The 72,089-nt window shown below is 43.8% G+C and overlaps 1 protein-coding gene across 1 annotated transcript; it reads left to right on the top strand.

Annotated features, from left to right (window-relative positions):
- Positions 1-37,060: 37,060 nt before the first annotated feature.
- Positions 37,061-63,645, top strand: LOC134538989 (chondroadherin). Its single transcript, XM_063380650.1, has 3 exons — positions 37,061-37,067; positions 37,750-37,880; positions 62,566-63,645. Exons 1-3 carry the CDS (start codon positions 37,061-37,063, stop codon positions 63,643-63,645), a joined length of 1,218 nt encoding a protein of 405 aa, XP_063236720.1.
- The last annotated feature ends 8,444 nt before the right edge of the window (positions 63,646-72,089 follow it).

Genomic DNA, 72,089 nt, shown 5'->3' with positions numbered 1-72,089 from the left:
TCTTTGTAAACCACATTTACTGTTTTTTCCGTCTCGAGCTAGAATGTAAAGATTGTCTGCATTATTGACCCGCGAGCAAGCTACATACATTTCAGAGAGAGAGAAAGAGAGTGAGAGAAAGACACCTATTGAATGTATATCTAACAAATTTTTTTATGAGAGCATATTTTCATTAAATAAATCATGAAATCATTCAACGATAAAAGCTGTTTATTTAATTAAGCGGACGGGTTCGCTCCAAGGAGAAAATTGACGCGGCGAGACATCGTGGACATAGAGAAATTACACACACTCACTATTTGTGTGGCTATGAAACATGATTTTTTTCTGCAATTTAAATTGTAATATACAAAAAAGGGTATTGAAAATTGAAACAAATATGGCGACACTATAAACTGTCAGGATCTTTATTTTTTTTCTTACTCTCTACTTAGTTCCTTACAATAGCAAAACTTAATGGCTTCTAATAATGCGTTGCAATTTTTGCTTTTAAAGTGTGTTTTTTTTTAGTTTTTATTAACTCAGAATCGAGATAAAATATCCAATTGTGAATCTAAACCATCCTCACTATTTGTGTGTCTATGAAACATTTTTTTTCTGCAATTTAAATTGTAATATACAAAACGGGTATTGAAAATTGAAACAAATATGGCGACGCTATAAACTGTCAGGATCTTTCTTTTTTTCTTACTCTCTACTTAGTTCCTTACAATAGCAAAACTTAATGGCTTCTAATAATGCGTTGCAATTTTTGCTTTTAAAGCGTGTTTTTTTTTTTTTTTTTAGTTTTTCTTAACTCAGAATCGAGATAAAATATCCAATTGTGAATCTAAACCATCCTCGAATCCCCGTGAACTCACACACAAAATTTCATCAAAATCGGTCCAGCCGTCTAGGAGGAGTTCAGTGACATACACACGCACGCAAGAAATATATATATAAAGATTATAAAGCTGAAGAGTTTGTTTGTTTGTTTGATCGCGCTAATCTCAGGAACCACTAGTCCGATTTGAAAAATTATTTCAGTGTTGGATAGTACATTTATCGAGGAAGGCTACAGGCTATATTATATTATCAATAACACTAGGGATCCTTACTAAAAGTCAAATTTATAATCAAATGCGTTGGAGGGGGTTAGATACAACATGCAGTACACGTACGAAGTGTGTGTTGACAATGCCGCAGGCGCTAGAAGTTTATTTCCTATTGCCTATTAACATTGTTGCCACGCACTAAATGCTTTATCATTCTTAATTTTCCCATACAAGTAAAACACACCCGTGTGATATTAACAACGAAGCAATCAGTACCCTCATAAGAGTTCAATTTGTATTTAAATACTTTTTATCACTTTAAATCGCAAACCTAAACTATTGTTTTTTCCCTTCTCTCTGTGTTTAATTTGTTTGTTTTTCTTTTACTAGAATTATTTTTATTATTTAAAATTAATTTTCATTTTACGGACCATCAATAATTTTCCTCTCCCGTTACAATTCCTGTAGCCATTGTACTATATATAATTTCAAAATTCCATCGCTTAGGGAGTTTAAAAGGGGTAAATTCTGTTTTATAATAACACATCATAGAAGGTAAGTCATAGGGTTTGTGTCATTTCTCTATGTCCGCCACGCGGTCATATACGTCCTATCCTTCTCCTTGGCTAAACCCATCCGAGTGAATCTCGCAGCTGCTAGCGAACTAAAGGTGCTAATAACAGTTTAGTTTAAAACTTCGTCATATATGGCGTTTCCTTGAATTCGTAATGCGTTTTGTGCGTCCGATACGTCTTGCCTAGGGGTTACCTGCCTTCACATAAAACGAAGCTGAAAATTGGTGTCCCGGTTTTGCTGATGCGTAGTTTTGATGCACCGAGATTGTGCAATCAATGGGACTATAAAATCAAAATTTCCAGTTTTTAAAGTGTATGTCATATAAATTTGAAACTCGGTAGTGACGTTCCTTATATTCTGATGTGTTTAGCCCGGGAAACAACGAGTACTTCAGCTACTATTGAAATAAACTTGTTGGAATAAATCGTAAAAAAATATACAATGAATTAATTATGTGAAACAAATATGATATCCACACATCAACAAGTAATTCAGATGAGAAAGAAAAATAGAGGGTCTTTCTTATTTTTACTTTTTAAACCTTTTGGTAGTGACAGGGTACTTCCCACGTGTACAGTCAGGTAAAGAAATTCTGAGCAACCACTTCGCAGGTGAAATAATTGGAGAGATACTTTATCGCCTTAGTAGGATGAGTAATCCTCACTCTTTACACGCATTTATTAAATTCCAGCTGCAGTATCCAGAAATTCCCAGGATAAACACACACACACATATATATAAACACACACACAGTCTCCGCATGTTTGTACTCGAAATACTCGAAAAGTAGTCTCTCGATTGACTTGAAATTTTGACGCAATGTTTCATTTAAATAAGCAAGTGTTATTATTGTAAAATTTTCCAAAAAAAATAAATAATCCGGACATTTTCCGAAAAGTCCGTCATTTATAAAGTAAGAGGCTGTATTTTGTTATGTTGGTGTTCTGTTAGAAATAAACATGTACGGGTCTCAGCGTTTTGGAAAATAAAAAAATTCATTTTTAAAAATAATTCTTATACGTTTTAATAACATTCTTCAAATATGTAGTTTAGGACCTATCTCTGGAAGGTCTATCGAGAGAGAGTAGACTAAAATTTTGAAGGAATTTATCACCGTCTTTGGTTTCGTTTGTCATAGTACGCGTTTTACGAGTTGGCTCGCAAGAAGCCATTGGAAGCAATTGGATGATACATTGAAAGACTTGAGAAATAATCAGTTTCAATTTGGGGGACTATTGGTGTTACTATCCAGTGACTTCAGGCAAACGCTTCCAGTTATACTTCGTTAAACACCAGTTTGAATTGAATGACTGTTTGAAATATTCAAATTTTTTTGGAGCACAGTCAAAAAATGCATTTAACAACAAATATGAGAGTTCAGCTTCAAAACGATCCAGCAGCTGACTCGAGATTGCTAACGGCACTGTACCTACAAATCCAGAAACAGGAAAAAAATCACCTTCCCATGCAATTTTTGCAACATCGTGAATTCAAAAGAAGAATTAGTGGACAAGATTTTTCCAAAGCATCGAAACAAATTATCGAAATCACGCATGGTTAAGCGGAAGAGCCATTCTACAGCATGCCTCCTGCCTGAGCCTTCAACATAGACTTGCACCGTTCTTTGGATGATCCGTGAAATTGGGAATTTTTGATTTAATACAATATTTGTCACGTAAAAAAAATTTCAAGAACGCAAATCAGAAATAAAAAAGAAAACATAAACCCACAGAGAACATGCCTAATTCGTTTGGTTTGTCTTTTTGAGATCAGCTGATTCAGGCTTGTTATCTGTGGGTCTATTTTTTTTTAATGTCTAAATTTGCTTTCGTGAAATTTTTTTTCCCCCATGCAAAACATTGCAATGGCGTATGTCCAAGATATTGACGTGACAACGTCTAATAAATCGACGAACGCCGGCTGCACGCACGAAGAAGTGTCCCGTTACGCACATTGTTCCGTTACGCTGTGTCCCGTTACGCTCATTGTACGCTTGCGCCGCATCTATCTCTCTTCCACTCGACTGTTTATAAAGTGAAGTGGAAAGTTAATGTGGTTTTCATTGCTTATTACAACAACAATTCTTGCGTTTTAAAAAACTGATTACTAGTATAATTTCAAGTGTTTATTATTTTATTATTAAAATAAAAACGATTAATCCATTTTTTCATAAAAGTATGAAATCATTTCATCAATGTTTTGTTATGACGTTGTCACGTTAAACTATCGTCCGTAAACCGACTATACAGACAACCAATTTCTTTTTAAATCGTACGGTTATTGTCGAGACGAGATGGCGACAAATGCTGGCGCGTGAGCGAGTATTGCTGGCTGTCGGGACGAGCAGCCCAGGGCTCGGCTGACGGGAGACGGCGGGAGACGGCGGGAGACGGCGGGAGACGGCGAAGGGAACCACTCCCCCCGGGCGGAGAGACTCGCCACTCGACAAGCCCCGGGGTTCGCGCGCGAGGTCTGGTCTTGAAGCCGTGCGCCGCGCGTACATCATTCACGAGAGAACAATTCAATTTCGGGTGTCTCCTTCCAGCCCCCGGGAGCCGTGCGGCGCGGGGCTGTATTTCACCCCCACCCGGCGCCAGGGAGAAGCAACAATAATAATAATAACGGAGGGAGGTATCCGCGCCAGGCAGCGCGGTATAAACTAAACACTCCGCGGGATGGATAAACACTCTTCACGGGCGCGCTGGTGCCTGGCGCCGCCGCTCAGCGCTCCCACAATTCACCGCGAGCCTCCTGCGATACGTCGGAAACAACACGTGGGATACTCGTAAAGCAAGGTCCGCTTGATCACTAAAGCCGAGTCCATCTTCGACAGAAGTGAAATCTTCTTGCTTATTGCACTGTTACGAACGCGAGAGACCAGAACGCGAAATGCGCGAGTGACGTCACGCGCCGTCCAATGACGTAAGGCATGCCACACATGCCTGGCCGGATTGCAAGGGTCCTCGTTACCCACCCCCCTCCGCTCCCCCTGCATCGTCCCGTCTAGGGACCTGGGAATTCCGGGCTTTTACAGAGGCCGCCGCGTGGAGTGGCGTGAATGAGCGTCGCCATTCTTGATGTCTCAGGCGTCGCGTCGGCCCGGGATGGCGCGGCTCGTCACGGCCGCTCTCGTCGGTTCGAGAAGGGCGCCACAGGTATTTAAGCAGCGGCGCCGGCCTCCGTGGGAGTCCTGAGCGAAGGGAAGTGCGACATCGACGAAGAGGGTGAGAGACCCCCTCGAGAGTGGCGCGACGCGGAGCGACGGGACCGTGAGAGTGTGACTGAGTGGCGCGAGACTGTGTGTGTGGACAGGCGCGGGGTGAGGGGCGAACCACTGTTGAGCCTGGCTCCAGTGAGGAGTGCGAACTGCGGGACTTGACAGACATTAAGTGACTTGCGAATAAACATTTTCAAGTGCCAGTGATTGGTGATCGGACATTTTTTTTAACTATAATCATATATTAGTAATGTAAATATTAGTAATTAATAAAACTGTAATAAAACTTAATTGGGCTGTCCCTCAGAAACTCAGTTCTCCCCACATAGGTCGTAACAGTGTTATTAGGTATTGGAATGATAATTATCTTTGTCTCATATCACAGATAAAAAAATATGCGAGTATGCGAGCGCTTTTTCATGCTATTGCTCAAGTATGCAAGTTTGCAAGTGTTAAATTCTGCAAATGGGCAAGAATGCTGCATTATTTCTACCTCTTCCCTGCTGTTTCCTCCTCTACCGGTTTCCCAACCTTGCACCTAACTATTCCCCTCATATGGTCGGAATTTTCGTAACGCTTGAAAATTGTAGACACTAAGCAAAGAAGTTTCATTTCAAAAATAAACTTGTAGGAAAACGTTTTTACTGTCAGTTTTTGTTTACTACATATATACTTCACATTTTCACATAATCTCCACTCAGTTCCAAGCACTTTTCGTCACGCTTGACCTGATTATTTACCCCCCCCCCCCCCCTTTTGCATAAAAGTTCGCCACCTGAAAATTAAACCACTTGACAATCATTATTTTGCAATGTTTGCTCTTTGCTGTAGTTGTTGATCCCGTTTCATGAAATCAACGAAAACTAAAGCCTTTTTGACAAAAAAAGTGGGGTTGTCTGTAAAGTCGGTTTACGGGCGATAATTTTACGTGATAACGTGAGTGGAAGAGAGATAGATGCGTCACAAGCCGAACGCTTAGGCCGATCGTGCCTCTCTATCGCTTGTTCCGCGCTCTCGCTTGCACGCTCGGCTCAGGTGGAACGTGTCATTGAGTCATGCTTTTTCGTGTGTGCAGCCGGCGTTCATCGATTTATAAGACGTTATAACGTCAAAAAAAGTAATTTTTTTTTGACCGGATTCGAATATTGCGTAAACATTTTCCAGAGATTTTCACTAAGTGCCTGTATGTAGGCTATACGTATTCCGTATATGAAGTCCGTGATGCCTATCGCCTGGGTGTTCGGGGGGGGGGGGGGGGGGGAGGTAGAAATGATGCAGCAGTGATGCTACGGTATTATCGTAACGCCGCTTGTGTTCATCTGCTCTTTCTCAGTTTTATTAACGGCTAACGAATGAAGCAACCATATTTAAAGTATCTACAATTTAATTATTTGTGTGGAAAAGAGTTACTGATCTGTGTAATTAACTTTATAATTATCATCCATTTTTTATGTTAATAGTGTATTTGAAAATGTAAAAATAAACTGTTAGACTTAAGAGGTTAGCTTTATAAGCGAAATTATTTTTTTTTGGTAAAAATACTGTGTTTTGAAATGTCAAAAGAACTTATATACTTCTGAGATTGACTTTATAAGTATAATTAATGTTCGTTGAAGTGTTTATTTTTTTCCTTCCATTTAATTAAGCGGGAGATCGTGATTTTACATCATGTCTAGAAATAATATGAAAGCATAAGCAGATGAAAGGTATCATCAAAGGCAACGTGGGAATAACTTGCCAAAAGGACCACCAAAAAGTGGCGGTGAACAGATGCAAGAGTACAGGGTTAATATCACACCCGCATGAAACATCAAACCATGTTTACTTTTTATAAATTTATAACAAATTTTTCTTAACATATAGCAGGCATTGAGCATTTTTTCTCAGCCAATTATTTGGAAATTGCGGAATTTTTCTCTCGCAACTTCAAAAAAAAATTTTTTTTGAACCATATTTGGACGTAGTTATGCAAAAAGGAACCAACCCACAATTTTTGTTATATTTTATTTGAAAATAAATTAAAATAGTACAAGGTTGATCGTACCGTAGTTGGTATTATTATATCAGTATTTATACTATACCATTAAAATTATACCCACGTTATGTTATCAATACGAGAATTACAATTTATAATTAACTTCAACTTAAAAATACTCAGAATAGGTTTCATGTGGGTTGGTTCCTTTTTGCATAACTACGTCCATTTGAGAGGATGTCATCTTATGCTGTTTCCGAATAGCGAGCATGTGCCCTTTACCATTACAGCCTTAATCAAAATATCCCTCATCATGCGAGAAACTATCTATGAAAGGATATCCTTATTTATTTCGACGCAAAATAAAAATGGCGTGTAATATACTTTTTTTCGGTAGTCATTCGTATGGTTTTATTAAATTTTTTACACTCGTTTTAAAACATTTTCAAATTAATGCCATCAAGATAAAAAAAAAACATTTGGCAGTAATAAATAAACATAAAAGCGCGTGTAAAATGTAATTGGCCGAGATCATCATGATGTTATGTTCTCATTTTTACTAAAAGATAGCGCACACGTTGATCAAAGTCCTCATTGCAGGAAAGGACGCGACCAACTCGTCCTTTCACGAAAAGCTGTATCGGTGGTTCTATAACGATCCCGGCAACTATTCGGAAGAGCAAAAAAAAAAGGAGCTCACATCCTTTAAGATTAAGTTATCAAGGAGCCTTTCGACTAAAGGGTCCTTTAAGGAGGTATTCAGAAACAGCGTTAAGATCTTTTTGTGTCTTGCCACAAGACGCGGTTCTTCCCCCCCCCCCCCCGCGCCATCCAAGAGCTGTCTCCGGGTCTCTCGTGTGGACGAGAAGCGACGCACACGGGCGTAACTGAAGGTTGTGTTGTTTCCCAGCGCGGCTCCGCAATTTAATTCCTCACTTCGGCGCGTCCTGAAGCTCGAGGGAGCAAAAAAACAACAAAAAACAACAAAAAACAGACATCAACAAACAACGCAAGCCTATACGGTCGTCTTCATCCTCTCCGTCACACATCACCATCTTTCCCTCGCACTCTTTGGGGTCCCACGAGTATTTTCCGTAATTTTTTTGAAAGCACCGCATTACTTCCGCATCAGAACGTCGCCGGCAAAAAAAAAAAAAGTGTGACGACAAGGATGGCGGAAGTCGGAAGGGAAGGAGAGGGGGGAGGAGGTAGCTAGCGTGATGAAGGTTGCGGTACATTTTGCACGCGGAAAGAAAAGGGTAAAAGGGGGGGGGGAAGGAAGATCGTGAAGTCCCGTGCATCCGATAAGCAAAATAAAACACATAAAGAGGATGATGAAAGAAAAAAAAATATTTTTTTTTTTGCAAAAAAAAAGAGACTAGTTTTTTTTTTACTATTGGCATCATTCTTCCTTCCTAGCCTACCACGGTTACACGAAGCTGGGAGAAAGGCTTGGGGGCTGCTAGTCGACGACAATCGAAAACATGATCGTTCGCGTGCCATTTTCTCTCAGGACGCGGCAGGCAATTCTCGCGAGTTCGCTGATGGCGATGGAACCATCTCGCGGAAGGGGGAGAAAGGGGGGAAGCGCAACTAGAGAGAGAGAGAGAGAGAGTGAGTGAGAGTGAGTGAGAGAGATGACCTGATCCGGGCTTGCATGTCGCCTGACGGGGAAGCCATGAATTTGGTAGCCGAGCGTGGTCGAGTCTGGCGGGAAAGAGATAGAGAAATAAAAAAAAACCTTCGACTGAGTGGTAAAAAAAATTTACATATTAATAACCGGGTTATGGAAATGCAATTAGCGGATGTGCATGCCGCCGCGAAACAAAAAAGGGGAGGGGGGACAGGTTTTGATTACTCTCCGATGGCCGGTTCGAGAGGAAAATCAAATGGAGGGGTGGAAAAGAGGAAGATATGAAGCGTGATGTCACTGGGGTGGAGTGGGGGGAGGAAGCGACTTCGTGTATGGAGTGTTCGTTCCGCTGCACGAGATGTGTTGGTGTGGTGGAGCGCAGTCCAGTGTTTCATTCCCGTCATGCGCACGTGAGTTATTTGGCGCCAGGCATCCTGCCGTCTGAGAAGCCAAACCACCTTTTTGTGTGAGAAAGCACAGAAATAATTCCCATATTCGTATGACTCGTGGACTTAAATTAATAGACATTTATTTAATCAAATGAGTAGTAACTGAACACGAGTAAAGTAATTTATTTCTTTCAGAGCGATGGTAATTAACATACATAAATAAATATATAGTTAATTTTGAAATATATGATATTCCTGATATATTTTTTCTTTTACATTATTGCTAATCTAACTTGTTTCTTTAATGCCAAGGGAATATTATATCATCCTTTTAAAATTATAAACTGTGTCATTCTCCCAAACAATGTTATAACCATCATTTTTTTGTAGAAAGATAGTTAAAGATGGAGTAACATTGTATATGTTGTACTGCATGCGATGGGAAAATTTATCTTTTTGAAGATAACAGTTGACATCAAGATGCATTTTTTTCAAATTTAGTAGAACAAGCAATATGGCTTACTCTGTTGTTGTGTCGCTCATAAACAGTGATCAAAAAAGACTTCAAGTTATATTTTAATGCAAAATAATTTCCAAAGAAAATCAGACTAAATTTTGGAAGAACTTTAATACAACTGTACTTAAGTATTTTTTTTTTTTAGCATTTATCCACTTCTTTAACTAACCAATGTCTTATATTTGTTGAAGAGTTTTAAAATAAAAATTTTCGTTTATTTCAGAAAAACGTAGTTATAACTAGCCACAAACAATTTTGTTACTGGTAAAAAATTCTAATTTTGTCATTTATCAGATGTAAATGAACGATAAAGAGTTTAAACCTTTACATTGAAATTTTAAATGATAGCGTTATTTTATTTATGTTTACAAATATTAGTAGTTGAGCACCAAGCAGTTTTTCTGATCTCCTGCAACATTTACTTTTTGTTGACTACAACAATTTCGTGTGAATGATTCAATTTTACATTAGTTTTCGTGTCTGATGTTTGGGTGAGTTCCAGTGATATATTAATGTGAATAATGCGTGGATAATAAGTAAATGATTTGATAGTTTACCTACTAAGGGGTCATGCTTTTTTTTAATTATACCCCTCATTTTTTCAACCCTTTGCAACAATATTTGCTCTAATATAAATTGCGTTAGACCAAAGTTGTAGATAAAAATAATAAGATTTACAAAATATCTGAACGAATTCGATGTTGTGCCTACGAAGGGAGTTATGAATTTTTTGTCCTCCAGCCCTTGGTTTTCAACCTCTTGTAGTTATGGTTGGTCGTATCAAAAAAATTATTCAGACAAAACAAATTTTGGTATTATTCTTACAAGCTATAATAATTTCAAACGGATGTGATATTTTCCGTATTATGGGAGTTACAACGATTTTTTCTGTTTTAAAAAAAACCTTCCCCATTTCTACCACTTTGGTCGGATATTATTCATTAACGAACTCGGCAGAGATTTTCTACCATCAGCTTTTATGTATGCGTTTGGAAGTGATTTGTGAAAACAAAAAATTATATAAAAAAATTGGTTGTCTGTAAAGTCAGTTTACGGACGATAGTTTAACGTGACGTCATGACAAAACATTGATGAAATGATTGAATACTTTATAAATAAAATTGAATCATTTTTATTTTAATAATAAAAGAATAAATACTTGAAATTATACTAGTAATCAGATTTTTAAAATGCAAGAATAATAAACCTTTATTGCCGAAATTGTTGTTGTAATAAGCAATGAAAACCACATTAACTTTTCACTTCACTTTATAAACAGTCGAGTGGAAAGAGAGATAGATGCGGCGCAAGCGTACAATGAGCGTAACGGGACACAGCGGAACGGAACAATGTGCGTAACGGGACACACCGTAATGGAACAATGTGCGTAACGGGACACTTTGTCCGTGCGTGCAGCCGGCGTTCATCGATTTATTAGACGTTGTCACGTCAAAAATTTTCCGAAAGTCGCACCATGGTAGCGTATACAGTAGGTGCTAGGCTGGTTTACCTTCAACGTGATGTCTGAATTGTTGTAAGTGCTCTGAGCTGAACTGTTGCAATGCGCCAATACGGTGGAGTGAAAGATGGCCGCCTGCGGCACACGTGACCAACCTCACAGGTCCCGGGTCCGGACACGGGTCACGGGTCACGGGTCACGGGTCACGGGTCGCGATCATCCCGGACAGGAAATGAGGCTCTACCTCGGGGCTGGTCTGACCGCCGAATCAAGGGGGGGGGGGTGAGAGGGGGGGGGGGGGTTATCACGGGTCACGTGTGCCTCGAGCCAGGACAAACAAGAGCCTCTCGCACCAGCGACCCCCAGGTTCCTGCCGAGGTCATCTTCTGGCCGCCACGCGGACATCCGCGGAGGACGATGAGGCGTTCCCCGGGAGACGTCTTTCCGCGAGGGTAGGTCAAGTGGGAGAAAATTATTATTATTTTTTTTGGAAACACCCCCCCCCCCCCCCGGTTGGAATTTTTTTAAAAAATAGGGGTTGTCTGTAAAGTCGGTTTACGGACGATAATTTTACGTGATAACGTCATAACAAAACATTGATGAAAAATTGCATACTTTTTTTAATTTCCCAATATTATTTACAGTTTTTTTTTTTGCAAATTTAATTTAAATAATTTGTTTAAATATAATCAAAGAACAATTAGTTTAAAAAGGCCCGCCTTAACCTGTTTTGAAATTATAGAAGATTTTTCTCGCACGGTGGTTGTGGCCGGTTCTTGCACGCTCGGCTCAGGTGGAACGTGACAATTTTTTTTTTTTCGTGCGTGCAGCCGGCGTTCATCGATTTGTAAGACGTTATCGACGTCAAATAAGAGGCGATGCACTTGTGGAGCTCCTGTCCTTCCGTGCCTCTGCTGGCTACACCCTGGACCTTCTGAACTCCGTTCCCGGTCAGGCCGAGGTAACTATTGGGTGTTTCCTTAAGGCCCTTGTCTACCCGGGCACACACGCGGTGCGCAGAGCTTCAGGAAAAACAACGCGATTTCAAAAATACTCGAGACATCCGAGTTGGGTCTGTTTACGAAAAGCATTTAAGAATTCGCCAAAAGCTGATAAGTAATTTGGTTTTCCGGATCAAATTTCTAAACTGTTTCTCCGGAAGCGTTAAAATGGCTAAAAGGCGTGTTTTAAGAGGAATTTTTAGGCATAAAACAACCGGTACAGATTCTTGAAATCACTTGAGCATTAAACGTTTATCTTCGTTTCTCCGCCGTGTAATGTTGCGGTCACCGCTCATATGCACGACGAGAAGACCGCGCGCCAGTCCAGAGGCGACACCGCGCTAGAAGCACCAGCGAGCGTCGCGCTTATCATCCCGCCTCGCCGACACACATACGCCCCTGACTAGGCGGGCTCCTTAATATAGGCCACGGTCGATACCTTCTATAATATCCGTGGTCTGTGTGGTTGAGTGTTGCCGTCTTGGAATGTCTTGCTTTCGACGGTATGTTCTGCCAAGTAAAATTATATTCCGGTGGACTTCACTTCCATCCATGGTTTGCCATGTTGGATCAAACAATTCAGAGTCATGCAAAACGTTGAAATTTACCGACATGTTGTATCAACCAAAATGTAAAAACCCTACAGTATTTTCAAGTCCAGCTGCCAAGTCCAAATAGCTCAAAATTTTTAGGTGAAGCCACAAATGCTTTTATCCTAAAAACAATATTGACGAATCATGCATAAGATGGCCAGGGGTCAAAATTTGGAAACAATCCGCTAACGACTGAGTATTACAACTTGATACCATGAAACGATGAGCATTTTGTAGATTCACAATCACATCACGCATGCTTCTTCCAACGATCGTAGCCCGTGAAGAGAAAATTTATGTAAATGGAAACAAAGCGAGTTGAATAAGTGATAGATCATAGAAATCGCGTTATTTTGCAATATAAGTCTGAACTAGATGTAATTTATTTTGCCCTTTGATTGATCCCATATTTAAAATCTGTCCATGTTGGATATAGTTAGATGAAATTAGTTTCGTAGTTTGGTTCTTCTAGGTGTTACAAATCCTGCGTCAAACGGTCCTTCAAACTCACAAAGGTATATAATCATTTACTGATTTAAATTATTTTCATAACTACACAATGTTTCGAAAGAAAATATATACGTAAATACAGAAACAAAATAAAGTTTCGAGAAAAATTTAACCACAGCATAAAAATTATAAATATCATTTTAGGTACCAAATAATTATAAATCTAAAAATCAATTGCAAAAAATTAAAAATTATTTTAAAATAAAAAAAAAACATATCTTCATTATCATCCTTGGGCAGCAATATAACCTTACCTGAATATAAGGGCTGTCTGGTAATTGTATGCGAAGTGTATGTTAAGTTATTTATCTGTCCCAGAATAGCTGCCGTTGTTCGGAAGCCCGTGTGAATGCCACATGTCGCTGGTCGTCACACCAGGGATGGGGAGGGGGGGGGGGGGGCAGGCTCGTGTTAGTAGCGACACCTCCCCCCTACCCCCTCTGCCCCCTGCCCGGCTCAGCGCTGCTAATTAGTTCCATTAATGGACAATCATTCCCCCGCGGGGTCGGGACTCATCTGCCAGGGGGGGGGGTGTAGGGGGGAGGAGGTCTTTGAACTGTCACCCCTCACCGCGGGGGTAGCGGGTGGGTCGCAACGAGAACAACTGTGGTCCACACTCGGAGGACGCCTTCCATCTCGTGAAGATGGCCTGGGACTGGTTCTGCTTCACATGCCTGAAACAATAATCATAGTAATATTTACAAACATTATTTTTAATTGATTTAATTTAATTATTAAAATATATATGGTGAAATAAATGAGTATGCTATCTTACCTGCTGAAAATCTTCCTGTGAATGCATTTCAGTTGTGTTCATTTCATCAATAGGAAACATGGTTAGCTTTTTGAAAGTGCTCTCGTTTTGGAAAACACATTCCCCTTGAATCTTGCATCCAGAAAAGTTTCTGAAGCATACTCTTTCCTCCTCCAGTCGAGACTGGAAGCACGTACCCGACTCTATTTTCCCCTTTTACGTGCGTCTCTCTGACGACCCTGAGTCACGAATATCGACGGCGGGTCTCAAATCGACCGACAAATGCTTCGACCGCAGGTCTAACACGTAAAAAAAAAAGTCGAAAACATATACGAGGTGCGTTCATAAAGCAACGTGAATTTTGTTAATTCGCGAGTTGTCGTGTTGGTAAACATGTAAACATGTCCTTATTTGTTAAGGAAAACGTGTAACCCGCCTTCCGTTCAACATGGAAGGGTAAGGGGGGGGGGGGGGTTTGCGTCTTCGACACACCCTGGGTAAATACTATTAAAAATATGGAATACCCAAAAAATTTTAAGAGCTCAAAAAAATCAACCCCTCTATTTACCCACGGTGTCGAGCCAAAAATGGAAATTTTATCAAACAAATTATAGGATAGTATCTGGCGAATAGTAATAAAAATGCAGAGTACAAATATGCAGAGTTTTACTGAATTATACTTCATCACGATACTTCAGATGGTAATAATGACAGCTAATGGATTTTAGTATGAGCTTAACCATAAATTACAAAGATAATAAAATTTATACCCTTTTAAACGCCCGTATAAACAACCACACTGAAATATTATCAGTCAGCGCTGATTAATATAAAAATACAATAATAACACATAATGATATAAAAAGATAAATTATATAAAATCCCTAAATATATATATAAAGTTTGTGTCCTACTGGGGGCGGATTTAATCGTCGCCACACACAAATACGCGATTTCTCGCCTTCCTGGTATATGACGAACAGCTGTGTCCCTGACCTACACTAACATTACACTGTCCAGTCAAAAGCGCCGTGTGCCGCCACAGTATATGCAGGGGGCCGAGACAAAAATATTGAGTTCCGTTGACAAACTTATTTCCAAAGACAAAGTTCAAAATTTAAAGATTACTGACGTAGATTAACTTCGTACGAAATTGCGGGACAGCTTAACTTTGCTCAACGTAATTAAAAAGAGAATAGACACAGTTATGTTTTGCATACGAAAAGAGTATCTTCTAATTAACACACGCACGTAAACTAATGGTGCTTCATAGATGGAAGTTCGTTCAAACGTTTTGCACCAAACTTTTACTTATCATGAAAATTAGTTTTGTGCCAAATCCCAACAATACTACGTGTCGCATCTTTACCTTATCGAAGTATTCTCTTGCGAGGCTCTTCCTTGTGTACCAGCTCAAGGCACGGCCCCATCCATGCCAACACAGACACGGACTGCCTGGCGCTGTGTCGAAGCATTGTACACCTCTGCCCGCGGCGGTCCGTCGGCGGCGACTTGCAGTCCATCGCTCCCCAAGACTAACAGCTGACTCCCACACCCGCGCTATGGCGCTGGTGACGTCAGACTTGAAAGCGACGATACCGCGCCCAGTAGCCGGCCATAGAACCAATATCAATATAGAGTATTAAACAAACAGAATCAAACCAAACAAATGAATAATTAATAAAAGAACTATTCACAAAAATTAAATAATTAAAAATACTGCGACTGACTTTTAAAGATTAAAACGGTAATTTAAAATAGAAATAATTCAGAAAAACCAGAATAGCTAATATAAAAAATATAAATGTGGCCTGGTGGCCACAAACGGATCAGAGAATTTGTGTTAAATTTTGTCGCAAAATTACAAAAGTTTCCGTTACTCTATGAACACACGCCTCGTATATAAGACACAAGGTCTGAAGCGGTTCGCAAGACTAGTCATAGAAAAGAGAGGGAGGGACTAGTGGACAACTTGGAAGTTGCAGCTGAGCGGTATTCTATTGAAAATAATAAGTAAACTATTTATGAAGAAACGACAAACACCTGTGTAATGTATAATTGAAAAAGGTTTAGAAAGAGCGAAATCTTGTCGAAGAAATAAATTATTACAAGATTTGCAGTGTTTGTAGAACTTTGTTCAATTAGACATTAGGTAAATGCTTGGTGTTTCGTCATAAATATTGTATTATTTGAAAAATAAATTCAGGTTCAGCTGCAACTGAAAAGTCGAAGAACATTCTTGGGGAAATGATTAAACCATATGTTGTATACATATTTTCAACTTATTTTTGTTATGCATGTACAGGTTAAGGTTTCTTCGGTCGAATCCAGACTCGTCATGTATACGGAGGAACGGTCACCCAATTGTGTGCAACTCAGGCATGTCTTTGATAGCTGCTAATAGTTCACATAACTGGCCTAGTTTTAGAACAGATAATTTGCTCATAAAGTAAAAAAAAAAAATAATTCTACTGAACGTTTGTACTTCTTTTAATATTGAATGCACTTGATTTAGAGTTTGACTTTTCACATACATTTAACTTCATGGGTCCAGAAAAATCTCGGTGTTCCGTTATTTCACTAAAATATTAATCCACTAAGTTTAGTTTCTGATAATATTTTCTTTTGAAAGAAATTAAAACTTAATTACATACATTTAAATAAGATTTTGTGTTTTTTTTATATATATGTTCACTTCACAGTGCATAATTTGATATTTGTCTGAAAAAGCAATCTTATGATGTAGTAGATGTATGATATAGCAAATAAATTCCTTTAACAAAATAAAAGGTAAACGGGTGACGCCGTTACCAACCCGGTGGTAACAACGAGAAGTGACTACATGCACTACAACCCCATACAAGCGCATAGGCAATAGAAAACAATTGTCACACACCCAGTGAAGACTTCTCTCGAAGCCAGTAGAAATATGGTAGCGAGTGGAGTACAGTATATAGCTGACTGAGTTGTTACAGCTATTAGTCCAGAAAATATATTTAAAATTTTTTTAAAAAATGTATCGAAGGCAAAACTTTATTTTCAGCTAAGTAATTTGACTTATAATATTTTTATAATATGTAAGTAATAGTTTCTCTTTTTTAATTGGTATTATTATTTTTCTTTAATTTTAAAATAAAAAATTTAATTTGATTTTTGCTAATTAATATCACTTTCTCGTACGTATATATTATAAGATAATTAATATAGGTGAGATTTCTGTACTGGATTTAATTTCTTGATGCATACATAAAACTGTTACGCACATAGACGATTAGTAGCACTCACACACACAGTGGTTTTACTAAGTGTCACATATCCTATTAATCTATTGTACTAGTGTGTGTCCCCGTGCGAATAATCCCATCAACCATGGAATAGTTGTTGATTGTGACAGAAGTATCCGTGACACTGTGGCACTGGTAGTAGTGGAAGTTGGTTCGAACGGGAGCTCACCTTATATACGTTGCACTTGGTTGTGAGGAAAAAAATGTGGTGCGAGATAAAATATATACCAGATTTTAATTCTAATCAAATTTTAAACACAAAAAAATTTTATATAAAAAAAGTACAAGTAGTTTTTGCGCGATACTTGGACAAACGAAAAGACAGACAGACAAATATTAAATAATAATAATATATAATATTATCTTTGAAAGATTTGTGCAATGGGAGTGCATGACTTGATGTAGGCTTTTGGACATACGCCATTGCTATGCTCATGTATGTCTGAAGAAGAAAACTACAAAAAACACAAATGACAAAAACACAAATTAAGCAAAAAATTGCTGTTGTCAGGATATAAACACCACACAATATTTCACAACAGGAATATGGTCAACAAACAAAGAAAAAACAAAGAAAATTGACTAACATGTTGGCCATATTCCTGTTGTGGAATATTGTGTGGTGTTTATACCCTGACAACAGCAATTTTTTGCTTAATTTGTGTTTTTGTCATTTGTGTTTTTTTGTAGTTTTCTTCTACAGACATACATGAGCATAGCAATGGCGTATGTCCAAAAGCCTACATCAAGTCAATAATATATAAATTCAATAAAAATTCTTCGTTAGTAAACTTTTTTAATAAAAAATTTTTTTAACTCCATTAGAATAAAACAAACTCTCTGTAATAATGCCAAATTAATATGTATGAACTGCATGGTTATTGATAAAAAATAAATTGATAAATATGAGAAAAGGACAGTCAGGAGCAGAGGGCGGTGAACACGTGAAACAGCGGAGCCCCCACTCTGCGGCCCAGAGGCGATGCCGACCCTGCCGCAGGCGGCCTGCTAGTGGCACCCTAATTAACCCGCCCCGCCGTACACCCGCTCGGGTCGCGGGCTAATTATCGAGTTATCGAGCACGGGCGGCGAGGGTTGCTCGCGGGGGTGTCTTGGTCGGCGGCGCCTCCTCCCGGCGCGAGGTGGTGGGGGGAGGGGGGGAGGGGTCGTCGCGACGCCACGGGGCGTCAATTAGCGGGCGCCTAACGTCCGCCGCGGAGAGGCGCTCACCCTCCAGCCAGCAGCGCGACAGAGCGAGCACCAGAGTCCTGACGTCAAGTCCGCGTGATGCCTTCTTTGACTTGGGATCTGTTTACAGAACCATCTTCCGCTCTATGCCACAGTGAGGGCTTCCGTCAAGACATTTACTGAAGTGAGCATCAGGGTTATACCATAGAGGCGAGGTGATGTCAAGACCGCTTGATGCAAGACTACTGGGACAAAGATATTTACCCATATTCAAAATTTCTGCTTTCTTTGATTTAGGATCTGTTTACAGACCCATCTTTCTCCCTGTGCCAGATTGAGGGTTTTCCGTCAAGACATTTACTGAAGTGAGCATCAGAAGTCTGCCATAGAGGCGAGGTGATGTCAAGACCGCTTGATGCAAGACTACTGGAACAAATATGTTGATCCGTATTCAAGATTTCTGCTTTCTTCGACTTGAAACCAGTTACACACCCATCTCTATCTCAATGCTGAGTGAAGGTGTGCATCGATACATTTAGTGATGTGAGCGTCATGTTTATACCATAGAGGTTGGATGATGTAAAGACCACTTAATGCAAAATGCAAGGTTGCCGAGATTTAAAAAAAATAATTTGTTCCATATTCAATATTTCAGCTTTCTTTTATTTGGGATCAGGTTACGGACCCATCTCCTAAATTCCAGAGCGAGGGCATCCATCAAGACATTTAATGACGTTACCATCAGTGTTCTACAATAGAAGTGGATGAAGTCAAGTCTGTATGATTCAAAATTACAGATATTTAAATAAACATTTGAGCCACATTGAATAATTCTACTCTTTTTTTTAAATTTGGAATCTGGTTAATTACATGGATCCATTTAGCATCGAGTACAAACCCAAGCACTTGAATGATTTACAGGAAGATGAAATAACTTCTTCGTTGGCAGTATTATTGATGAAATAAATGTGAGAATAATATTTTTGAAACAAGAAAGCTGGTGAAACAGTGTAACAATTTACATCTTTAAAGCCTTAAAAAAACATCTCAAATTGGTGCATTTATCATTAGTTGAATGATGTACATTTTACAACACAACATTTTCCCTTTTCTTTGTCAGAACGAGATTGAGTTTCTTTTTGTCGATCGGATCCACAAATGTAGACTCGAACATAGTAAATCGAAGACTAACAGTCAAATTATTGTCTTCATAAAAAACCATCTCTACTCGTAAGCGAGCAACAATGTTTGCTTCGTTTCACACAATCAACAAGGATACAATCCCGGATTGCCATGTGGGAGCACGTGTTGTCAGCCCACGTGGATCTCATGGACCCAGGTTTCCAAGACTAGACGCAACTGTATAGACACCAGGAGAGGTCGTAAATTCATTTTTTTTTGTCCGACTAAAATTAAAAGTCCTATTAATACTCTACCCTAAAACACTTTCCTATTGGCTGGTTTCTTATTGAAGAAACTTCCTTTCCTTTGAGCGGGTCTAAGTAATTCGGGCACTCCACTGCCGACAAGTAGTCAGTCGTAGAGGGCAGTGTCGAGAGAATTGTGATACAATCATCAAAGAAATTGAAATTCATAAAGGTTAGCAGTCTGCATTGCGACCGAAAGTCCGTGAAATTTCGGCGAGACTACAGACGGGACCCGGACTTTGTTCGCAAGCAGCCTCGCAGCGACGACACAGATGTCTTCCTCTCCCTTCACGCGAACTCGAGCGTCATGGCTACCCCTCCCAGCATCCCTCGCGAGCCAGCCCTCTTTTTCACTCCGGGCCACACGTCCCACCCCTTCTGCAGCAACGCTTCCCACCCCCGGCTCGTTTTATCCATCACTTCCGCTCCATTTACCTCCCGCCCACCCCCCTCGAGCCGCGCGCACGGCGTGACGATATCATCCCCTAGGACCTACCCCTGCCTCACCGCTCCGCCGGCGCGGTCCGGCGACATTAGGGTTGTGACTATCTGATACTACCTGGGCACACTTCGAGAGACACGATGTCACACAACTATCTGATACGTTAAAATTGTTCTACCTGGAACATTTCAGTAGGCACAAAACACATAACTATCTGATACGTTAAAATTGTTCTACCTGGAGCATTTCAAGAGGCACGATGTCACATAACTATCTGATACGTTAAAATTGTTCTACCTGGAACATTTCAAGAGGCACAAAACACATAACTATATGATACGTTAAAAGGGTTCTACCTGGAACATTTCAAGAGGCAAGATATCACATAACTATATGATACGTTATAATTGTTCTACCTGGAGAATTTCAAGATGCAAGATGTCAATTACATTAAAAATAAACTATCGTTCGCATATATTTTGCAAGATTAACCATCAAAATTGTATTTTTTGATTATTTTGGAGGCTGCCTCAGAAGATAAAATAAAATATTTCAGAGATCAAAATTCCCCAGTAAGACGTAAATACTGCTAGCTCTATAGCTGCACTCGAAGAGAAACACATTCAGTCTAAATTCGCGGCTCAGGTGCAGGTTAAGTTTTTGAGAATGGAAGTGGTGATTAGCCATACCTGCCATTAGCCAGGATTTTGCTACAATCCCTGCGGTTAAAAACGGCTCTTTAAATACACATCACGTTTAAACACTGCTTAGATTTTTTTACAGCATAGTGTACAAATTTAGTTTCATTATAAATACCGAATAACAATCATTAATAGAGATGGGTGTGTGATTAGGTTATTTTAATCCAATTAAGTGCGATGAATATGTGAAATTATTCCTTTGGCTGTGATATATTTGTATTTAAATGGTTTTAATATTGTTCCCTTATGCTGCAGAGTTCTACTTACGTGACACGGAACTGAATTTCCCATTTTACAACGTGGAAACTCCATGTAGACTGTGTTTAAGTGCGTTCACGGTGCTCGACTATCAGTAGAGAGGGCGTGCCACACACAGTCAGTGGTGTGATAGACCACACATGATTCTAAACCAATATAAATTTTTTTTCAGTTGCTGTGTAAACTTAAAACTGAAAATGCAGTTCATGAACATCTGACCAGCTGTGAAGATTAAATTAACCTGGGGAGTTTATTTAGATAATTAAATAAACCATTTGGTAGTAAATTCACTATTTATGAATATAAACTGTGATATTTAACAAGCTTAGTGACATGCGGACTAGAAGTTATGGTACTTTAAATTGTTTTTAGTAAATGTTATTTGTTTAAATATTACTGGTTGAGTGTGTATACTTGACTGGCTGTAGGTGAAACACAATCCTAAGTAACTCACTCAGATTTCTTCAGGGCGTTCAGTCCACCTCCCGGTTTGTGCTGCTCAACCCGAACCGACAGTTTGGATTGAACTGAGGCCCCAAAAAAACGATCAGTCTTTGTGATTGCTGTTGCTGTTGGATGTATCGTTTCATCGTGGAACACGTAAGAAACTTCGGATGTTGCAAACGAAGTTGCACCTTTTTTCAGTCAGAAAAAGGGTGGGAAAGGGGAAATAGCAAAGTAACCAAAGAGTGCAAACAAAAAAGTCCACCACGAAACTCAGCTGATGGACTGATGGCCTCATTTTTTCGGACCCCGGAGACGGTGTTCCCAAATCGGCAGTTCGGACTGAGTGATCTCGAGTACACAGACAGACATCTGATCGTCGGTTCACAGTCCTCGCACACACACGTCAGTTCCGACCGTTATGCTACGACTGATAGCTCCGAACAGACGACTGGTCTGAAGTCTGAAGTCATCTGTTTGTTTGGCTGGGCCGTCGAGGACACGTGATAGAAGTGACCAGAGATAAGCACGGAGGTTCTGCAGGAGAGGTCGCCACTCCACCCGGAGTGCCGTGCCAAGAAGACGAGGACTGCCATCAGGAGCTGGCACGGGGCCCGCGCAGATACCGCGTCTTCCTCCTGAGCGCTCCTCTTCAGCGACGACCCGGGTCTCTCCCCCCACGGCCCGACGACCGGCGCGAGATGAACACGGAGGTTCTGCAGGAGAGGTCGCCACTCCACCCGGAGTGCCGTGCCAAGAAGACGAGGACTGCCATCAGGAGCTGGCACGGGGCCCGCGCAGATACCGCGTCTTCCTCCTGAGCGCTCCTCTTCAGCGACGACCCGGGTCTCTCCCCCCACGGCCCGACGACCGGCGCGAGATGAACACGGAGGTTCTGCAGGAGAGGTCGCCACTCCACCCGGAGTGCCGTGCCAAGAAGACGAGGACTGCCATCAGGAGCTGGCACGGGGCCCGCGCAGATACCGCGTCTTCCTCCTGAGCGCTCCTCTTCAGCGACGACCCGGGTCGCACCCCCCACGGCCCGACGACCGGCGCGAGATGAACACGGAGGTTCTGCAGGAGAGGTCGCCACTCCACCCGGAGTGCCGTGCCAAGAAGACGAGGACTGCCATCAGGAGCTGGCACGGGGCCCGCGCAGATACCGCGTCTTCCTCCTGAGCGCTCCTCTTCAGCGACGACCCGGGTCTCTCCCCCCACGGCCCGACGACCGGCGCGAGATGAACACGGAGGTTCTGCAGGAGAGGTCGCCACTCCACCCGGAGTGCCGTGCCAAGAAGACGAGGACTGCCATCAGGAGCTGGCACGGGGCCCGCGCAGATACCGCGTCTTCCTCCTGAGCGCTCCTCTTCAGCGACGACCCGGGTCGCACCCCCCACGGCCCGACGACCGGCGCGAGATGAACACGGAGGTTCTGCAGGAGAGGTCGCCACTCCACCCGGAGTGCCGTGCCAAGAAGACGAGGACTGCCATCAGGAGCTGGCACGGGGCCCGCGCAGATACCGCGTCTTCCTCCTGAGCGCTCCTCTTCAGCGACGACCAGGGTCGCACCCCCCACGGCCCGACGACCGGCGCGAGATGAACACGGAGGTTCTGCAGGAGAGGTCGCCACTCCACCCGGAGTGCCGTGCCAAGAAGACGAGGACTGCCATCAGGAGCTGGCACGGGGCCCGCGCAGATACCGCGTCTTCCTCCTGAGCGCTCCTCTTCAGCGACGACCAGGGTCGCACCCCCCACGGCCCGACGACCGGCGCGAGATGAACACGGAGGTTCTGCAGGAGAGGTCGCCACTCCACCCGGAGTGCCGTGCCAAGAAGACGAGGACTGCCATCAGGAGCTGGCACGGGGCCCGCGCAGATACCGCGTCTTCCTCCTGAGCGCTCCTCTTCAGCGACGACCAGGGTCGCACCCCCCACGGCCCGACGACCGGCGCGAGATGAACACGGAGGTTCTGCAGGAGAGGTCGCCACTCCACCCGGAGTGCCGTGCCAAGAAGACGAGGACTGCCATCAGGAGCTGGCACGGGGCCCGCGCAGATACCGCGTCTTCCTCCTGAGCGCTCCTCTTCAGCGACGACCAGGGTCTCTCCCCCCACGGCCCGACGACCGGCGCGAGATGAACACGGAGGTTCTGCAGGAGAGGTCGCCACTCCACCCGGAGTGCCGTGCCAAGAAGACGAGGACTGCCATCAGGAGCTGGCACGGGGCCCGCGCAGATACCGCGTCTTCCTCCTGAGCGCTCCTCTTCAGCGACGACCAGGGTCTCTCCCCCCACGGCCCGACGACCGGCGCGAGATGAACACGGAGGTTCAGCAGGAGAGGTCGCCACTCCACCCGGAGTGCCGTGCCAAGAAGACGAGGACTGCCATCAGGAGCTGGCACGGGGCCCGCGCAGATACCGCGTCTTCCTCCTGAGCGCTCCTCTTCAGCGACGACCCGGGTCGCACCCCCCACGGCCCGACGACCGGCGCGAGATGAACACGGAGGTTCTGCAGGAGAGGTCGCAACTCCACCCGGAGTGCCGTGCCAAGAAGACGAGGACTGCCATCAGGAGCTGGCACGGGGCCCGCGCAGATACCGCGTCTTCCTCCTGAGCGCTCCTCTTCAGCGACGACCCGGGTCTCTCCCCCCACGGCCCGACGACCGGAGATGAACACAGCCTCTCCGCGGCAGGACCCGCAGATAACCGGGGCCCGCGCTAGCGCCAAAGACTGGACAGTATATCTCCCCATTATATCCACTCTTGATCCTCCTCACGCAGCTTTTTCAAAAGGATTCCTTTGGACACAAGCCGCCAAGAAATTATTTGTAACATTGCAAGGAAACTACTGTAAATTTTTTTTACAATCTAGTCGCTACCATGGAAAACGGAATCGAATATTTATTAAATGGACTTAAGTTTGTTTCATTGTGCTCATGAATGCGTGGAGTTAATTTTGGGAATTTATTCAGGGGACATGATAATGTCAGTTCTATTCAGTGTGGCGTAATGCCTTCCCTGTTGACTTCACCCTTCCAGTTTTAAGCTCCCCTTATGGCGCACAGTGACTGGATGTGCTTCAGAGTCCTCCGCGCGCTCTGAGCCGGTGACACCTGCTGTTTGTTTGCTCTTTGGTGCGACGTCTCAGCCGAGTGTCCGTGGTTCAGGATCTCTCGTGAACCGAGGTCCTCCATGTAAGCCGTCAGCCAATGGCATGAGCAGTACAAAGGCCCAGCTAAGTGTTTCAATTCAATCCTGCAGATAAACGGCCTACAATAATTATACCTCTATGTAGTAGTGCTGGTTAGTTAAGGACACTGGGATTTCACGGATTCGTTCAGAAGAAAACAGGACTTACAAACGTACGCACCTGATTCACTTTGATGACAGGACGATAGTTATCTCGAATAACCTCAGCCAGTTTGGAACACGAGAAGAAATGTTGACCAATCGTGCAAGATTCATTTCAAAGGATGAGAACCTCTGGATCTCGTTCGGCCAATGAGCACGTGGAACCGGTTTGATAATATTAAAAAGAGCTGTTCAGTCTATTCTGGGGTGGAAAATAATCGTTACTATTATCATAAAAATCTGTCATGAATTTCTTGAGCATTATATAATCTATAAAACTCCAATTATTAATATTTTAAATAATTTAAAACTATGTATCTATTTAATTTTAGGTCAAAAGCCCACGGTTAGCAGTCTGTGCTGAAATAAATTTTTGACTAATTCCTACCATGGAATTTTTTTGTTGTGTCTGTGTTCTTTAAAATGAGAACTATACAGTCGGGTCTATAAAAGAATGACCCAATTATAAATTTTAACAGCATTAACTGTAAGCGTTTTTTAAATTTATTTCAAGATCAATATTAAAGAGTACCTCAGACAGTTTTATAAAAGTGCGAGCTTTGTTGTTTTCCGCTTGCGCGCCACCTACGCAACATGGCAACTCCTGGGCGTAAAGCATTTTGTGTTCGGCAATTTGCTAAGAGTGAATATTTAATTTCAGTTCGACGTTCGTTCCTCATTGTATTCTCATGGTACGAGAGTGGTTGAACGTCCAAGTCTCTGACCGTTGGGTTGGTCGCAATGGTCGAGACGACAAAGCTCTTTTTCGCTGGCCTCCACGTTCACCTGACATAAAGCCATGATATTTTTTCTCCTTTGGGGCTTTATAGAAGATCATATCAACGTTCCACCACTTCCTAATGATTTGCCAGAGTTGAGACACAGAATTGAAGAGGCTATTGCTTCCATTACTCCGGACATGTTAGTCAAAGTGTGGGAAGAATTGTACTTTAGGTTGGATGAGTGCCGTATACAACTAAATATGCACTTATTGAACATTTGTAAGAAAAGTCTAGTTCAGTTTACCTCCAATTTTTCGTATGAGTTGTTGTAAACAGTCTAAATTATACCGTTATGATATACCATTGAAACTGAGACATTCTTATTTGGACAGCCTGTATTCTAGACACGCAGTGAGAGGGGGGACAGGAATCCACGCGGGGGAATTGTTTTGCCCTCTGCGGTACATACACGTGTTCTCTGCTACCGCTTGTCGTAACTGTCAATTATTTTACTCGCATTCCCGTGGGTTTATTTTTTTTTTTAACTTTTAGCGGGTGGCAAACATGTCACATTGGCTCGAACCTAGCGAATTATTGCCACTTTGACGTCTCCCTTCCTTCGTACCACTGCGCCCGCGGTCAGAGCTGTCCTGCTCCCTCGTCCACCGCTCTTTATCGCCATCTCCTCCCGCGCAGCTTTGTCCTCTTCGCCTCCTTTCACCGCCGTTCGTCCGCGGACCGCCACACAAGTCCGGCTTCGACTACAGGCAGACCAGCCAACATGTCATCTCAAATAGTCTTTGCAAAAAGTACAAACACATTGTTTACAGTGTGAGTACCGGATCAAATTACGCGTGAGACGATGGACTATAACTCATGTCACGAGTCCACGACCAGCCGGTGGCATCCAGGCGTCCATGCATCCATGCATTCAGGCGTCCATGCATCCAGGCATCCAGGCGTCCATACATCCATGCATCCAGGCATCCAGGCGTCCATACATCCATGCATCCAGGCGTCCAGGCATCCAGGCGTCCAGCCTGATGGCTAGAAGGTTCCGTCCCGGATCCCGGGGCCTCGAAATTTCCTAAACAATTGATATTCAGGATCGACAAAAAGCATCTGGATTTCAAATAATGAGTTGTTGACTATGAGAAATGTGAATTTGACTGATTATTATCTCAACATATAAAATGTTTTTTTTTGTTACTGCGCACCTTGTTGTTACGTAGAAATCAATTAATTGATTACTGAAATTGATAGAGATGTTAAATTTGTTAAGTTCATTAATTGCATATAAAATTGTTAGTTTATTTGAATTCTAGGAGAGCTAATTGAATTTTTTTTGTAGAAAAACTATTGTGAATGTGTGAATTCAAGTCTGATCACTCACGAACGACTGCTGTGTAAGGACTAGAGACCAGAATAATTCGCGATTTCAAAGACCTGTAGGATAGACGGCACGATCATCTATGCACGCGGGAAAATTACATCTGCTCATTGGCTACTGACTCGTGACACCTGCTAACTGGGACGCTAGTGATTCGATTTTTCTTTTTTTAAAGGTTTTTCACTGGCCGAGTATCATTCAGATAAACTGTGGCCCAATCAATGATGCAGTTAAAAGGCAAACGTTTTTGGATTCTAGACTATCACGAAATGAATCCGCGAATTTGTCCGGTCTCTAGTAAGGACGTATAATTACTTTGTTGGTAATTTTGTATGTTTTTACGTGCTACTCCCAGCGCCACGGTTATAAATGAGGGCTGGGGGGGGGAAGGGTGGCGACAGGCAATGTCGCGAGTGTCACGTGGGCGGGGCAAAGGCGCGCAGGGACTGCTTGCCGAGTCCCCGGCGAGGCGGGGATTGGACGAATATTAGCATGGCAGAGCCCCGCCGAAAGGGATGAAATATTCATGGCGCTGCTCGCGTGAGCCCGTCCAGGGGGCGGCTGTGTCGCGAGCCCCCTGCATAATGCCGGCCTTGGGGGTGTGGCGCAGGGCCTTAACGCCGCCGCCGGCCCCTTGCGCGCGGCAACCCGCGCGCCTCGCACGCCCATGTTGCTGCCTCGAGACACAAGCACAGGGGTTCAGGCACGCTACCCCCTGCTGGTGTCTTATCTGCTGCCCAGATCACTTCGTCCAGAGAGCCGACCTGCGCCTGGCACCATTTACTCGTACGTAGTCACTTTCGTGAACATTGCGGAAACTACCGAGCGTTTCGGTGAGCCAAATGAAACTTCACGTCAGCGAAAATATCCTGTACACTTTAAATGGTCACAACAAGAAATAATCGCAAATTAAAAAGTACCTACTTGAGAAAATTAGAAAGGCGGATCTATGTTTTCAAGATGGTACTGCTATCTCTAGGATTTTCGCCGTCGTGATATTTGTAACAATGGTTTTGCAAAAAAAAAACGTCTGCTGGAATGCGCTGAGATCAGCTTCCATGCCACGTGTCGCGGATGGTCACGTTACTCGCCTGGTGAGTAGTGAGTAGCGACTCGTGGGGGGAGGACTCAGCCCGCTCCCTTTAAAGATGGCGAGGGGGAGGGGAGATGGTTGTCTAATTGATGACGTCAAACTTGCCGGTGTGACACTCATCTAAAAAAAAAAGGCGTTCAATGGCATTATGGTTAAATTCTGAAGGTTGTGTGTTCGAAACCACTCAATTCCATGAAATTTTTAATTTATTCAGATATTTTAATGAACCTTTAAAATGACTGAATAAGGTGACTTTTTCAATAGTGCGAAAACATTATGTATAATAAGACCGTTGGTCATGCTAGAGCACCTGGCAGGCGACTCTACTACACTCTAGTTCACGAACCAACGAAGTGGGGCAGTAATGTGGATGTAAACGACGAAGTGGCCGATCATAGGCATTGAGATGTGGACGTCCCGAAATGGCCAAATCCTCACGAATCGCAAGCCTCAAACGACGAAGCCTCGAGCCTTATTGTCTCATGAAAAAAATACGTCGTGCCCGAATCGGCTATTTTATACTACTAATGAAATTCCGAAATTAAATAGTGTAAACTCAACATATGTTGACTCACTTGAAAATCAGCGCATGTAGAATGGAAAAGAAATTATATGTGTATTATTTCATGACACTAAATACATATACATAATAAATATTTAAATAGCTTGCCAAAAACTATGTGCCAAATAGACATGCCCAATCAATACATGTGTCGGTTTAGAAAATTTTATTAGATACCCGCCAAAAAATCCGCCTTGTTTTGACGTACACGGTTAGACAATACGGAAGTATAGTAGTATTAATTTCATTGGCTGCTTTCACAATTAGCCTTTCGTCCGGATTACTCACGACCTGGTAGAATAAATTTTAGAACTTCGATTGTTTTCAAAAGTTTTTGACGTGACAACGTCTAATAAATCGATGAACGCCGGCTGCACGCACGTAAAAGTGTCCCATAACGTACATTGTTCCGTTACGATGTGTCCCGTTACGCACATTGTTCCGTTACGCTGTGTCCCTTTACGCACATTGTTCCGTTACGCTGTGTCCCGTTACGCTCATTGTACGCTTTCGCCGCATCTATCTCTCTTCCACTCGACTGTTTATAAAGTTAAATGAAAAGCTAATGTGGTTTTCATTGCTTATTGCAACAACAATTTCGGCAATAAAGGTTAATTATTCTTGCATTTTAAAAATATGATTACTAGTATAATTTCAAGTATTTATTATTTTATTATTAAAATACAAATGATTTAATTTTATTCATAAAGTATGCAATCATTTCATCAATGTTTTGTTATGACGTTGTCCCTTTAAACTATCGTCCGTAAACCGACATTACAGAAAACCAATTTTTTTCTTCAGGGATTGTCAGATAAAGAGTTTTAAATTGTATTTAGCTCGTTCATAAATAGTAACGCGAATTGTGCAGGTAACTGATTATCGTATGTTTTAGTATGATTTTGGATGTCTACGTTTCTTTATTTTATGTTTGTTCTGTGTGGAGCCGATGGAGACGTCGGCTGTGTGCTCTCGCAGATGAGCGACTCCTGTGGGTCTAGCGGTCTGCGGAGAGGGGGGGCGACCACGCCTTGTTACCCGTCGACCCCGGGGGGCGGATTAGAGTCGTTAGGCGAGGATGGCGTAGTTCTCCGGGGGACCCCGCCCCCGCTCCTGGGCTCATTACTGCCCACACTGCAGCTCACCCTGGCGTCGGACACACGACGCGGCAGTTCTGTGCGGCAGGCTGGGTTGCGCACAGTTATACACATTGGGCAAGGACCGCTGTGTACCTGCCAGCCGCAGACGCCATTGCGGGAAACACTCGACCGTGTTTCACGTTTGTTTGCGAGTTTTTTTAAAAAAAAAACTGTTTCAGAATCCCGTACTCTGCGAAACACACGCTGTGTTTCGTATTCCCAGTGCCAAAAGACGCGAAAGCGGCTGAAATTCATCGCCAGATCAGTAGAGACGGGAAAAATTCGCGATTTCAATGACCTGTAGGATAGACTCCATGATGCTCTATGCACGCGGGGAAATTACATTTGCTCATTGGCTACTGACTCGTGACACCTGTTAGCTGGGACGCTCGTGGTTCGATACTTCTTTTGTTAAAGGTTTTCCATTGGCCGAGTTGTCATTCAGATAAACTGTGGCCCAATCACTGATGCGGTAAAAAGGCAAACGTTTTTGGTTTCTAGACTATCACGAAATGAATCCGCGAATTTTTCTGGTCTCTACAGATCAGTGAAGTGCATGCAGGTTACATTAAGATAATGACGTATTTGTTGTTGTTCTCTTTTTTCTTTTTTGTTTTGTAAACTTTCTGCACAAAATCTTCAAGGAATTGTAGAAGGTGGCCCACTTCTTTCCTCACCATGAACATTCGTACGGCCATCTTTAAAAGCTCTATACCCATTTACGTACCATCCCATCGGTCATCATGTTATCTGCACACACTTCACTGATCTGGCGATGAATTTCAGCCGCTGTCTCTTCTTCGGCACTAAGAAAACGAATCACAGCGCGTATTTCACACTCGACGGGATGCTGAATGGGCGTAGGCTTTTTAAATACTCGCAAACAAACGTAAAAAACGGTCGAGTGATTCCGTAATGGCGTCTGTGCTGGCAGGTACACATGCCGACGGCAGCGCTGCAGCGGCCTGATTTTAAAACGGCACTTACTTAAAAAAAACACGCCTCGTGCACAGGACAGGAAAATTTCGTAAAAAAAATAAAATATGTGAACTCTTGTTAGACTGCAATATGGTATACCTGCACCAGCGGTTTCTTCCTTGTGATTGGCGGCCGTCTGCGGGAGAAGTCGTTTCCTTATTTGGCCGGGCCAGTCAGGACGTGTTTGCTTTCGCCCTGAATGATTGTGATTGGTGCGCTGACAGTAGACGTGCAACTGAAAGAAACTGAACCAATCACGAAGCACAGACGATGCGACAGTGTTAAATCCCTCAAGTAGTCTCGAGATATTTGTTAGTTTTATTAGTTTACCCGAATGGTTTAAAAACCACGTAATAAATAATCTCACAGGCTTTAAAGGGCAGGGAGAACCCTTTGATGTGGGCGTGCTTCGTCGTTTATTGATTGTAAATGATTCTTAAAATTCTTTTGCATATGATTGGCCGCTCCTCGTTGTATGAGGTCTCACAGTTGTCAGATCTTCAATTGGCAAGTTTGCTCCTATCTATCATTGGCCCAACTGCTAAAAGTGTTCATCTTAAATTTCTGAAGAAGACTGGTAAATCCATTACGCAGGAATTGTCATAAATTTACCACTATCTTCTAATGTAAACGGGTAAATTAATTTTATTTGCTGGGAAATGAACTCGGAATGATTATCTTCGGGCATCAATAAAACTTTCCAAAACTTGTTGGCACACGCTCATTCCTTGCACTGCATGCAGTAGGCCTACTCAAGTGTGAGAAGGCTTGTGGAGTCTATGCTGTTGGTGAAATGCACCGTGACGTGAAGTGGACTCCATTTGTCAGCCGCGCCGTCGACACGTCTGTCCTTGATGTTCCCCCCACCCCCCCTGCTGCCCCACCAGTGGGGAGGGAGCCATGGGGGGGGAGTCACCCCTCCAGGTCACCGCGACGCCAGCAGATGCCGTTATTTACGACGGGAATGTTAATTCGGCGGAAATGGCCGCACACGGTAAACCCTCCCCCCCCCCCCTTCTCAACCATGTATCGCCACGCGACCGCTCGTGTTACGTAAGCCATAAACAATAATAAAAAAAAGGGCGACTACAGAACGATGTGAGCCCCCCCGGCCCAGGGGTAGAATGTGAGGTGGGGGGAAGGGAGGGAGGTATAATATACCGCGTAATTAAAACTTGTTTTAATTCTCCACGCGCGTGTTGCGTTTTCCAGGGAATTTGTTGTGTATTCCCCGTCTCTCTCTCTTCTCTGGCTCTCTCTCTCTCTTCCTCGCTACTTCTCGCGCCCTGCAGGAGCAATGTAAATAAAATTAATTCCGCGAGGTGTGTGGGGTTGGGGGTGGGGGTTGGAGGGATAGTGGGAGTGGAAGGGGTTGGTTGGAAACGTGTGGGAGTTTACGCTCGAGGGCCTCGGAATTGAAGAAGGTTGTAGCAAGGGGAGGGAGTTTGTTGGAAGGGAAAAGGAAAAAAAAAGAAAATTAAACGAAACAACAACAACAAAAAAACCACTCGCAGAAGGGAAGGTGGAGGAATAAGATGCGCGCGCGGGGAAGGGGCAGGGGGGTGAGGGCGATAAAGGCATAGTTTGTTTCCGCAATTGCAGCAGGGAAGTGTTGGGAGGGGGGTGGGAGGCTGCAGGCCGGTGAAGTAGCCGGGTCTGACTCGTTGTAACAAAGTAATAAAGTCTTGTTAGGAGAGCAGGCGAGGACGTAGCGTAGCGCGAAATGAAGTCCGCACCTGTGGAGGGAGGCCGATGATGAAGTCCCCGCTGCAGGGGTTCATCGACCCCGGGAGGGGGGAGGGGGGTGTGTCGGGGCGGGGTCACGCCTCCTGGCAGCACGTAAGGGTCCTTTGTCCTTTGTGGCTCACGTCTCGCCTACACCCTCCTGCTTCTCAAAGATAGACGCGGGCTTTGAGCAGGGACGCAGATTTCGATAGTGAGCCGCCCTCGGGATCCAGGATCGTGCCGGCTGTCACAGGACCTCGGGACCGTACAGGCTGTCACAGGACCTCAGGACTGTACAGGCTGTCACAGGACCTCGGGACCGTACAGGCTGTCACAGGACCTCAGGACCGTACAGGCTGTCACAGGACCTCAGGACTGTACAGGCTGTCACAGGACCTCGGGACCGTACAGGCTGTCACAGGACCTCAGGACTGTACAGGCTGTCACAGGACCTCGGGACCGTACAGGCTGTCACAGGACCTCAGGACCGTACAGGCTGTCACAGGACCTCGGGACCGTACAGGCTGTCACAGGACCTCGGGACTGTACAGGCTGTCACAGGACCTCAGGACCGTACAGGCTGTCACAGGACCTCGGGACCGTACAGGCTGTCACAGGACCTCGGGACTGTACAGGCTGTCACAGGACCTCGGGACCGTACAGGCTGTCACAGGACCTCAGGATCGTGCCGGCTGTCACAGGACCTCGGGACCGTACAGGCTGTCACAGGACCTCAGGACCGTACAGGCTGTCACAGGACCTCAGGACTGTACAGGCTGTCACAGGACCTCGGGACCGTACAGGCTGTCACAGGACCTCAGGACTGTACAGGCTGTCACAGGACCTCGGGACCGTACAGGCTGTCACAGGACCTCAGGACCGTACAGGCTGTCACAGGACCTCAGGACCGTACAGGCTGTCACAGGACCTCGGGACCGTACAGGCTGTCACAGGACCTCGGGACCGTACAGGCTGTCACAGGACCTCAGGACCGTACAGGCTGTCACAGGACCTCAGGACTGTACAGGCTGTCACAGGACCTCGGGACCGTACAGGCTGTCACAGGACCTCAGGACTGTACAGGCTGTCACAGGACCTCGGGACCGTACAGGCTGTCACAGGACCTCGGGACCGTACAGGCTGTCACAGGACCTCGGGACCGTACAGGCTGTCACAGGACCTCGGGACCGTACAGGCTGTCACAGGACCTCAGGACCGTACAGGCTGTCACAGGACCTCGGGACCGTACAGGCTGTCACAGGACCTCAGGACTGTACAGGCTGTCACAGGACCTCGGGACCGTACAGGCTGTCACAGGACCTCGGGACCGTACAGGCTGTCACAGGACCTCAGGACTGTACAGGCTGTCACAGGACCTCGGGACCGTACAGGCTGTCACAGGACCTCAGGACCGTACAGGCTGTCACAGGACCTCAGGACTGTACAGGCTGTCACAGGACCTCAGGACCGTACAGGCTGTCACAGGACCTCGGGACCGTACAGGCTGTCACAGGACCTCAGGACTGTACAGGCTGTCACAGGACCTCGGGACCGTACAGGCTGTCACAGGACCTCGGGACCGTACAGGCTGTCACAGGACCTCAGGACTGTACAGGCTGTCACAGGACCTCGGGACCGTACAGGCTGTCACAGGACCTCAGGACCGTACAGGCTGTCACAGGACCTCAGGACTGTACAGGCTGTCACAGGACCTCAGGACCGTACAGGCTGTCACAGGACCTCGGGACCGTACAGGCTGTCACAGGACCTCAGGACTGTACAGGCTGTCACAGGACCTCGGGACCGTACAGGCTGTCACAGGACCTCGGGACCGTACAGGCTGTCACAGGACCTCGGGACCGTACAGGCTGTCACAGGACCTCAGGACTGTACAGGCTGTCACAGGACCTCGGGACCGTACAGGCTGTCACAGGACCTCAGGACTGTACAGGCTGTCACAGGACCTCGGGACCGTACAGGCTGTCACAGGACCTCAGGACCGTACAGGCTGTCACAGGACCTCAGGACCGTACAGGCTGTCACAGGACCTCAGGACCGTACAGGCTATTACAGGACCTCGGGACCGTACAGGCTGTCACAGGACCTCAGGACTGTACAGGCTGTCACAGGACCTCAGGACTGTACAGGCTGTCACAGGACTTCGGGACCGTACAGGCTGTCACAGGACCTCAGGACTGTACAGGCTGTCACAGGACCTCGGGACCGTACAGGCTGTCACAGGACCTCAGGACTGTACAGGCTATTACAGGACCTCAGGACTGTACAGGCTGTCACAGGACCTCAGGACCGTACAGGCTGTCACAGGACCTCGGGACCGTACAGGCTGTCACAGGACCTCGGGACCGTACAGGCTGTCACAGGACCTCGGGACTGTACAGGCTGTTACAGGACCTCAGGACTGTACAGGCTATCACAGGTTTACTTTATAGACATTACAGACGTGTCTGTTTGATGCACCCATCTGCGGAATCTATGAAGTACCTGATTGACAACTCTGTGACGTACAAACTCGCATTGGTTGGGTTTGACACATGATGGAATCGTTCCTTGTGTTCTACCAGTGATTCTGGCCAGTTCGGCCATCCTGCTGGCCAGTCCGGCCATCTTGTTGGCCAGTTCCGCCATCTTGCTGACCAGTTTGGCCATCTTGCTGGCCAGTCGACCATCTTACTGGCCAGTTCTGCCATCTTGCTGGCTAATCGACAATCTTTCTGGCCAGTTCGGCCATATTGCTGCCATTTTGTTGGCCAGTTCGGCCATATTGCTGGCCTGAAGGCCATCTTTTTGGCTAGTTCGGTCATCTTGCTGGCCAGACGACCATCTTGCTGGCTAGTTCCGCCATCTTGCTGGCTATTCGGCCATCTTGCTGGCTAGTCGACCATATTTCTGGCTAGTCGAACATCCTGATGGCCAGTTCGGCCATCTTGCTGGCCAGAAGGCCATCTTGCTGCCGTGTGCGGCTAGTGTGTCGGGTCGCCGGGGCAGCTGTGCCCTCCCCCCTACCCGCCCTCGTCACCAGCTGCACCCTCAACCGGCCGGTGGCTCGCTGCAGCTAACACAGCCACGAGCAGGCACCAGGCACCAGGCACCAGGCACCAGGCACCAGGCACCAGCTGCTGATCAAGTTGCGGAGCTCCCTCCACGGAGTAGCGAGCTGCTGTCTCCGCTGGGAGCGCTCCGGAACAGTTAGCAGTTCGCTCGCACGGGGAAGAGGGTAGGGGGGCAGGGAAGTATTCCACCCCGCACCCCTCACCAAAGCTGGCATCGGCATACCAATTATTAATGCATGAATCACACCGGGAATCCAGGAATTATTGTGATGGAAAATTGCCCGGCGGTGCGGGGAATGGCATGATAGTAATCAGAGCCCGGGGGAGGAGGGAGGGGGTGTTTGGATCGCTGTCGAGGGAGAGTGGTGAGAGGGGTGGGGGGGGGCGCTGGGCGATTAGCGCCGGCACCTGGTACTCCAGGGGCTGGAAGTGATTGCTGGAATTAGAGAAGCGCTGCACGTCGACAGCCTGGAAGAAGGAAGGACGGTATCGGGGTTATGAAAATAAGTATGGGTGGGTTGGATGGTAGGGAGAGTGAGTGGTGGGTGAAATGCCTCCGCTCCCTATAGAAGCTGTCACTCAGGGATTCTTCCCTCTCTCTTCCCCCCTAGCCTTCCCTCCAACACTCCCGGCATCACTTCAGGACCTGCCACTCTTCTTACATTAATGGCACCTCGCGCTCCGAGACGGATAAAATATTATTCCTCCGAGTCGCGTGCCTTTTCTCCGGCCCAGATGTGTTGTCGGCGAAGATGCTGTGCCGCAGGATCATCTTCGGTTTTGTAAGAGTACAATTACACAGGTTATCAATACGCGCATCTATATGGAATATACAAGTTTGGTCGTAGTTCTACCGACAAACTTAGTCCGAAGGTTCAACACGACAGAATATGTTGAAAACATCTTGATGGCTTATTCTTAGGGGCATGCATATTTCGCGAAAAGATTCCGAGACTAGCTGAAAGTTAAAACATTTTATCATCGTCTGTGTCTCGTGATTGGGTGAGTTTCTTTCAGGTTCATATCGATTGTTACAACACCAATCACAGAGATTCAGTGCGGAAGCATACACGTCCTGGGTGGCTCGGTCAAATAAGGAAACGACTTCTCTCGAAGACGTCCGCCTATCACAATGAAGAAACCGCTGGTGTGAGTATAACTTGTTGCAGTCTAATAGGCGTTCAGATTTATTCGTGAAAAATGCCTGCCCCTACGTTATTCTCTAAAGTGCTTCCCAAGTCTGCTGTAGTTGAAGCTGAACAACATGTTTATTGAAATTAACAGAGAAAGTATTTAAGATATCAGGCTGAGCATTGAATTATGTTTAACTGAACGAAGTGGAACCTAACTAATTTGTTTATTGGTCGCCAAACGTGTACGAGAGAAGAGAAACTGTACTCTAGAATTACCTGGGTGTGATTCAACAAATAAGTTGCTAAATCGAATGTTATTGGGGGGGGGGGAACTTGGATTATTTCGCTGATTCATTGGGAAGTAATGTAGAACTGAAGCACATGTACACCTGCTTCACGGTGATTGGACGATAGTTCCCTCGACCACCTCGAGCCAGTTGTGAACCAAAGGATTCTCGTCGACCAACGAGCACACCAAACAGGCTCATGTGGGGTTCATGGAGTGTAACCATCCTAATTACTGTTTTATCTCAGAGTGAGTGAGGAGGTTTGTGTTTGTGCTTGCGAGTACACGTCGGACGCGGCTAGTGCCTGACGTGTGAGTACTGTTTCACTCATGTACCTGAATGCGTGCAAGAATCGTTGCTCTAGTTGTTGGTGCAGATCAGCAGCGGACATCTGACGGGGTGGGGGCGAGACGGCCCGAGAGTTGTGCAAATGGGTTTTTGACCGACCTGAATAGGGTGCTCGTGCACACTGCCCATGTTTTGGTCTGCACGCATGTTATGAGAAGACAATTGATAAGTATATGTACATAAAGTTTTTCATTAGATGTAGTTTTGACATCAAACCCCGTTTCAGAGTCGCGCTTTGGCAAGCTCAGGCAGGCTTCCCGCAGTGAGGGACTTCTTGGGTCCCCCCTGGGTCCCCCTGGGTTCACCTTATGTTCCCCCTATGTTTCCCTGGGTTTCCCTATGTTTTTCTGGGTTCCCCTGTGTTCACCCTATGTTCCCCATATGTTCCCGTGGGTTTCCCTGGGTTTCCCTTAGTTTCCTTGGGTTCCCCTATGTTCCCCCTATGTCCCACTATGTTCCCCCTGGGTTTCCCTATGTTCCTCCTGGGTCCTCTCTGGGCTCGGCGCGTGGAGACCCGGGCCTTGAGCGGGGGACGGGCGCTGGTGTTGCAGATGCGGGTCCCCGCACCATGTGGCGCGGCTGGCTGGTGCAGTGGGTGCTGCTAGCTGCAGCTGCGGGCCGCACAGAAGCCGTGGCCGCCGCTTCCTGCCCGCCCGAGTGCATCTGCCTGTCGCAGACCCAGGTGGGCTCGCCTCGGGTCCTCATCTTCCTCTCTTGCGATTCTCAACGTGTAAACCTTCTTAAGGCTTCAGTACTAAGGTCCCGCCAGAATTAGCGATGAAACGCTTTTTTTTGTTGCCATGAAATTCAATATATCTGGTGACACGAGGGTTGCATCGCCTTGTGGTCCACGAGACACACTTTCACGCAAAAAAACATTGGTTGTCTGTAAAGTCGGTTTACGGACGATAGTTTAACGTGACATCGTCATAACAAAACATTGATGAAATGATTGCATACTTTTATGAATAAAATTGAATCATTTTTATTTTAATAATAAAAGAATAAATACTTGAAATTATACTAGTAATCAGATTTTTAAAATGCAAGAATAATTAACCTTTATTGCCGAAATTGTTGTTGTAATAAGCAATGAAAACCACATTAACTTTTCACTTCACTTTATAAACAGTCGATGAAACAGTTCACGTGTAGATGACTTGTAAGTAATTTTAAAAACTGGCGTTTAACTATAAAGTTTAAATAAAATAATGAACAAGTTTTCATATAAATAAATTGTAATCAAATATCTACCATCAATTATATGAATCACCATAATATTTTAGTCAATTTTAACCTAACCTATTATTACTGCACTCGCCTACAGCATAACGGAACACAGCGTAACGGAACAATGAGCGTAACGGGACACAGCGTAACGGAAAAATGTGCGTAACGTAACACAGTGTAACGGAACAATGTGCGTAACGGGACACTTTTTCGTGCGTGCAGCCGGCGTTCATCGATTTATTAGACGTTGTCACGTCAAAAAGGTACTGTAGCGTTACTACCAACCTGTTTTTTGGTGGCAAGTTTTGTGAGCAATTAACTGACAATAAAGTGAACTCTTGAGTGATGATGATGACATGAGTAAATATCCGGTGACAAAATAACAGACGGAACATAAAATGCAGGGAGCTTTCGCGATAATTTGTAGGAATAACCCTTGAATAACAGTAGGTAATGACAAAAAAAAATAGGAAAAAAGAATCCAAAATGGCGCGCGTGACCGAACCTTACCGTTTCGTTGACACGGGGAGTAGATAGATGTCTCGTCCATCTCCAGAAACAGGAAAAATTATCGATTTAGTTTCGTTACACAAACAAAAATTATTTTAACGTTTATAAAAGATACCTTTGTCAACCAGTTGCCCGAAAATAGTTTGTAATACAAGAAAGATATTGTAGTTTTGCACAATACATGGCTATGTTTATTTGTGCATATATGAAATACGTTCAATTCGAGATAATACTGAGAATTTCTTATGAAAACTGGGGCACAGTTTTTATATTTCAATTGATGTTTCATTAAAACATGATTTTTAAACCATGGCAAATATAATAAAATACTCAATAATCGTACTTTATTTTGTTTTAATGTTTAATAATGCGCTGTCATTATAGGAAAGCTATTCAGGGGACGGTTTACAAATAACTTTTAACTGATTAAGGTACTGGGACAACACAAAGCATAAATGTCTGGGTAAGAATCCGAACCATTATTACTGTGTAGTGATAGTTGTTTACATGTAAATGTACAACTTTACAAATATCTGTAATTTTACATGAATATTTCAGTTTCATTTACAACAAAAATAAGTTACACTGTAGGTTAAAACTTAAATACTCTAACTCTGATATCGGCTCTCAGACCACCTGGAGAACTGTGAGATAATGAGAAACCCTAAACAAAAAAAAATGATTAAAACACAGTCTATCCAGTTGATACGTCACGCGATGTCAGAAGTAAATGAACAGTCGTCATTGCTCAGATGTGTAGAGGAATATCGTGACCTTTTTTTGGAGCTCACTGAACCTTTCTTGCTAATGTCGCGGTATTCAAGGATGTTGACTTCCCCCAAAAACATTTTGCTCGATTACACCATCGCTAACATGACACTGCTAGCAGATCTCGGGCCAGAGACATGCAATCAGCCATCGCCCGAGCTAATACCAATTTCAAACTACTGGTTACACTTCATAAACATTATTGCAGCCTTGTAGCTCACCAGAAGTTAATTTTTAATATGTCCACGATCTGGCAATGAATAAAGTTTTACATTGGCAGATACAGGGATTTATTTTGAGAGGGAGCTTGATTTAAACGATTAAAATAATAATTTTTGTATTTAAAACAAATCATAGGTCGTTAACAAGGAGTTTTGTCAGTTAAGTCGTCAAGCTCAGCATGCATAACTGCTTTTATAGTTTAAGATTATAACATGCCACTTTTCATCACCAAAGATTACATACCGCCTTCACCGAGATCTTGCATATTTTTTGCATGAATTCAGGAAGGAATATAACCTCTCTACCCCTCCCTAACGTCCACTACTGAAGTTTACTTATACATTTTTTCTAAATATTAGTTTACATCCACAGGAATAAGTTTAGCATTATTTTATTATGTCACTTCGGACACTTGTTGAAGTCAACATCCTCGGACGGATGCGGTGATTATGGTAGTTGTGGTCTCCCGCGGAGAACAGATACTTCCTCCTCACTGGAGTCTGTAGCAAGGGATGAAAGCTTGGGAATATATTATTGATATCCTGTCATTATGACAAATAACTCAAAACAGGCATGATTGCAAAAATTCAAAATAGCCGAGACTAATCCCTTAAATAAGACCAAGCAATTGTTTATTGCAGATATATTTAAATTTCTCATTAATTACCAAAAAAAAAAAAATACTATCACACAAACCAGATTTGTTTTTTCTGAACACAAAAAATTGCCTGTTATATAGTTACGAGCAACAAAGTCTCTAAAACAAAACCGAATATATTATTGAATAAAATTTTGTGACATTTATGTCAATCATTTGATTGTACCTTTTTTTAGCAATGCGTAATCACATACACACCTGTTTGTTAGCGGGAGCAAGATATAGTGAATTCCAACTAAACGGAACACCTTTGAACTCTTTCTAATGGTTTTCTTTCAGCCAATAAGACTTTTGAATGCGAACTTCCTTTGTCCTAATATGTGGTTAGTGGGAATGTGCACAAGAAAGGATACTTTTGGACTGAATACTGTGCACTTGTCAACATGAATGGCTTCCAGAAGTCGGTTCTATAATATCCAGATTAGTTTGGATGCTCTATAAATGCGTTTTTTAAATCTCTTTGCAAATCATTATTGCTTCTGTCATGACAGGAACTGTCCAGAGTGAATATTTAGGGACAGCCTCAATACACGTTGCTCGAAACAAAGGGGAAAGTGCAAGTCTCTCTTTAAGGGGCGCGAGCAGAAATCAGTTTCTCGAGCGCCTGAAGCGTCACAAGAGCGAGTCAACAGCCGCGAGAGAGATTCGTCGCTTCCTCTTCGTTACTAGAGATCAAATTACCTCGTTTTTGTATTTACTCGGCGCGGGCGGGGCGACCTTATCTGCAGCGGCGGGGCCCAGCCTCGCGGCGCCTTTATTTCCCCTCCGTTATCTTTATCCGCGGCTCCTTCCTTCTGTCGTCTCCCTCCAGGGCCATATTTTCACACCCGCGCCGGGGCAAGCCGCTATGATGAGATGGAAGTGCTAATATATAAGGCGGGACTGCGCGCGTCCGCGGCAGAGCGGCACAAGTCGCAACCCGCTGCGATAGCTCCGCAACCATAGCGGGTCGCTTCGGCCGGGGAAGATCCTTAAGTCCCTCGGCAGTGAAGCGAAACATAACCTCACCCTGATGACAGTTTGAGGGTTACAAATTACTAGAGACCTGCAAAATTCGCCGATTCAGTGACCTCCAGGATAGACTGTACTACACTCTATACACTCGGCCAAATGCCACCTGTTCATTGGCTGCTGACTTGCGAGTCGTCTCGACTGAGTGTCTGTGATTCGACACTTCTACGAGTGAGGGTCTCTAATTGGCCCTCATTGCTCCAGATTAACAGTGAACCAAAATGGTATAAGCAGCGCTAAGGTATAATTATTTGAATTGTAGCATATCACGAAATGAATCCGCGAATTTTGCAGGTCTCTACAAATTACTAATATTGTAGCGACAGCAGACAATTAATTTTGAAGATATCTAAACGCTCATTGGTCTGGAATAAGAAATTTCAGCGCCGGCGCTTTCTTACTTTGTTATTGGCAACTGTCTGCAAGAAGCAATGGCCTCGTTTAGCCGGGCCACTGAGGACGCATTTTTTCCGGATCGGAGTGCTGACAGTGGTCTCAGGCACAGCTGAAAGAAACTCACACAATCACGACGACGATACTACGCCTTTTTTTATACACAGCTATTAAATTCTTTATAACCAGTTTTTTTTTTCTGTTTGATGTGTAAGCGTGTCAGCTCTCGTTACACGGCTTTAGGTGGGAGTAATTTTGTGAATGCAACGGAAGTCGCTTGGAACGGAAATGTGTAACCACGGTGCTGCCATCTGTGGTGGTTGGCGCTAACCAAAGTTCACAAAGCCAAAGGGAAACTTTATGGTATTAACTGTTTAATGAATTTTTAACAACAATGGCAATTAAATTTCCTTGTCGAAAGTCAGGTCTAAAGCCGGGGTTCAGTATTTTTCTATTTTCAAGTCTTTCTCGCTTTTATCGGAGCCGTTTCATTATATAGTTTAAACTTTCGCTCGGCAAAATCTCGAATGGTTCGATAGTCGACGTAGCTGCCTTGGCGACGGGAGATTTGCGGATGGAGGGTTGGCTCCCGACCAATGACAGACCTCCCTGGCGCCTGGCTGCGCCAGCTCCACCAATCCAACGCTTCCCCTCGAGCGACGACGCACCGCGACAATTGGCCCGCGCGTTCACGTCTCATCGGAAATGAAATTCAACGTAGAATTCTTTAGGATATTGCCGAGCGCGATAAATACACAAAGATTATGTTTACAACCACATTTATGGACACGAATCACACATAGTTTCTGCACTCGCCGCTAGACCCGGCTTTAGACCTGACTTTCGACAAAGAAATTAATTGCCCCTGTTGTTAAAATTCATTAAACAGTTAATACCATAAAGTTTCCATTTGGCTTTGTGAACTTTGGTTCGCGCCACCTGCCGCAGGTGGCAGCACCGTGGTTACACATTTCCGTTCCCGTGTGACTTCCGTTCCACTCACTAAATTACTCCTGCCAAACGCCTTACACCGAGAGCTGACATGTGTACACATCAAACAGAAAAGCTGGGTACAAAGTATTTAACAGTTGCGTATTAAAAAAAATTGGTTGTCTGTAAAGTCGGTTTACGGACGATAGTTTAACGTGACAACGTCATAACAAAACATTGATAAAATTATTGCATACTTTTATGAATAAAATTGAATCATTTTTATTGAATTATCACTATTTTGTATGGATACGAAGAAGGAGTGAAATGAAATCTACAATTTAATTGATAAATTTACTTTTATTTGCACTCATTAATTAAAATATTATTACTTTAACGAAGATATTATTTTAACTACAACTTTTATACATGTTTGGTATTTAATCTTCCAATCTGTGTTATTCTGTTAAGGATAGGACGATGATAGGAAAAGTAGAAAACGAATGGGAGTGTTTCATGTTTAATGTGCCTCGAAAAAGTCAAATCGATGGTTGTTTTCCAATCGAGTGGAAGAGAGATAGATGCGGCGCAAGCGTACAATAAGCGTAACGGGACACAGCGTAACGGGACAATGTGCGTTACGGGACACTTTTTCGTGCGTGCAGCCGGCGTTCATAGATTTATTAGACATTGTCACGTCAAAAGTGCATTGTCGTCTGTGTTTGATGACGTGTGAGTTTCTTCCAGGTGTCTGCTGGGATCCTTGCGTACATGAAACATGTCGGCCGTGTTGGTTGGCTGGTCAGGAAACGCTCTTGCAAGATGGAAAATTAATTTCACAACTTTATGCCGTAGTTAGTTGACTTTCATGTACAACTAGCCGAGTCCCAGAAAGGATTTTCCCAAATTCCCATCCCCTATTAACCCCTTTTGGTTATGAATTAAAATCAAAATAAATATACTTTTTTTGGTGCTCATCTACGTCATATAATTGACTCCTATGTTAAATCTATTGCGTCTACACCAACCGATTTAAACTGTGCATTGTCTGTCAGTCAGAGTTGATTTAATATTTAAATAACAAATTTACTAAACCAATTTGATCTAAAAAAAAATGTTAACCCAAGTTTACTGAATAATTGTGTTCATACCTAAGTAATATTTTAATTACAAAAAAAAATAGTATGTATAAAAATTGCCAATTATAATCGTCACTATATTTAAAGGAATTTCGTACTGTTTGTAAAATAATCTAATTAGCATATGATAAAATAATTAAATAATAAAAAATGTATCAACACACGTATTATGTAGAACATGTTGAATGCAAACATATCCAACCAGGAAAATTACATGTCACGGAAATAATAATAATATAATAACATAATTTATTTCCCCTTTCTTTACACTGTATTAACAATATTCACTTAATTAACCAGGAAATTTTCCACTCACGAAAGCAAGCTGGTTTGTGAGTGCATCTAGTCACTTCAAATTACATGCGGTATTTTGACGATTGTAAACATTTATAAATGACTGAGAAATAAATATATAAAAATATAACCTAAGAAACCTTACATTAGTTTTATAAAGATTAAAGATAAAAAACAGAGCAATTTATTAAAATTCAATATAATGTATAAACAAAAAAAACGTACGAAGATTACACTTGATTCTGTTATTACCAGTTAGTGACGGAAATTAGCTCTCATGACGGGGACAGAATTCTTCGCTGCTGGCGGGTGACATCGGGGTGCTTCTTGTACGCGACGCGGTGGGACGAGCGTTGTCGCTTAGCCCACTGTCGCCCCGAGCCGCCGGCCCGCAGGTGCCGGCCCGCGCGGCGCAACAAGCGCCCAAGCGCCCGCGGCGGGGGAGGACCTGGTTAAACGAATTCCAGCGCGCCGCATTGAAGCCATCAGATAAATTTGTTTCTTTCGTGATTCGGCACGGGCAGGGAGGGAGGCTGGAACAAGAGGAAAGGGAGGGGGGAGATTATCTCCCCTCCTCTCTCCTAGGTGAGCCTGGAAGTGGCAGACGAGCAACAGATGGCGAAGCGGAGGGGGGGACAGAAAGCAAGATGTAGCCCTGGGGGCTGGAGTGCAAGGGGCTGAGAAATTACTTCCGCCCCTCTTCGAGGCCATGCCTATGGTGGCTGCTACCTGCCACTCGGGCAATTCCCTCGTCGTTTACGTCCTGCTACTAATACACCCTTCCTCCACTCAGTCTTGAACGACACTGCATATGTCACATGTTTCCTAAAAAATAAATTTAAAATAAATCCCTGGGTAGGCTGTATTTTGGACTGCAGCCGCCAGGGGTTTGTTTTCGTGAGTTTCCATCGCGCTGAACGGGAAATTTTGTTTGTGAAATAAAAAATAATAATTTAACAAAATTGATATTGCTTTTATTTTTTTGATGTGAATTCGATGAACGGCTTACTTGACGGTCGGGAGGCTACGCCAGAAAAATTGCGACACCAAAAACATTTACTTTGCAGAGGCTATGATTCAGAAACTAAAACGCTAGGAAAATAAATCAAATTGCGTTATATGAATCATTATGGTATTTAACAATAACTATACACTTCATATCATTTATATAAATAAATAATAATTTACGTTCGCACAGACACTTGCAGACTTCTTTGCTGTCTTTTGAATGTTACTTTGGCTATCATAAGCATTATTCGTGAGTTATCAATATGCAATAAACCAAATAAGATAATATTTCAGATAATATTTTTAATTATTTCATAAACAGGTAAAATTAACTTTATTTTCTTACATCCCTTATGTAGTCTATTTCGCAATTTCGCGGCTCGTTCGGGGGCTCGTTTTTCCCACTGGTTCATTTCTCTCGGATACTTTTATCTCATTCGATACTAACGACACTTCTCTGCATTTTTATTTTGCTTCCGCTAGAATTATTTTGCTATTTTCTATTTTTATTTTCTCCATCAAAAATCTGTTTTCGCTTAGACATTTTGCGATTGATTGCTCCAAAACCAAAGTTAGTAACTTTATAGTTATTCCAAAATGACCAGCACCACTCAGTGCTCACTCACAAGCAACTCAAAGTTTAAATCACGCAAATCGGTCCATTATTCTCGGAGTGACAGCTCTCACTGACTTCAGATCAAAGCTCCCCAAACAACGCTCATTACGTCATCACGGCAAATGTAAACCGGGTGAGCCATACGTAACGACCACGGTCGAAGTCTGCTCTACTAAGATGTATTCACTTCAACTGTGTAGAGTTCATAGTTTACGAGTGTTAAGCGGTGTCGAATCCTCAACCGAAGTGACTACCAACCCGAGATTAAAGACATTCATATTCCAGTCGGAAATTCGTGTCAAAAAGACGCCAAACTTATTTTAAACGATTAAAACAGTTTTGAACATAAAAAAAAAGTAACTGACTGGAAGATCTAAGTTTTAGTTAATTTTTCCGTATTTGGCTAAGCAAATAATTTGTTAACACTGCTGTACATTTTAAGGTAGATCGCTTCCCCACTTGCTTGTTCTTCCCTGTGTTTCCCCGGAACATCCCGAAGTACTGGAGTAGTTACTTGCTGCATGTCAAGTGCGATTACTTTCCCGACATCTGCTTGATTGATTCATGTCTTGCAGACAGCGAGATATGTAGGAATGTAAAAAACCAGAATGACAATAATCAGGAAACTGGGGACAAATATTCAAATATTTACATACAACAAGAAGAGTGTAATTTGTACACGTCCGGCGCCGACCTTTAGGCCGCGGAGCCGATGTTTGCCCGCCATTTTGGATTCGGGGCATCGCGGCTGACATCTTGGATGCTGTCATGACCGCCAGCTACGTTTTCGGTACATCATGGCCACCTTGATCTTTGGCCTTGATCACGGCCTTCATGTTTGTTCAAGCAATTTTGAGTTACGCAATCTCGGATATTAAAAAAAAAAAAATTCTAGAGGCAGAAATTAAAAATACTACCATTTTGAATCTTAGATACACCATCTTAGATTCCGCCATTTTTCTTTCAATAATATTTTATAGTCCACCGTCTTGATACCCGTTTGAATTTAAAAGCTTAGTAAATTATACATTTAAAAGGATAAACAAAATTAAATTAATAAAGAGTTACGTACTCACCTTTAAAGTAGGTACTTTGTTGAAAGAAGAAATTATTGTAAACACTGATTATAAAAAAAAATATAATTTTTAATTTGGAAACTATTTTGTAAAACGTATTTCATTTAAAAAAGCTATTATATCGCGGACTTCGCAGTTATCGGTTGCAACCCCCATAAAGAAACTTTAAAATTGGCCACGCGTCCTGTATCCATAACATCCGCCTGCAGACTGACCGACCCCCTCCCCCTTCTCCAATCAACAACCAGGAATGCACGTGCCTACCCCCACCATCGTGACGTCACGGCAGCCACACGCGACGTCATATATCTTGATCCATCTGTTATCCTCTATAATGCACTACTTTCAAAAACTAGTCAAAGATAAAATTTCAAGGTCATGCAAGATGTAATACGTAGTATCATAAATATAATATGGTGGCCCTGGCTGAATCTTGGTGCTGAACATTCAGGTCTATTCTATTAATAAATTAAAAATTGCTGGTTTGGTTTTATGGTTCAAAAGTTTATTTCGATATGAATTTTTTTTTTTTTGGAAACAACGTGAATACAGTTTCTTACTCATCAAAATTTACTCATCAAAAAGTATGTCCATTACATACGTATGAAAATGTTTTTTTTTAAAGAATATGGTATTTTAATAACCCATGTGCCATTTAGTCTTAAGTGGTAATGAAATAATTCTTTGTAAAAGTGAAAAAAAAAAAAATTGCGGCAGACTAAAAGAGAGAGAAATTCGCCTCTACGTAAGTTTTCCCTTCATCTGTCCCCATTCAGCGGCGTTTCAGACCTAATCCTGGAAATGGGCTGCTCAGAATACGCCCCTCACAAAGTAACCCCACTGAAAAATATAAAAAAACACAGAGAGAGAGAGAGAAAGTGAGTTTCCTCAGGTCGTGAAAGACCAAGTGGCTGTCATTGTCGTCAAGATTTGCGTCACCTTTGCAAGTATTTCATCAAGGGCTTGGCGTTCCCTTGTGAACTGCAGGCATTCCAAGAAATCAGCACTCGACGTTATTACGCTGGTGGCATTTCGTTCATTTTGAATTACTCCTGACAATTACAGCAAATACTTTAGCTGTTACAACTGGACTGCTATCCTAGTATTGTTTGTACATTTACATACGAAATATTTATGTAATATATAATAATGCTATAACTACATATTAATTATTTAATTCAAATTCATCTATTTTAGATTCCAATCATTATATTCGAATATGGCCAAATAACGAAAAATTGTAAAGTTATAATGAAGTTATGCCTCGGAAAAGATATAAAATATCCTCAGTTGTTGTGCGTGTTAGCAAGCCTGTCTCGAAAATTAAGAAAACCAGCGCGCAAAGGATTCCGGGACGAAATTCCCAAGAAAAACAGTTATCTCTTAAACGGTAAATAAGGGATGAAGAAGCAAGACGCCAGCTAAATTTGTTTGTTTTGTCTGAAAGGACGACAAATAGCGAGACAAAATGGAATGAATATGCTCCGAGAGAGAAGGCTGTAGACTCTGGGAGGCAGTTTGCAGTTAGACTGAGAGAAACTGAGACGCGACGCGATAAGGTCGGGGAAGCGGCTGAACGGATTTCACAGCACATTTGTAAAGGGCGCAGAAGTAATGTGATGGGTTTCTCAACCAGATTTATGCTATTTTTAAACATAATTCACAAAAATTGTGCCCATACAACACTGAAGGAAAATGGGAGTAAACTACAATGTTGCTTTTAAATACACAGGGCCGGATTTAGGGAGGGCAATCGGGGCAAAAGCCCCGGGGCCTCCACAAACGGAGGGCCCCTACAAACAGAAGGTTCCGTTCATTAACACTAAAATTTAATTGCATATAATTCTTGTCTCCGTTTATATTTATGTATGTTTTTTTTTAAATACTAAGAGAATCTACTTGATTTCACAATAAATTATTTATTGGAAAACTCGACTGAAAAAAATGGTTCATTTTATTTGGAAAATAATTTGGGGCCAGGGGGCCTCCGATCCTCTGTTGCCCCGAGGCCTCCAGACCTCTAAATCCGGCCCTGTAAATACATCACGACAAAATAAGTTAAAACATCTATACCACTAAAGGTCTAAAGTACTTCGCAGGGCTGGTAATAGTCTTTGAAATTTGACTGAATAATATATTTTATTGTAAATAAATAGGAAAGTACTTCAGATGGCACACTGGCCACCAGGATGATGTTTAATTTGAATGAAGTTCCAAGATCACTACGAATTTTGTTGCAGTAGCAAAATTATTTCATTAAAAAAACGGGACGAGGCATGTAGTTACAAGTAGCAAAAATTTGTAGCAAAAAAAGGCGTTTCAATGAAAATACTTTTGCTAAAACGGCAAAATTCTCGGTGGTTGTAGAACATCATTCAACTAATACATAATACATAATACATAAAATGCGAAAAGCACTCGCAAACCAGTCCAGGATCTTCATCGTCGACAGCAAGTCTTTTTAAAAACACACAGCCAGTGTCCTTGTCGTACAGGCTGAGCCTTCGGGCTCCCAGGCCTCCGCCTCGTTCACAAACATTGTCGCGGACCGCTAGTCCGACTTCCGTCGCGGCCGATTAGCGAGTGTCTTAGCCGAGTGCTTGCCTGTCTGTTCGCGAGCCCACCCCCTCCACAAGCCATGCACTCGAGACGTTCTTGCACGCGCGCGAACACCGCTGCACCGCGTGCGTGAGCGTGGTCGCTCGGCTGCGTTTAGCGCGAGTCATCGCAGGGCTCGCCACCGCCACTTTATCAACCTTGTACGTCCGTCCGGACTTTCAACATCACTAAGCGCGAGTCATCGCACATCGCACACAAGTTCACCAAAGCATTTTTACATCATTCCACGGCAAACACCGCCGCCTACTAATGCAAACAAAGTTCCCTAGAAAAGTTCCGCTGGCATAGCAAAAACAATTACTGAGTGTGTTTAAACCTAAAAAAATACACTAAATGTAAAACAAACTATACAAAAGTATAAGTATTCTAAAAATTACTAAAAATAAAATTAAAATAATCATTTAAATAAGATAAATTTAACAACAAAATATTTTCCCTTTTCAGACCAGGGGACTGGCCACACCCTGAATTGCTTCCGAGTATCAACTGCGCCCATAATAAGCATGATACAACAAAATAAAGTCGAATTATCGAATATTAAATTATTATTTTCATGGTTTAAAATTTTTTTCGCTTTGTATTAAAGATCAATTAAAATATATAATTATGCTCATAGTGTTGTATTAAATACTGAGTATTATCTAGAAAAACGAATTTCGTATGTGCACAAATAACCATAGACATGTGTCGTACAAAGTTCTTGGCAGTCGGCGTCCGAAGGAATGTTTGCCTGCGATATTTTTGTTGTCTCTGCGTGCAGACACATATTTGGTTAGTTCCACAGGTGCATTGAGCTGTCGCGGAAGCAGAGCGTACCCGAGACGCGGTTGGCGGGAGGGGAAAGAAAGCGAGGCGACAAAGAAGCGACGCCGGGGCAAGTTGGCGGCGCCGCGGGGCAACTTGGCAGTCGCTGGCGCCGCGACGCACAAAAGGACGCCGCCAAACTCATCTGCAAATGGGTTCGCGCAGTCCTCCTAGCGCGAGCAAGGATCACGCGCGCGGGGACTCCGCAAGGACCTGGTATTGGGCGCCATATTTTGTGTATCGAATTATCGACCGCCGTGTACTGATGTTACCGCAGTGGTAGCACACAGAGTACGTGACCACGAGACCCTATTGTGCTTTATCAATTATCCATCTAAAGGCGAGAAGTTCATGATAAATAAGTGTAAAATCACCCAAGTAGCTTCTGCCACCAAGTGGTGCCGGAATATAGCAAATGCCGAACCATGGAAAGTTGGATTATGGACCTTTCAATACTTGATAATCATCTGTGTTAGTGCCAATACATTGCAAATTATGTTCATCTTAAATTTACGAAGAATCCCAGGACCCTTCGGGAGCTAAGGGCGACGCTGGGTAGCCCATCTCATGTATCTTCGCCCGTACGCACTAGGCAGCAGTCTTCGCGTGCCCTATCACTAAGCGCGGATCGAAGAATGACCACATGTTGTAGGCGTCTCAGCAGAGTGTCTACCCAGTCCTGAACACGGGTTGGAAGTTTGTCTCCCACTCGGCCGGGAGTCAAACCAGCGACCTTTGACTCATAGAAGCTGACAGGTCGTACAACACTTAAGTATATACTTAATAAAACTTTTAACTCTGGCTGACTGACAGACAAAGCACAGCTCAAACGGATGGGTCTAGAAGTATGAAATTATGCATAGGTGTTTCTTGAGAAACTTTTTTTTTTTTTTTTTGTAATTCCAGCCCTAGAGGGGTGAAAAGGGGTGGTAAAGTATATAAGAAGCAAACTCCCACTCACTCACTAACTCATCACGAATTCTACAGAACTACCAGACATACAGACTTGAAATTTGGCAAGTATATTCCTTCTGCTACATAGACATCCACTAAGAAAGGATTTTACGAAAATCGGCTCCCAAAGAGGGTTTCAGGGGGTGTTAAAGATCAAAATTTCCCTTCTTTTAATGCTATTGCATTGTTGGTGCTTTCTTCGTATCCGTGGCAAAGGCTTCTGCATTGTTAATGCATTCTGCATCTCCTGGCCACAGCTGTAATTACTTTCAGATCCTAATAAGCTACGAAGGGGGGTTTACTGAGGCATTAAAAATAAAAAATTCCCTTCTTTCAAGTATACGTCCTACAGGCTTGACTTGATATGTGAAGCACCGACAGCTGGTTTATGTGTAATTTGTTAGCTGGTCCTCGTACATATATTTATTTTATTGTCTTATCTTAAGTGGCGGAGTTAAGGCGTTAAGGCACTGTCTTACACTTAACCACATACATCTTTGCTAAGTAGGCACGTGCAAGATAAACTTCATAAAAACTACAGCCAAGAAAAACCAAAAAGTACTCACAAATAGAATAAAATAAAAACTAAATTAATAATGTCACTAGCAAATATTAAATAACAACAAAAAATAGCACATAAGATAAAAATTATTTACCTAACGTAAAATATATTAAACATTGATTTTTTTATAATCCATCAAATGCCATATATAGTATTAATGCTATCATTTCAACCAACTCCTTTTCTGGGTAAGGATTATCTTGAACCTTTACATACCTACAAATATCTGTGACGTAGGCTAGGCCTGACTCATCATGACGTTGAGGTCTACAAAAAATGATTATACAGTTTTTCCCGTATTTTAGTGTTGGTACAAAAAAAAAGTGTTCTCTTAATGTTTTCTCCAGCCCCACTCGCTCGCCCTCACGGAAGTTGCCTTACGCTCGCCTATCACGACTTACTTCATACTCGAGACTTGGTTTCAGTTTCCAACTGCTCTCAGAGTTTTATGCTTGACGAGCGACACGATCTTCATTAACTTGTCTCTAGCAACGTGTATGACATGAATAGTCTCACCAACATGAAGTCCGTCGGGGTCTCTAGGCGGCGGCGACTCCACGATGTTGACAGCGTAGTGCGGCGAGCGGTGTCCGAACAGCGCAGCGGATTGCCTCGGTGAAGTCCCAGTTGATCTGCTTTCTGTTGACTCGAAGCATTGCCCTTTTATACGCGCAGAACTCCTTACCAGGCTACAACAGAATGGTCTCGTACGTTTTGGGGGGAACGACGATCGACTTCCTTTTCCGGCGAATCGGCGCGCAACCGATGACGCCCGACCGCTTCCGAAGAAGCCCGACCACCAGCCGCAGCGTTCAAAGCCGCGACCCCTCCCCCCCCCCTCCCCCTCGCGGTCTTGTGTTGCGCGGGCGGCATCCACAGACACGTTAGGGGCAATGACGATTTTCTGAGTGTGTACGAAGGTACCATAGGCGTGCCCAGACATTTCCATTAGGGGGGGGCCCGCTAAATTTTTAAATCAGGAGCTGAATTTAGAATGTTAAATAGCCTAAATACATTCACTCATTGACTTGTTTATATTTTTGTGCAGTATCAACGAGATATGTTTACTAGTTAATATTTATATCCGTATAATTTTACAATCTTCAAAATATGTTTTTTTCCCCCATAGACAATGTTTAAAGGGTACTTACACATTTTTCCCCCTCGAATTTTCCAATAGCTTGGTCCAGATCTACCTTGAAATGAACTTATTTTTAGTGAATGAAGCACAGCAATTCAGACAACAGAACTTTAACAAACATATTAAAATATTTTTTGCTTTGAAATACATAATTTATCGAGAAAAAAAAATTAATCAAAATTATAGATGACACAGACGACACTCAAAAGGTACATGTTTTTTAAACCACGATAGCTTGAATTTTCAACTGACCTGGTTTTACAATGAATGAATGTTCAATCCATAAAATTTTAAAAATCATTAAAAAATATTTTGTATTATGTGGTGATATATTGTACTCAAGTATTTTCAAGTTAACTCAAAGCACTGATTACCAACACAAATTTTAACAAACCTGCAAAATATTCTTATTTACATGGTAATACATTCTACTTAATTATGTTCAAATTAACATAAAGTTCTTATAAAAAACACACATTTTAACAAACCTGCAAAATATTTTCATTTACATGGTAATAAATTCTACGAAATTACGCTAGCGCAAACTTTATCTCAAAGTTCTGATTACAATCACAAACACAAATATTAAAAACCTGCAAAGCATCCTATTTTTTTTCAATCAATTACAAAATTTAATAGACTCAACAAATTGAGAACAGTTTTGATTACAAAAATAATTTTTAGAAACATTCTAGTGTATTTAATTACGTTCAAGTTAACCTAAAGTTATGGTTACGAACACGCAAAGAAGTCAATGTAACTTTCTCTCAACAGCTTGGAAATATCTATCATAATTTTAAGTTGTTTTCCAATGAACAAAAATGTAATGATATCCAGGCAATTGTAAGTTAAACAAACCGGCAAGCATTTTTATTTATCTGGCAATACTTGCACAGTTTGAGTGTCACGGTGCCAGGAATATACGAATATTAACGAACGCATCAAAGAAAATGCCAATCTGAGTAATTACATTTGGGGGGGGGGGCATGGCCCACCTGCCCCCCCCCCCTCCCTTGTAGGCACGCCTATGGAAGGTACACACGTTACAATTTTATGAGAGAACTTACCAAACATTAATATTTTCTTGTAATGATCCATGCACGTTCCCATTCACAGCTGACCTGGTCATCGGAGCTGAACAGGTCCCTGAGTGATTGTTCGTGGAACATGGACGGGGGGTGTTGTGGTCTGGTGGACACCGGAGGTGCGTGCAGATGCGCGCTGCAGCTGAGACGGCCCCGGCAGCTGGCGACTGCGGCACATCTGGGAAGCTAATAACGCCCAATGAACAACTCGGAGTCCCTGGAGGGCCCCCGCCGGCAGCAGCTTACAAAAAAAAATACAAAAAAAAACATTGTTTTTTTTTCTCTCCTCGCTGCTCCGGGGCGCAGGTGGGAAAGTAATTAATTAGAAAAGTTGTATAAATGTAGACACGGCCGTACAACTGCTCCGCTGGGGGAAGTGAGGGGGTGGGAGGTGGCGGTCGTGTTTTTTTTGTTTTTTTTTTTGCTTCTTTTCTCGCTCCCCTCGCGTCTGCTCCCGCGGGACCTAAGTAATGGCGTGGCAAGTGCGGGAATTAATAAGGTTTATGGCTTCTCGTTCCGCGGGCGGACGTAACAAAGAGCAGGCCGGGCTCTGTGGGGGGGGGGGTAGGGGGAGGAGGGAGGGTGCTGTTGCGAACACAACTCCCCCCTCCCCTCCAGACTCCTGCTCGGGCCTTTGCAAGGCACGGGCGCCGCTTAGCAAAACAATACTCGCGCGGCTGCTCTTCGCAGGGGTGTTAGCCCCTTCCCACCCCTTCCCACCCCCTCTTGTGGGGTAGGGCTCTCAGTTGCCTGGTGATCCCAGGACTGGAGACCTCGGCTGCAAACAGTGCGACGACAAACGTTCTCGTCAACGGTATCAGTGACGACAACATTTATTTATTTTTTGATGAATCTAAGAACGTCCGTACTATATAAATAACTTCGTAAAATATAACCCTTTTTGAAACAATACTTGAAACGGGAATTTAATTCTTGTGAGGGGTCATCATTATTTTAAACCTATGCCTCTAACCTGTGAAATAAACGTCACTTTCATTTTGTCTAATTTTTAACAGATTGTTAAATATAAATTTTTTTAAAAAATACAGTTAATTATGAAAAAATTAATTAATTACGGATTTGTAACTCTCCCGAAGTAAAAAAAAATGGCTCTGGGTAGTTATGTACGCGCGTAAGAAGTTAACTTACTTTTATTTTTATTTTGCATGCAAATAAAAATTTAATGGATTGGAGTGATATAAATTCAATAAAATTTAAATTTTAAATTAATACTCAATATTCAATATCAATAATAATGCAACTATAAAATTAATTATATAACGTAGTTAAAAAATTAGATAAATTGTAATTAATAATGAAAATCAATAAAAATGCGGAATGCTTAATTTAATTAATTAATTGTAAACATTTATTAAATAAAAAATGATTATTTTTAAAGAAAAATATTATACATACGGGAACATCAACACATTAGTTTAAATACACTTGAAAAATGTTTATAAACACAATTTCTATTACTAATCTTCACAAAAAAAAATATTTTTTTTAATGACATGGACTAGTATTCAATATCAGTCACTAAAGTTTAAGATTTAAAAGCACATATATAATTTTTATTTGTATGTAGCATTTATTACATCCTGTGAAAATTTCTTTACATGGTTTTTCACATCGAAAAAATTTAGTCTCATTTTTTTTAATGGCGAGCCTGAAGAAGTATGACTTAAAAAATGGAAAAATCTGGAGATGTTGAGTTTCGTGGGACAAGTTATCTCCGGCTAGACTCCGCAGAGCTCTTGTGTCGTTTGTTGGAACGGATAACTTCCGTGAAGGTTGGCCAATGAGGAAGAAGTACGCGGAAGGACACACAAAAAAAGGTTTCGTAACAGGTTCACAAGGTTCGTGAGGTAGCAGCGACCAGACATCAGTACCAGCCTGTGCGCAGAACGTTCCACACCACGGTCTCAAAATAGTTCAAATGTTGACAAACAATCAGATAGCTTTCCTCGTATCAGCAGTCTGCGTTGGTTTCTAGGAGGTTCTGGCTACCAACATTTGGTGCCTGCAACCACGCGTTATCTCAGAGTGAATGTTCCGGCGTCTGCTTTAGTCATAGGTAGGAACACCTGTATTTGGCGAAAACATTTCGTGTCAAGGTATGTCACAAAACACTGTAGCTTTTTTCTTAGAGTAATGGCGAATAGTGTGCGTGCAGCAGTACGGTATCCACATTCCCATTGGCCCCGTCAAGTGCGGGAAAATACCTCTCGCCGACCACAGCCAATAACTGCAAGGAAAAAACGACGGTGTTTTGCGATGTACCAAGACACGAAATGTATTCGCGAAATACAGGTGTCCCTAGTCATAAGTCTGCCATCGGCTCAGGGACCACTGCAGCGTGTCACACGGGCGTTATCCCATCGCTAAACATAACTTACCTGGGAGACTGGATCGTGTAATGTGGTTGGCTGGGTTTATTTCTACTGTCGGCACACCAATCACAGCCGTCCAGCGCAGAAGCAAACGCGTCCTGAATAGCTCGGCCAGACAGGACGATTGCTACTCTTGCAGACGGCCGCCAATCACAAGGAAGAAACCACCAGCGCAAGCATAATTTGAGTATACATTTATCACACTCGGCTTTAAACGTTAAATTTCTAGTCCGAAGCTCGATTTTTCGTGTTAAAATTGTATTTCCAACCCGAACATGAATTTGCTCGTTACCGCGGTTAGATTTTACACATCTATGGCGAGCGCTGAAAAACCCACTCAGATTTATTATTTTTATTTTTATTTTGGGCAAACATGGGAAATTACTTTCCTTGATAAATGGACAGGTCATAAATTGAGAATAGCCACAGAATATAACACACCACAGATGGAAATAATATTTGAAGAACAAATCGACAATGCAAAATGAAAATTTTTATTGTAAACATAATCAATTGTACACACGTGGGCTCTCAGAATTCAATATCTGGTTCGCCGATAATACACATAACAAGTAAAAATGCTGGGAAAATAATACTAGAGCAAAATAAATAAATATATGAATGCAAAAATTTATATAATTAAAAATATTTTGCTTGTAACAGAACACAGGCATCATTAAATAAGAAACAACAGCAAAAAAAAAAAATTAAAATTTCTTGGACATACTGCATTGCTGGTTTGTCTTGAGAAAAATTCATAAAATTTTGAACTATACAATGAAGCGAATTCATTTTGTTAAAATCCACTAAACATTGATACAACAAAGTTTTCCCTTTGGCTTTGTGAACTTTGGTTCGCAGCAACCCGCCACAGATGGCAGCGCCCTGGTTACGCATTTCCGTTCCCGTGTGACTACCGTTTCATTCACGAACCCACCAAATGCCGTTCACCGAGCCCAAACGAGGCGATGGGAACGTCGCGGATAGAAGCTAGATGAGGGGGTAGGGGGTGCAGGGTGGGGGAGACAACACTCCCCCCCTTCCCACCACCCTCTGGTTGAATCTGGTCAAATAAGCATTCCATCACCGAGGTCGCGACTGGTTATTGGCATTATTGTTTTTATTAGCTCGCGCGTGTGGCTGACGGGTTGGCAGGGCAGGGGAGTGCTGGTGCGTGGGTTAGACGGCGCTGATAGCCGCTCGGTCGGAATAATAAATTAATCCAATATGTATGCAAATAGGCGCGGCCAATCACTGCGCAGAGAAGCGGTGCCTGGGCGCTTGTCGCCGGCAGCGCTCTCCGGCGGGCAGGCCGGGAACTGCCTTGGTTTCAGGGGAAGGAGTGGCTCGCGGTGAAAGAAATTATTTGCTGTTGCTACAGAAAAAATTAAATATTGTAGGATGAATTTGTTCAAAATAATTTTAACATAGCCAAATTAAATCTTGTGGGGATGTAAACGATTTACGTTGCTGTGTAAGTACATCTGAGCGATCACGTGACTGGTTCCTACAAGCGCTGAGCATCACTTGCAGGCTGACGGAGCGGTAGCCTACAACTCACGTAGTTTCGGTTCCCTACCATGTTCGTGCAACTTCGGATTTTTTTAAAAAATTTAAAATTAAAAAAAAAATCGAAGGGTTAGGTTAGGTTAGTTCAGTCACAACATGCTTGTTTTCATTGGAAACTTCTGATTTAGCGGCTGAAGTGGCGTTGATACCAAAACGCAAAACTTCGGAAATCTTCGGGAAATTCTTGCAGGGAACCGAAACTATGTGAGTTGTAGGCTTCACCTGACGGAGATCCATGCTGCAGAGACGGTGCGCGGAGGTGACTGTGACGCAGTGTGCGTGTGTGCTCGCAGGTGCTGTGCAACAAGGCGGGCTGACGGAGATCCACGCTGCAGAGACGGTGCGTGCAGGTGACTGTGACGCAGCGCGTGTGTGCTTGCAGGTGCTGTGCAACACGGGCGGGCTGACGCAGATCCACGCTGCAGAGACGGTGCGTGGAGGTGACTGTGACGCAGTGCGTGTGTGCTTGCAGGTGCTGTGCAACACGGGCGGGCTGACGCAGATCCACGCTGCAGAGACGGTGCGTGGAGGTGACTGTGACGTAGTGTGCGTGTGTGCTCGCAGGTGCTGTGCAACACGGGCGGGCTGACGGAGATCCACGCTGCAGAGACGGTGCGTGGAGGTGACTGTGACGTAGTGTGCGTGTGTGCTCGCAGGTGCTGTGCAACACGGGCGGGCTGACGGAGATCCATGCTGCAGAGACGGTGCGTGGAGGTGACTGTGACGTAGTGCGTGTGTGCTTGCAGGTGCTGTGCAACACGGGCGGGCTGACGGAGATCCACGCTGCAGAGACGGTGCGTGGAGGTGACTGTGACGTAGTGCGTGTGTGCTCGCAGGTGCTGTGCAACAAGGCGGGCTGACGGAGATCCACGCTGCAGAGACGGTGCGTGGAGGTGACTGTGACGCAGCGCGTGTGTGCTTGCAGGTGCTGTGCAACACGGGCGGGCTGACGCAGATCCACGCTGCAGAGACGGTGCGTGCAGGTGACTGTGACGCAGCGCGTGTGTGCTTGCAGGTGCTGTGCAACACGGGCGGGCTGACGCAGATCCACGCTGCAGAGACGGTGCGTGCAGGTGACTGTGACGTAGTGCGTGTGTGCTCGCAGGTGCTGTGCAACAAGGCGGGCTGACGGAGATCCACGCTGCAGAGACGGTGCGTGGAGGTGACTGTGACGCATCGCGTGTGTGCTTGCAGGTGCTGTGCAACACGGGCGGGCTGACGCAGATCCACGCTGCAGAGACGGCGCGTGGAGGTGACTGTGACGCAGTGCGTGTGCTCGCAGGTGCTGTGCAACACGGGCGGGCTGACGCAGATCCACGCTGCAGAGACGGTGCGTGGAGGTGACTGTGACGTAGTGTGCGTGTGTGCTCGCAGGTGCTGTGCAACACGGGCGGGCTGACGGAGATCCAAGCTGCAGAGACGGTGCGTGGAGGTGACTGTGACGCAGTGCGTGTGTGCTTGCAGGTGCTGTGCAACACGGGCGGGCTGACGAAGATCCACGCTGCAGAGACGGCGCGTGGAGGTGACTGTGACGCAGTGTGCGTGTGTGCTCGCAGGTGCTGTGCAACAAGGCGGGCTGACGGAGATCCACGCTGCAGAGACGGTGCGTGGAGGTGACTGTGACGCAGTGCGTGTGCTCGCAGGTGCTGTGCAACACGGGCGGGCTGACGGAGATCCACGCTGCAGATACGGTGCGTGGAGGTGACTGTGACGTAGTGCGTGTGTGCTCGCAGGTGCTGTGCAACAAGGCGGGCTGACGGAGATCCACGCTGCAGAGACGGTGCGTGGAGGTGACTGTGACGCAGTGCGTGTGCTCGCAGGTGCTGTGCAACACGGGCGGGCTGACGGAGATCCACGCTGCAGAGACGGTGCGTGGAGGTGACTGTGACGTAGTGCGTGTGTGCTCGCAGGTGCTGTGCAACAAGGCGGGCTGACGGAGATCCACGCTGCAGAGACGGCGCGTGGAGGTGACTGTGACGCAGTGTGCGTGTGTGCTCGCAGGTGCTGTGCAACAAGGCGGGCTGACGGAGATCCACGCTGCAGAGACGGTGCGTGGAGGTGACTGTGACGCAGTGCGTGTGCTCGCAGGTGCTGTGCAACACGGGCGGGCTGACGGAGATCCACGCTGCAGAGACGGTGCGTGGAGGTGACTGTGACGTAGTGCGTGTGTGCTCGCAGGTGCTGTGCAACAAGGCGGGCTGACGCAGATCCACGCTGCAGAGACGGTGCGTGCAGGTGACTGTGACGCAGCGCGTGTGTGCTTGCAGGTGCTGTGCAACACGGGCGGGCTGACGCAGATCCATGCTGCAGAGACGGTGCGCGGAGGTGACTGTGACGCAGTGCGTGTGCTCGCAGGTGCTGTGCAACACGGGCGGGCTGACGTAGATCCACGCTGCAGAGACGGTGCGTGGAGGTGACTGTGACGCAGCGCGTGTGTGCTTGCAGGTGCTGTGCAACACGGGCGGGCTGACGGAGATCCACGCTGCAGAGGTGGTGCGTGGAGGTGACTGTGACGCAGTGCGTGTGCTCGCAGGTGCTGTGCAACACGGGCGGGCTGACGGAGATCCACGCTGCAAAGGTGGTGCGTGCAGGTGACTGTGACGCAGTGCGTGTGCTCGCAGGTGCTGTGCAACACGGGCGGGCTGACGCATATCCACGCTGCAGAGACGGTGCGTGCAGGTGACTGTGACGCAGCGCGTGTGTGCTTGCAGGTGCTGTGCAACACGGGCGGGCTGACGCAGATCCATGCTGCAGAGACGGTGCGTGCAGGTGACTGTGACGCAGTGCGTGTGCTCGCAGGTGCTGTGCAACACGGGCGGGCTGACGGAGATCCACGCTGCAGAGGTGGTGCGTGCAGGTGACTGTGACGCAGTGCGTGTGCTCGCAGGTGCTGTGCAACACGGGCGGGCTGACGGAGATCCATGCTGCAGAGACGGTGCGTGGAGGTGACTGTGACGCAGTGCGTGTGCTCGCAGGTGCTGTGCAACACGGGCGGGCTGACGGAGATCCATGCTGCAGAGACGGTGCGCGGAGGTGACTGTGACGCAGTGCGTGTGCTCGCAGGTGCTGTGCAACACGGGCGGGCTGACGGAGATCCATGCTGCAGAGACGGTGCGTGCAGGTGACTGTGACGCAGCGCGTGTGTGCTCGCAGGTGCTGTGCAACACGGGCGGGCTGACGGAGATCCACGCTGCAGAGACGGTGCGTGCAGGTGACTGTGACGCAGTGCGTGTGCTCGCAGGTGCTGTGCAACAAGGCGGGCTGACGGAGATCCATGCTGCAGAGACGGTGCGTGGAGGTGACTGTGACGCAGTGCGTGTGCTCGCAGGTGCTGTGCAACACGGGCGGGCTGACGGAGATCCATGCTGCAGAGACGGTGCGTGGAGGTGACTGTGACGCAGCGCGTGTGTGCTCGCAGGTGCTGTGCAACACGGGCGGGCTGACGGAGATCCACGCTGCAGAGACGGTGCGCGGAGGTGACTGTGACGCAGTGCGTGTGCTCGCAGGTGCTGTGCAACACGGGCGGGCTGAAGGAGATCCACGCTGCAGAGACGGTGCGTGCAGGTGACTGTGACGCAGTGCGTGTGCTCGCAGGTGCTGTGCAACACGGGCGGGCTGACGGAGATCCATGCTGCAGAGACGGTGCGTGCAGGTGACTGTGACGCAGTGCGTGTGCTCGCAGGTGCTGTGCAACACGGGCGGGCTGACGGAGATCCATGCTGCAGAGACGGTGCGCGGAGGTGACTGTGACGCAGTGCGTGTGCTCGCAGGTGCTGTGCAACAAGGCGGGCTGACGGAGATCCATGCTGCAGAGACGGTGCGTGGAGGTGACTGTGACGCAGTGCGTGTGCTCGCAGGTGCTGTGCAACACGGGCGGGCTGACGGAGATCCACGCTGCAGAGGTGGTGCGTGGAGGTGACTGTGACGCAGTGCGTGTGCTCGCAGGTGCTGTGCAACACGGGCGGGCTGACGGAGATCCACGCTGCAGAGACGGCGCGTGGAGGTGACTGTGACGCAGTGCGTGTGCTCGCAGGTGCTGTGCAACACGGGCGGGCTGACGGAGATCCATGCTGCAGAGACGGTGCGTGGAGGTGACTGTGACGCAGTGCGTGTGCTCGCAGGTGCTGTGCAACACGGGCGGGCTGACGGAGATCCACGCTGCAGAGACGGCGCGTGGAGGTGACTGTGACGCAGTGCGTGTGCTCGCAGGTGCTGTGCAACACGGGCGGGCTGACGGAGATCCACGCTGCAGAGACGGTGCGTGGAGGTGACTGTGACGCAGTTCGTGTGCCCGCAGGTGCTGTGCAACACGGGCGGGCTGACGGAGATCCACGCTGCAGAGACGGTGCGTGGAGGTGACTGTGACGCAGTTCGTGTGCCCGCAGGTGCTGTGCAACACGGGTGGGCTGTCGGAGATCCCGGTGAAGAGCCTGCCGCCCACGGTGGAGCACCTGTCGCTCACCAAGAACCACTTCCCCACCATCAAGAGCGACGCGTTCGCCGGGCTGCGCGGCCTGCGCAAGCTGTCCCTGGACGGCAACAACATCTCCGCCATCCGGCCCTTCGCTTTCCGCGGGCTGCCGCGCCTCAAGGAGCTGTCCATCCAGCACACGCCGCTCGCCGTCGTGGCGCAGTTCTCGTTCGCCGGGCTGCAGAACGTGTCCACCATCCTGCTGGCCAACAACAGGATCCAGCGCGTCGAGAGCTACGCCTTCGCCGGGACCTCCAACGTGCGGCTGCTGCTGCTCAGCAACAACCCTCTGGTCCGCGTCGAGTCGGCGGCCTTCTCGGGTCTCACCAACGTCGACCACCTCATCTTCCCGTCGGGCATCCGCTCGCTGGAGCCGGACGCCTTCAGCGAGCTGGACACGGTGGGGCTGCTGAAGCTGTCCTTCATGGACCTGGCATCGCTGAAGCCGCACACCTTCAGGGGCCTCACGCACGTGCACATGCTGGCGATCCAGGAGTCTGACCTCGGAGTGGTGCGAGCCGCCGCCTTCGACGGCCTCACGCAAGTCGGCAGCCTCAATCTCTTCAACAACAAGATCGACGCCATCCAGGGCCTCGTCATCAGGCCCGCCAACCGCGTGCGGATCGTGCGGCTCCACGGGAACCACCTGCTCGAGGCGCCGGCGCCCGGAGCCGTCGTCATCCAGGGCGTCGAGACGCTCAGCGTGGTGGGCAACCACTTCCCGTGTGACTGCCGCGTGCACGACCTGCTGGCCGGCGCGCTGGCCAACTGCACGTCGGGAGACTTCCGCGCGCGCAACTTCTGCATCTCGCCGCTCGAGCTGAACGGCAAGCCCATGAGCGCGCTGGACCTGGACTCGGTGGGCCGCTGTCGCGAGCAGGTCTCCCGCGGGAACCTGGAGGCGTCGCGACGCCCCGCGGCCTCTGGGGGGAGCCGGGGGTGCGCCTGCCCCTGCTGCCTGGCGCTCGTCCTGTTTGCTCTGCTCCTGGCGTGACCTTGAGCCTCCTCCCCCCGCCTCGCGCGCCCCCTACTGGGACTCGTCCTTGCAATAACTAGTCTAGCCATTCAGTGTTCTCGAGGTTCTGGAGCGTTCCCTACGTGTTTGCAGTCATCGATACACCTTATAATCGACTGATTAGATAATGATTTTAAAATATATATGCTTATATCCGTTTTTATTTGCAACATCATTTTTTTTACGAATGATACTAAACTTGTTTGCAATGTTTTGTGTAAATGCCACCGTAAAAAAAATTTACACTTACTGGTAAATTTTCATCACATTAATTGATATTTCCTGATACATTTCTGAAAGAAAAATACTTCGTACAATAAATAATATCGAGGTAGCTATAAAATAATAAATTTTTTGTGTAAACTACAGTGCAGATTAAACTCTTTGAATAAATTCAGGCGCTATTCTTTACCTAGTGTGTTGGAGGGAGGAAAAGTTGGTTCCTTTTTTTCCCGGAAGAGTTGGGATAAAACAGCAAGCCGTGAGGCTATTGTAAAACTATGGTGAAGAACTATAGGAACAACTTGGCAATAAAAAGAAAACTCAGCAATATGACGACTAAGAGCTTATGCTATTTTTTAAATTGAAGCAGAATGATGCTAAAACACCGAAACTACATTTGTTTTGGCCAAAAATAACAACACGTGATAAATGTTTATGAAATACATAAAATGGGTGTGGGATAACCAGGAAAACATCATACACCTCTCAGGAGATGTAGTATTGCAAAGCGGCTCAATATATGGACCCGGTAAAATTGGGTAAACTCTAGAGATCAGTGTTACCAACAAAAAACACGTGCGCCATGAAAGCCTGACTCCCTGCACGGGTGTTCCGGACCGACCGGGCAAGCACACGGGAGTTTCAGCTCTATGGCCCGAGCCTCCAAGGGAATATCCGACGAGACAGAGGGAAAGCCCCGTGAACGAGCCGGCAGATGTTTTTTGTCTCGAGCGCCGAGGTCGAGAACTCCTCCACGTGAAGTTTTATTCATGCTCCGCGGAGTCCTGCGAGCAGGTGTTGCTGGGAGCTGCTCAGGATCGCGCCGGTCAGGACTAAACACGGCCTGCCTGATGCCGTTTCAGCTTTTGAAGATAAGGAAAACGTGAAAACATTTCCTCGCTTAGTACCAGCGATTTGTTTGAAAATAATCTGACAAATTAATAGTTTGATTTACCGAATATATTATAGGATGGAAAGTAAGAAGATCCACGAAATGTTTTCCTCAAAATGAAAAAAACAACATAATTCTGTTTTAATTAAACACTGCCAAATAAAACAAAACAATGAAAATGGGCCTTCGAAACAGTTGTTGCTAGAAAGAAGAAAACTTTTGGATTTGTCTGGTAACATTTAAGAAATTTTGAATGTTTTTTTTTTATATGTTTCCCCCTTTCTGCACTTTTTTTTTGTGAATCTTAGAACTATATTAATAAAATAATGCAGAATGATTTTTAATTTCGTTCAAAATTAAACTATCCCCGCAGTGTAACATGAGCCAACAATGAAATGACTTCAGTTCAAGTGCATAGGGAAGTAAAGTATAACATGCAGGTGTCATATAAAGAAAGTGCTCACAATTTATAAGTAATGCGTTGAAACAACTGTTTACTTATGGCTAGATTTCTTCAGAGAAATAATCTCTTCACTATAACAAATAAATATTTAACTCATAGCTGTGTCGGTACAAACACAGTTTCTACGTGACAGACAAAACGTCGAGACGCCCTATCTAGCAATCAATGGACTCATACTATGACTGTGCAAAATATTACTACTTATTTGAACTTTTTATGGAAGTTCAGCTTACCTACTACTTCTAGAACAGCGTAGTTATGGCGAACATTCTGGCGTATATATGAGAATGGAAAACTATGAAACTAATTAGCAAACGTAATTCATTATATTATTGATTTTATGTTTTCACGTGTGTTTGTTATTTTAGAATCTCTACTTAAATATGCATTACCATCCTTCAGGAATGAGCGAAGTTCTACTTTTACTGATTGGTTGTTTCTGCTGCAATAATTATTTGTGATCACGAGTTATATGTACCGCAAGAACTACAATTTCAAGAAATTGTGTGTGTTCCAGCTCTTACTTTCATGTAATCGAAGTGGTAATTTTTTTTTTGTGTGAACATGTGTGACTTTACTGAACTCTCTTTTAAGTTCGTTATCAGATAACTGTCGAGAGAACCACACCTCGAGTGTTAGGCCTATTGTTGTTGAAAATAAAGTTTGTTCTTAGCTTGCTTTTTGTGACACACTTCGTTGAATTTGACTCCATAGAAAGTACAAAAAGGATAAATGTTTTTGGAAGAGAAAAAAAAAACACTGACGGTATTCCTACGAATCTGTGTTTAAGTTGTAGACGGACGAATACAGAATTTTTCACTAGCTGTAACTTGAGTATTTTATCTGAATACATGTGATTTAGTGATCTGCAGAGCTTTTAGGGTGATATTTCCTTCTCCACGTGAAATAAGAGTTCGCAGACATGCTGAGCATGAACTAAAGGGATTGTGTGTAATAATATACTGCAGGGTCTTGAGAAGCTTGCTGTTAACATGTAGCCTATTGTTCCTGATGAATTACGCTTCCCACATGTTCGCCAAAATAACTGGAAGTCTTTATAACTACTACCGCATTTAAATGCGGTCATATGCAAGGCGGAATTTTTGTACAGTTGCTGTGAGTTGGGTTCATGATTGAGTGAATACTTTTGAAAAACCCGCTGAAACATTATTCCAACTGTATGTAGTCCTTATTGATCAAATCATATTAACACGTTTTCAAATGGGTCATTAGTTATTAAAATTACTATAGTACTTGATTGCAAATAACATAAGACTTTTATCTAATGCTAAACAAAATTTAAAAAAAAATCCAGATTTCATGGCCTATTTATAGTAATACATGGTCACTTCTGAGTTCTGCGTGGCCTTGGACAGGCGTGTATGTCTATAAGATCGACCAAAAAGTCTCCACTAAGAATATCCTTGAATATGTGACTGGCGAATGCAGTCATCTCGATCTTTCGTGATACCTTCTGACCCAAGTCTCGACAATGACATTTTAAGCACGCGTTTTCTTTGCAATGGAATATAAATAGGTCTTTGACTCGTTTTAAAATGCAAATTAATTCTTACTTTTATCCACAAGACGCTTTAAAAGTGTTAAAATTATCACCTTTCGGTGAATTTCGTTAGTTTAAACTCTAACCTAAAAACAAATAATCCTATACAATCCTGGCATCATGCTTCGCCTCTTTTCCTGACAAAATAGTAACCATAGTAACTCAAAAAATTATTTAGTTGTGAAGAGTTTAAAAAGCCTGCGGATTATAAATTCATAGGTTAGCTCTGAAAACAACCAAGAATCTCTTGTACTAAATGTTTTTTCAATAATACATTATTTTTTAATTAGCGGGATGATAAAATTTTAATTTTCCTAACCTATACACTGTGCCAAGAGATCGAAACAGGCAGTAGTGGTCTCTAGGAACTGTTGTTTCTGGCGTGTGGTTTACGTTTAGGTACAGTCAATAGTAATAATAAACTACCGGGTGTTCAAAAGTAACCACTCAACCGTGAACCACTGCGCGTATACGTACACAAGTGCTCAGTTGTCACAGGTTCGGAGAGTACAACGACGTGTACAACTCTGGAAGGGTTAGTTTGTACACCAGGCGGAGTAGCTCAGAGGATAGATGATAAATCGTGTTCATAATGTTTCAGATATATAATTACAGAATGTTTTGTATGTATCATACATGTAAAAAAAAAGCTCTGTTAATGGTTCATTCGTACCAACTAGTTAATGTAATATGAGAATGTTTAATTGGAGTTCGTGTGATTAAAGTATTAAATATTAAGCCTTGAGTTTATTATAAACCTTATCACGTGTCTACCTTTCCTTGTCATTTTATTGCTCATATATTAAAATTTTTAACTTTGGTATAATTTTTTTTAGATTGTTTGTATGTCGTTTGTTGGAATAGAAAATACCCAAATAAAAATAACAGTATAAGGTTCGTCCATTCATGAAAATCTGTTATAGTGTATTTTCTAAACTCTTATAAAGTAGAAAAACGTTTTTTTTTACATTTTTGTTTACAAATATACATATAAAAACACACTAGTTAAAAAAGAAACGATGCTGTCACCTTTTGGGAAAACTTCATGCAGTATGACCAACTTCTGCAAAATATGGTGAGTAGTGTATCTCTGTGTAGCAGACTTGATGTAAACAGCTCATTAAGAAAAAAATCATGTGCAATTGTCAAATATCAAGTTATACAATATCTCCCACATGACATAGAGTAATGATAAGTAATAAGCGTTAATAATTGTTGAGATAGTATCAGGATAACGAGTGACAGTTATTTTTTTATTACTTACGAAGTTCTATAATAATGAGAGTAACATAACAATGCATACAGAGACATCTTTTTTAAAAAATACGATGTTTCCATTATGTTTCAATTAGTAAAAAAAATTTGTAAACGCTTAAAAATTACAGACTATATATTCCCTTTACATCTACATCACAAATACAGATATTGAGTTATTATGAACTGTGCACTTTTAATTTATAGCAAATTGTTTTTACAAATATGACATAATTATTAGAAGAGAAGAGTGAAGGATATCTCTTGGACACTTAAGATGCTTCCTGTATCCTGATAGGGCCTGCTGTTCACTTAAGCTGCTGAACAACAGCTGTAATCATCTAGGAACATTTTAAATATGACGCCTTACGTTAGAAAAATAATTGTGGTAGCTTAGGTGATGAGCAATATTGAATGTTCAGGCTGTTCCCCTCATATAAACCTTTTTAACTCACGGTGCTGAAAATTCTGATTTATATATTTTTTTCTTCCCCAAAATAGTCTACCCTTAGTCTTTATTATAAGGTTTGAAAGTAGAGGGGTGGGGAGAGGTGGGAGAGATAATAATAGCAATGTTATTTTATTCCTTAATAATGTCTTTTCACTTTATGAGAAGTGTGTTTACAGCTTTTTAATTTGAGTGATGCAGTTAAGAAGTAATGAGTTAGAAATCTTATAAAAAACCTTTGATACTTTAATCAAAGTAAGTGTATTTTGTAATAATATTTATTATGTAATTTAGAAATTAAGAAAAGGAGCTAAAAAATTAATTTATTAGAGTGTTTCTTGCAATGCAGAAGATTGATTTTTTTTTTTTACTAACGCCATTGATTTTTACACTGTATGTCATAGAGAAACCTCAAAATTAAACAGAAAAATGAATACGCAAGCATTAAAAACAATCAGCCGATGTCAAAAGTTTTTCTGTGTGTTTGTGTATTCGTCTTTTTTGACTGTTATTGAGGTTTCACTGTGTCGTTTGCAAAACAAAAAAAAAATATATTTAAATCTAATTTGATTGAGCTGTAGTGGCCAATACCATCTTAAAACTCTGGTAAGATTGGCTGGAAGCCCAGAGACATGGCCTGCGCATTAGTGCCCCTGTTCAGCGGCTCGGAACGACTCTTGTCCCGCACTGAGCGCATCGGGGGACATCGGGACACTCGGTTCCTCGCTCTGTCGTGCGAATTACGAACATGCCGCTGTATTATATCGCCCTCAGAGGGTTTTTAATTTTTTTTTTCGTCGCGCTGCCCGGCTGTTTGCCTATGGGTAGGGGGGGATGGAGTGGTTTATGTGGCGCGTGTAACTGCCGCAGTGGAAGCTGAAAGGGTGGGAGAGGGGTAGTGTAGTTACCCCTTCCACCCAGCAGCCCCTGGAAGGTAGATGTCCACACACACGTGCTCGCGTGAAGTGTTGCCTGCCATCTCTCTGCAGGCGCCGGCCACAAGGCAGCTGTAGGCGAAAGGGCGTTTCACATAATCGCTTCATTACTGAGTTAAACTCACATAATTTTACGGACATCGTGAGTCACGTGACTTTCTTTACTTGACATGTCCCTAAGGATGTCTTTTTTTATCCATGATCAGCTGCCAATGTCTCTAAGTATTTGTGTAAAGTAAATATAAAAAAACAACATTATCTATTATGAAAACTGGAACAATCGGAATAATGAATTAAATTTTAAAATTGTATATCAGTATATTTTAGTTTATCTCAAAGAGTTTTTAATGAAATATTTATATGTATGACTACTCAAAAAGTATTTATTTTAACAGTCGCTTTGAATTTTAATATTTCAGCATTAAACCTTTTGAAAAATCAGTAGTTTTATTTGTAACCACTCAGAAACCACAGAAAACAAAATCAATTTTCTTCGTTAGCGGAAACTTTAACGTCCACGAATTAAAAATAGATCTCAATAATATCAAACATGAGCTTAAATGTGCTTTAAGAGCATAGATTTGAATTGAGGAGGAACATATTTTCCCTTAGAATGGTACTAAAGTATTTTTAAGGTACGAAATTTAAGACAGTAATTTATAAATATTATGTTTTATTATATCCGTACACTTTTGATATTACAATTTTAATGTAAAATGACTTTGGGTACACACTTAAATATTGACTTCACACAATTCTAATGTACAGTCAATGATGTACATAGGCTCTTACCTGAGTACCAACGTCCGCGCAGGGTTTTTTTTCAGGTGAGTGCCTTGCGCGTAAAGACGAAAGGGTACTAGATGTGTGAGCCAGTGTAGTCCTTACTGCTCCCTGACTGCTAGGCATGGTACTAGCTACAGGAGGCGTACGCCTTAAAGTCGCGCTGAGTCACACGTCAGAAAACATAACGTTACTTACCGCTTCAAGAAAAATTGTACAGCTACAGCGTTAACTAAGTAAATTTAACATCATATTGTTGCGAAATTTACGATATTCCTCTGATAGCGTGAACAGTAGGTCACGTGAAACCGAATGTAAAATATTTTTTTTTTGTTTTGCTTGGGCTTGCAACAGCGAGTGACCTTGGGAACATCTTGTGGATGTGATTCTTAGTAGATAACAACCAGCATCTTTTTTTTTCTTGTAAAATACATCGCTACGACCTGTCAAAAATACAAGCCACTTTCCTGAGCCTTCCTTGTTTCCGCCTCAGTCAGAGAGCGATGGCATACCAAGACTGGAATGAAATTAAATACAACTTCTTTACTTGCTACGTTATTTGAATGAGTCTTGCCGAAGGGGAAGATCGTAATAAAGCATTTTTTATGGACATGCGCCATTGTTGGTTTTCACTGAATGCCATAGTGAAACCACAATAATGGACAATAAAGATGATGTGATGGTACTTCTTATATCTGAATCCACGGGGAACCCCATTTGGTTCCTTACAAAGTACGAAAGTGAGAGTCTTCTGGTAGACTCCAAGCAATTGTGTAAGTGTGACGTCTGTTATGTACCGAATGAGTAGAGACCTGCAAAATTCGCGGATTCATTCGGTGATAGGCTAGAATTCAAACACATATACCTCTTAGATAATTTTGCTATTGGCTTACTGTTCATCTGGATGAATCTTAACCAGTTATAAACCCTCAACCAAAGAAGGATCGAATCACAGACAAACCAGCTGAGACGACTTACAAGTCGGCAGCCAATGAACTTGCGTTATTTGCCCGAGTATACAGGGGTATGTGCAGTCTATCCTGAAGGCCATCGAAACCGCGAATTTCGCAGGTCTCTACGAATGAGTCATTCGTAAACAACCTTAACATAAAAATAAAAAGTTTCAACATATGACAAATTTAATTCCTCCCAACATCTCACGATGCAGTAACGCCCATTTTGATATTAAACTTCCTACACAGGAATCATAAGTGATATGAAAAATTTCAGATTATGACAGAAGAAAAATAACTTCTTTACTACACTCAACAAAACGAACCACCATCTGCCTGCACGAACGTATATTACACCAAAACGTATTTCACCTCTACCACAGGAAAAATTTGTAACATGCTTCTCAAAAAGGCTCACCTTTCTTGACGTAAATTTTAATAGAATATTAAAAATTTAATAAAATTTTACCACACATTTAATGTGTTTTAAACACAATCTAAATACTATACCAGATAGCAACTTTATGCGATAACTAGACATCTAGCAAACAGTGGCGATAATATGTCATACGACTACTCCAGAGTAAAATCTAACTTATTTTCCCTTAAATAAATATTACTGTTTTTAAAGTTTTTAGAATGCCAAATGTAACTGTTTAAAGTCTAAAACAGGTGTTACAAAAAAAAGCATCATCACCCTTCAAAAGTACCCAAAAATTTCATATACAACTAAGTCCAAAAATATATTTAACGAACACATAAAGAGCGTTTTGCAAAAATAAAATACATTTGCAAACCATACAGCTTATTTTAACTTATTTTAACATTCTATTAGGCGATTGTAAAAAAAATATCTAAAACAAATATTTCATTCTCATATTTGGATAAATAATTTTAAGACGATTTTTTTTT

This window comes from Bacillus rossius, chromosome 14 (assembly GCF_032445375.1).
Source record: "Bacillus rossius redtenbacheri isolate Brsri chromosome 14, Brsri_v3, whole genome shotgun sequence".
In the NCBI taxonomy this organism is placed as follows: domain Eukaryota; kingdom Metazoa; phylum Arthropoda; class Insecta; order Phasmatodea; family Bacillidae; genus Bacillus; species Bacillus rossius.
This window is presented reverse-complemented; position numbering and strand designations above follow the sequence as displayed.

Bases quoted from the DNA above. Each gene is read 5' to 3' on its own strand.
- LOC134538989 (XM_063380650.1), top strand. The intron at 37,881-62,565 runs GTGGGCTCGCCT...GTGTGCCCGCAG, and splicing joins TCTGCCTGTCGCAGACCCAG to GTGCTGTGCAACACGGGTGG.